The sequence below is a fragment of the Amblyomma americanum genome, chromosome 5 (assembly GCF_052857255.1).
Source record: "Amblyomma americanum isolate KBUSLIRL-KWMA chromosome 5, ASM5285725v1, whole genome shotgun sequence".
Taxonomy (NCBI): Eukaryota; Metazoa; Arthropoda; class Arachnida; order Ixodida; family Ixodidae; genus Amblyomma; species Amblyomma americanum.
The window spans coordinates 151,429,152-151,501,240 of NC_135501.1; the positions used below are offsets into that span (position 1 = coordinate 151,429,152).

Consider the following 72,089-nt stretch of genomic DNA (forward strand, 5'->3'; position numbering starts at 1 on the left):
TGGAGGCCTTAGAAGACTAAAAATGGCCTGGCTTAGCTTAAGGTTAAGCCTAGGATCCGAAGCATACGTCGCTTGGCAAGCCGTACTTCTCGTTCTTCTCCCGTTTCCGTGGCTCTTTGTAACTTGCGCTTTGCGGTCTGGCGAGCCTTTAATTCTGAGTTTTTGGAAGCATGTAGTTACCCGCAGTGGTGGCTCAGTGGTTAGGGCGCTCGGCTACTGATCCGGAGTTAATAATAATAATAATAATTGGTTTTTTGGGGAAAGGAAATGGCGTAGTATCTGTCTCATATATCGTTGGACACCTGAACGGCACCGTTAGGGAAGGGATAAGGGAGGGAGTGAAAGACGAAAGGAAGAAAGGGGTACCGTAGTGGAGGGCTCCGGAATAATTTCGACTACCTGGGGATCTTTAACGTGCACTGACATCGCACAGCACACGGGCGCCTTAGCGTTTTTCCTCCATAAAAACGCAGCCGCCGCGTTCGGGTTCGAACCCGGGAACTACGGATCAGTAGTCAAGCGCCCTAACCACTGAGCCACCGCGGCGGGGCTGGGATGTAAGTGCAAGTTGAAGATTTCCAGGTGTTCGAAATTATTCCGCAGCCCTCCACTACGGCACCTGTTTCATCTTTCACTCCCACCTTCCTCCCTTCACTTACGGCGCGGTTCGGATGTCCACCGAGATATGTTAAGACAGTTACTGCGCCATTTGCTTTCCTCAAAATAATAATAATAATTGTTTTTTGGGGAAAGGAAATGGCTCAGTATCTATCTCATATTTCCTTGCACACCTGAACCACGCCGTAAGGAAAGGGATAAAGGAGGGAGTGAAAGAAGAAAGAGGTGCCGTAGTGGAGGGCTCCGGAATAATATGACCACCTGGGGATCCTTAACGTGCACTGACATCGCACAGCACACAGCTCAAAAACAAATTTTCAATTTCTTCCGCGGCGGCTGCGTTTTTATGGAGGAAAAACGCTAAGGCGCCCGTGTGCTGTGCGATGTCAGTGCACGTTAAAGATCCCCAGGTGGTCCAAATTATTCCGGAGCCCTCCACTACGGTACCCCTTTCGTATTTCACTCCCTCCCTTATCCGTTCCCTTACAGCGCGGTTCAGGTGTCCAACGATATATGAGACAGATACTGCGCCATTTCCTTTCCCCCAAAACCAATTATTATTATCAATTTTTTCTTGTGTTATTCCAGATCTTCTTTCTAATGTTGACTTCCAATTCGTGTGTTGGAGCACTTATGGAGCAACGTTTCCTGCTCTTTTCGGAGCAACTGTATTTCATACCCAAATCTGAGGCACAGATCGAGTCTTCCAGTCGTAGACAGGGAGCGGTTGCCGAGCTGAGATTGCTCCGTGGAGCAGTCGGACTTCTCCGCCGAAATCGGCGTATCCGACCGGAAGTTTGCGTGACGTTCTTATTCAGCGGCGATAGCGGCGCCCTACATGCTCTGGCCTGCATGCTCTGGCCAGAGCAAGTGTACTCCAATCGCAATTTCAGGTCGCGCGCTCTGCGCCGTATTCAGGCGCTCTGTCACAGGGCGTGCAGACCGCTCCGGGCCTGCGATTGGAATTCACCATTAGTGTACTCTGGCAGGGACAATGAGACTGAAAATAGGTAGGTATCAGGGGCTGATTTTGTGAGGTCGCTTTGTGGATAAGTCGCTTTTGATGATTTTTCTTCGTTTTGAAAGCAAAGATAAATTCTTTAGTTAAATTTCTCCTCGAATAAAGCGACTTTCACTACGAATTAGGAAGACGTCGTCGCGTCGCATCATCAGTCTACGTGTAGTCAACGCCATCCAAAAGGAAAGGCAACCATCTGAATTATTTTGTTGCGGTACAAGCCACTAAGGGAAGCGGTTCAGAAAATATGACCATTTGGTTTCAGACGTGTCCTCAGCTTTTCACTCCCTAGCAGTAAGGCGACAGATTACTTGGAAGAGAAATTTGACATAATTAAGTGGGGTGTTTCACATACGGTGTAGCAACAAGACAAAGGTACTTGAGAGAATGTTGGAAAAGTGGATGTCATAACTCCGTCATAACTTTTCGATTATCGTGTAGTCGGAGCGAGTGCATCATGCATAAAATGCGCTCAAAACCATCAGAACACTACTGCCACGAGTGCAACAAATATCTACCGTCTATTTCCAGATCAGTATCATTATTACAGTCGCCACACGACCGCACAGAAACCGTGCCACACGCATAGCGCACAGTACGCAACTGACGCGTGGCACCCAACATAAAAATAATAATCATTGGTTTTTGAGGAAATGAAATGGCGCAGTATCTGTCTCATATATCGTTGGACACCTGAACCGCGCCGTAAAGGAAGGAATAAAGGAGGGAGTGAAAGAAGAAAGGAAGAAAGAGGTGCCGTAGTGGAGGGCTCCGGAATAATTTTGACCACCTGGGGATCTTTAACGTGCACTGACATCGCACAGCACTCGGGCGCCTTAGCGTTTTTCCTCCATAACCCAACATGCCGCTGCGAAGGGGAAACGGCGGCGCGGGGTAGCGCAAAGGGTGTCCCCACCCTGAAAGCGGAGGAAGCGGGCATCCAGGCACCCTATGTTGCGATAGTGTTCCTGTATATGCTCCCGCAGGGAGCAGAGCTGCGCGAAGGCCAGCCATCACGTTCCAAGCTGCGCGGGAAAGCCATCGCTCGTGCGAATAGGGGCTGCCTTCATGGGCTCGCTCTGTAGAGCGCTTGGGCTTGTTTTTTATTTGCCGTACAAATTGTACTCGTTCGTAATTTTTAAACGTAACGCCAAAAACTAATCTGTGATTTGCCGAGGGTGTGCATACAGCATGGAAATAAATCGCCAAAGGTTAGCAGCACCTTTTTTTCATTGCGAAAGCAATACTGCTCGAGGTTTCCGCTCTTGGCCGTCGTCCCGGAGAATCCACCATTGACCTTTAGCGTGACCTATGTGTGACGTCATACCAGCTGTGGAAAAGCGGGGCCCCAACTCGGCTCGTCGCGATCGTCCCAGCCAATCCTCCGTGCTGCAGCTGCGCGACGCTGCTGCGAGGGGCGCTCGCTGTACGTGACGTCATGCCAGCTGTGGAAAAGCGGCCCCCCAACTCGGCTCGTCGCAGTCGTCCCAGCGAATCCTCCACGGTATGTCGGATGATGTGTATAAGGTGAAGCTGCAACGATGTGCTGCAGCTAAGAAGCGGCGGCGTGCGGAAGAAACGGATGAAGAGCGGGAACAACGTTTAGCTAAGCGGCGTACATATTATGCAGCCAGGCGAATGCGTTCAACATCTCTTGATCCGGATGCATCTACAAGTATCATGCATGCTCTCAATGCTGACGCGACTTTGGCGACACCTGATCTGGAACAACAGAACGAAGCGAGGAAGAGACAACGCGCTCATGAGACGCCAGAAGACCGCTCCGCACGACTCTAGAAACGTTGTAACAAAGATGCGGCTAGAAGTCGTGCCACGTCCCGGAATGACTCCAACTGCGGAATAGACCGCTTTGAGTTTAGGAGAGCGTCAGAATGAGACGAAACGAAGCTTTCGCAATTCAACTTGGGTTAACCAGAGTTAAACCACATCTAATATTTTGGTTACAGGCGCGAAAACAGACACAAAGCTCGGAAGCCTTTGCTGTCGCATTGAAAGAGAAAGAGAAGAAAAAAGAAGATGTGGCACCAAACATGGGCGATCATTCATGAAGTGCGCCGAAGGTGTTGTCTACGAAATTCCCCTCTCCTGCGGCCGCTCCTATATAGGCAAACAGGACGCTGCGCTAACGAGCGAATCAGGGAACACGAAAGAAACGTAGAGCAAGATAAAGAAGGCCCAAATATGCCTAAGCATATAAGGTCCTGCCCGTCACGCTCTTGTGAGCCATGTTTTTCTGTTGCGCGTATTCTATCAAAAAGCAGACACAAAAGCCAGAGCATTAATCGAAGCTTTTTCTTATTGCAAACAAAGGAAGCATGTGCATCAGCGACACGTCCATGTCTTTGTATAAGGCAGAGAACAATTTTTTCACTCGTTCGCTATCATATCAACTTTAAAGATGATAGCATTCCTTGGTTCCTTGTACGATGGTATATATTTGTCCGTGTTGCCTTCAAATAAATCAGCTGTGAGTGGCGCTCCGTCCCGTCTTTCTACCTTGTGTTGTATCTGTTTTCGCACCTGTAACCAAAAAGATGTACCGTTGCCAACTTGCCCAGCAGGTCGTTCTTTTAGTTTAACTGCAAATCGCAGTCATAATAATAATAATAATAATAATAATAATAATAATAATAATAATAATAATAATAATAATAATTGGCTTTTGGGGAAAGGAAATGGCGCAGTATCTGTCTCATATATCGTTGGACACCTGCACCGCGCCGTAAGGGAAAGGATAAAGGAGGGAGTGAAAGAAGAAAGGAAGAAATAGGTGCCGTAGTGGAGGACTCCGGAATAATTTCGATCACCTGGGGATCTTTACGTGCACTGACATCGCACAGCACACGGGCGCCTTAGCGTTTTTCCTCCATAAAAACGCAGCCGCCGCAAATTCACGAAAAATACTAGTAACGGCCTGCTATTTTTTTTTTTTTGAACAAGTAATTTCAGATGAGCAAGCAGTCCCGTTCATGATGGGACAGCATCTGTCCCGTCTTTCGTCCGCGTGCTCGTCTTAAGAAAAAAAAAGAGTATAGCGATGAATTACTTTTTTTCACAACTAGCACCGCCGCGTGTTCTGTGCGAATTATACACCGAAAATATGAAAACGCAACTCCCTACAACCACATTAAAATGGTTCTGTAGTTTGTTGCCGGCACGCACACTAAAGCAACACCGATGCATTGAACAGGCGAGTCTGACCTAACGAAAAATTTCAAACTCAATTGCTTGCGTAAAACATTTTACACAATGTATCCCGTTGCTAAATGCAGTGAAATGACGAATCTTCAAGGGTCCTTGAAAGTGCTCTTTCACTTTGATATTATTAGCTTTTCTAATTTTTATTAAGAGGCATTATCTTTTCATATGAATTATTAAATTCCAAAATTTGGTCGCGCTTAAGGCGGCCCATCCTCAAAAGCCATTTCAATCGCCGACGCACTTCAGCCGTCGACCTTCCAAATGACAGTTCGTAAAACGCTTTGCCGTTTCCAGTGTGGTTGCTGCAGTTCGGAGCACTGCACGCAGTCACAGCTGACGACTGCGTCGCTCGCTACCGCAGCAGAACCCCAAACCCGACGCCACAGGTGTCCACGAAAAATCTGCGAAATGCAGCCCACAGCGTGGCCTCACATCAGGCGTCGAGCTGACAAGGGGTCGCCCGACACTGCGCCTGTGAAATCAGTTTCCCCACGGAAGGTTGAAAACTTGACGTCACGAAAATCATGTTATCGCCTCTCGGCGAATGGCGTACGGAGCGGCAAGGGAAAACAGACGCGGAACTCTGCTCCCTGCGAGAGCATATACAGGAACACTATGTTGCCAGACTTCGCAGCGCCCCAGGCCAGAAGTTGAGTTTAGTCGCCAGTAGCATCAGCAAGCGGTCAGCTAGAAACTACCGCTCGTCCACCATGTGACAAGTTGCACCATGTGACAAGGCTATGTGTTGAACTAATTTTCCCGTGATCCTCCATGACCGTCACATGATGCTCCAACGGTCGCGTCGGAATATTTGTTCGCTTTAGAAGGCGGGTGAACGTCGCCTTGCGGGTCGACCTGCGGCGTACTCTGCGTCCGTGAAAACGGCATCAGCAGCCGTGAGTTCATTTCTCTTCTATTCAATTACATGTCAAGCGGTGTATTTTCGACTCTGTTTCGGAAAGCGTTGTTAACAGCGGCGCCCTTATGAGCTCTGAACTTCTGCGAAACGCTCCCCATCCTCTAACGCCTGCATCCCCTCGTCTCGCGAGTCGAGCACTCTGCCTGGGCTGACGTTCGATTTCCTATGTTTGTGTAGGAAGGGAAACCCGCTTCGCTGCCGGGCGCAACATGGTGTCGCGTAATGAGTTCCGCAGATGTCGCGCGCCAATTTTGCGAACCAACAGGCGAGAAGCGGAATGCTTTCCTGTCTCTGCGGCGGGACTGCTGCAATATCCAACAGTTAAGTTCGTGCGCCGTTGTGCTTGTACCTCAACGCGGCTAGGAGAGCCCTGTTCTTTTGCCTACTTGTAAGGACGTGTTGTGCGGGCTGTTCCCCTGAGCCGTTCGAATATTGTAACTGGTAAACAGCTAGAAAGACGCGCAGCCGCTCACCGAAAGAGGCATGAGCTTGAAAGTTCGCATTCGGGCTGCAAAGCGGAGCCGACGGTTGTCGTTTTTCTGTTGTGCTTCGGTTCGGTTGTCCTTCTGGTCTATTTGTGTCTGTGTGCCTAGTAACAAACGGTAATGCGTGCGTCTTCACGAAAATCGCGCGGTGCTGGCGAGTAAGCAATCTCGTGAGCACCGGCGTACTATTGGCTGCTAAAATTTTAAAGAAATTTTTTCTGGCTCCAACAAACGGATTTCCAATTGGCTACCAAAAGGGTTTCCGGGATCATAGGCAAACGAACACAACAGGTTTTTTAGGGACAATGGCGGGAGAGAGTAAATAACACCTTCCGACCGCAGCATGGGGTCTTTGCTCGGTAGATGTTCAGCGCCCCATGTTATGACCGACTGCTTTGTTAGTAAATCTTAGATCTTGCGTGAAGGTTTGCTCAGTTTAAGCAATGTTTCGGGTTTTAATAAGTTAAGCTATTCACTGCCAGGCATCGCCACCTGCTGGTCCACTTCTTAGACGTGCCGGAAAAACCGTCCCGCTGTGGACATACACATCGTCATCCAAGTTTTGTAACCGTACATCCTGCTCAAGTAACGCGGGAATCGCTTAGTCTTACCTATCATCGTCATCAGTCTCACTACGCCCACTACAGGGCAAAAGCCTTTCCCACGTCTCTCTAATTAACCCTGTCTTTCGCCAGTTGCTGTCACCGTATGTCCGCAAACTTCTTGGATCTTAACTTTCGTTCCCCCTTGCTATGCTTGCCTTCTCTTGAAATCCACTCCGTTTCCCTTAAGGACCAGCGATTATCCTGCCTTCGCACTACATGCCCTGCCTAAGCCCATTTACTCTTCTTGATTTTGACTAGGATGTCATTAACCCGCGTTTGTCATTAACCCCTCACCCACTCCGTCCTCTTCCGGTATCTCGACGTTACACCTATCATTTTGCTTTCCTTAGCTTGCTGCGTTGTCCTTAACTTAAGCTGCACTGTTTTCGTTAGTTTCTGCCCCATAGGTGAGCACTGGCAAAATGCAGCTGTTGTATACCACGTGACTAGCGCGTGTATAACAGATGCTTAGCTGGCGCTCGGCCGCTGTCTAGCCACATATGAGGCGCGTGCCCGGAAACCATGTGCAACCATTTTTATCAGCTTTGGCTCGTATCAATAGGTTTAACTAGCGTTAAACCTTTTCCAGTGTTTGGTGATACGGATGGACGGACGCTGGCATTGCTGTTAAATGCGACTTCTAATGCTGGAATGAGGTCGCCCGTTTCGGTGCTGTGTTTTCTGGGATGAACCGTGCATTTGTCGCCCAGTGTTCTTGTTTGTTAAAACTAGATACTGCATCCTAGTTTCAGAGCAGGTACCAACACGCCATAAGCTTTCAGAGACAGTAATAGAGCAGAGATGGCACACTAATTTTTATTAATACTCATGTTTTTTCAATTACAATAATGAAATGAAAGAAAATTAATTATTTCTTTGCTACCATAGCTTCATTCGACATTTATATAAAAATTACCATATATTTCGGCCCATCACAGGGAGGAACAGTCGGGTGAACCCTTCGCAGGGAAGACGGAATCAAATCCTGCCCAAATAATGTGATAACTCTACCGATGAGACATAATATCTTTAATGTCAGTAACCTTTTCAAAACATCCGCGTAGTCGATGAAAGCGGGTCCAAATAAGATACTAATTGAGGCAGCCACCGATGTTCTGAGCCTATTCCTCGCTTCTTCGTCGCCCTCTGAACTAAGGTCGGATGATGAGGCAGCGTCCTTATAGTGACTCCTGCCTTGATCGTCGCCACAAAGTACTGAGGGTGGAGCTAAATCGGGATGTTTCAGGGTGCATGCCACTTGAGAGGAGGCGGGCATTCTCAACCTCTAAGCCCCGCTGTTTCACTAGCGGTTCATAAGTCACCCTTACGCTTGAGAAAGACCGACTAACAAAAGATACACTGCTCAGTTTTCTAGCTTCACGGCTTATGGCGTAGCATGTTGAGGAACGGCGCGGAAGCGTTTGAAAATGGTGTTCCCATCTATGGTTAGCGGTCTAGCGATGGTCAATAGTCTCGCTGGGATAGAGGTAAGTGGATCTTGCCTCCTTACTCGATGCCATTGTGGGTCTGTAAGATAGAAAAACATACATTATTTTTATATACACAGCCGGCTTTGTTCAACACGAGACAAACTGTGCACGGCAAGGGATTACGCGTGAAACCTGATTGGCCGACATTTGAGTGCAGTTCGCTATAATATTTCGAAACCACATCTTCAATTTGCCCTCCATCACAAGCTTCGCTGTTACTGTTTTTCGTAGGAAATATCGAATCAGACACTAAGAGGTCATGTAAGACAGCTGGAGATTTGAGTATGCTAATCTCTTGACAAGCTTTTTTCTTTATGTGCGCAGCTCCGTGTGGAACAAGCTGTCTCCCGTGGAAAGGACACCACGGAAAGGGACTCAGGTTGCAGATATGCTTGTTCTTCTGAGTACAGTCCTTGTGCTTCCCCCTCAGCTGCGTATTAGTGTATAGCAGAAGTAATTTTTGTAGTAGTACTATCACTAGTACTACTAGTACTAATTGTAGTAGCAACGGTTGTAGAGAAACAGCCGCTGGTAGCACTAGCAGAAGTAGGCCTCAAATCGCCCCAGTGTCGCACCAACTCTCCGGCTTTCTTCTCGAAGGCAGTCACATTCAAGTGCGGGCCTTGATGGTCATCGTCTCGTCGAAAGTGAGCTCACTTCTGGAGTGTGAGTCGCGCCTGAAGTTGCGGACCAGCATATCGAAGTACTGGCTGTAGGCGGTCTTGTCCTGTAGCAGCCGCCATCGACGCTGCGGCATGGTCTTTGTGAGGGGTGACGGGTTTACCTTGACCTGCGAGCACACCAATCGTGATTGTGCTTAGATGGCCAGAATAATTGCTGTAAACCCCCAATGTGCAACCAGCACACATTCACCGGCTGCCCCTAAAAAGAGCTAAATATACAGATCTCCCACAAAGTACACTTTCTTGAACGAGAGCAAAGGGCGAAAGCTAGGTGCGCTTGACCACTCGCCACTATCCACCATTGGCAGTGATGGCGAATTTGATGCTTGAAACCGATTTTCGACAGCGTATTTAAATAGATGAATATGCTGTTTGCATTTGAGTAGTGTGTAGGTCTTGTCAAGCTTCCAGAAGACTTTTTACCTGCGCCTGCAGCATTGCATGCGCACCGTGTGATGTTGAAATAAATTTATGATTCTGAGTTTCCGATTCTGATTTTATGGATCTTTGGCGATATCTGCACATTGAGGTCTTTGGGCGATATATGACTGCGTCTTTGCCTGGATCGCTATAGCAATGTCCTGGCTGCAGCGCCAGAGAAACGGCTGGCTGTCCTGTACAGTCAAACGGTTACGTCCTCTTATAAATGCGTAGCTTTTATAGAGCTTCCTGGATTACCACAGACGTCGCAAACTCCAGGGTGAGCTTTGGGGCACTGAGAACACCAACTCCAGGATGGGCTTTGGGGCCAAGAGGATGTCTGTACACCGACTCCAAGTCGCTGCCGAGTGTGCATTGAGGATGAGACTTTCGCCCCAAATGTCGCAACCGAGTTAGAACAGGGCACACTCGCTATATTTAACCCCATTTACCACGAGTGTAGCTTAGAGGAGCCCGCGAGTCCGACTGTAAAGCAAGTTTTCTGCTGGAATTTTCCGTACAGGCTCGATATCTTTTGCTGGACATGTTTGCCAATACATACCGGGCTATACACATCCATCAGTACAGTGCTACGGATTGGTTGTGCAAAAGTTGAACATCCAGAGAGTATTAATTACAGAGTAACCACCACATGAGCTCATTCATACGTCGAGTGAGGGAGGCTATAAGGTTTTCTTGTAGGACCAATGCCTATGACACTCTGTCGCTCCAGCAACTAAGCTAACCTGGAGGGCTAGCAGATGTAACGGCGAGGCTTAACCAATCAGCACCACAGCCCCAGGAAAATCCTGCTAGGCGGAGTAGGAGGAACCCACATGTACGACTACAAAGGTAAGCCATACAGTTTTCACAGAATCTTCCCATTATAACTAGCATGTAGACGTCAATGAGTTATTCCCTTGACTAAGATCAACTCGTCTGCAGTGTTTTTGCTAAACGAATTAAAAACGTGTCCCTGTGAAATAAAAAGAAGTCGATTTCGTCGTGGATGCCTTTGCCTTACCTGTTTGTCCCTGGCGACGTCATCGAGGACAGCGAACTCGAATATGCTGGGCCAGCCCACCTGCGTCGCGAGCACCACCATGACGCGCAGGACGTTCACGACGGCGATTGACGGCTTGGGCCAGCGGATGCCGGCGTCGTCCAGCACGCTCACCACGGTGGCAACGTTGTCAGTACCTGTCTCCATGACGTTCTCGCTGGACTTGTAGAAGCGCCACGTCCTCTGCAGCTCGTTCTGGCCCGTGGCGATCAGGCTCGCGTTCTGCGCAGGCCGCGTTAGGTCCTCCTGGTGGCGCAGCATGACTTCCTGAGCGTGATGCAGTGCCAAGCAGCATACAGTCGGCGTGACTACACCGCGGCATGCCTGGACCGGGAAGATTTGCGAGCTACGTGGCGATCTGACGGCCGATGCACAGCAGTTAAAGGAGCCATGTACGTGTAACTGTGTGGTTTCATGTGTATGATGTTTATTGGGGACATGACCCGAGAGGCTCACGTGACCGCTGAAAACAGGTCACGGACCTTGATATTTGACGACGGGGTCGGGATCGAACAGCTTATACTGCAAAACTTCTATCGGCGATAACGTCCTTCTGCCGACAATCATCGAAGGACCGTTAAGCAAGCGAACAGTTCTGACGCTTTGCTCCTACAGTTATCGCTTTCTCTTCTTAGAACAATAGAAGCGTAGGGGGTGACGTCATGTTGTAACTGACTCATTGTCGTTTCCTCTCTGCTCTCATCACGTTAGCACTTTATGGCCGTTGACGATGGCTTTGTCACCAGGCAGTTGCCGTTAAAATCTGCGACGCAAATAAATCTGGGGTGCGTCCTCTCTGCCAGAACGTGCTTCAATCCAGCCAATCAACGTCTGCTTGTAACGGAGACACCAATAAGCAGTTATTAACTTTTTTGGCCTGCACTAGAACACAGAGCAAGGCGACAGGACAGCAATGAAATTACCCTTCTATGTTACAATGAAGCTATAAACAGAACAGCCGCCGCGATGGCTGCTCATTGGTTGTGGCGCTTGGCTGCTGACCTGAAAACGTGGGTTCGATGACGGCCGCGGCGGTCGAATTTCGATGGAGGCGAAATTCCAGAGGCCCTGTATTATGCGACGTCAGGGCACGTTAAAGAACCCTATGTGGTCGAAAGTGCTGCCCTGCGGCATCCCTTCGCATTCCAACCAAACCATTAAGGAGAACAGGAAGTTTAGCTGTGAAAGCACCGCTTTCTATGGCGTTTAGCGTTCGCGCCCCCCATATCTAAGATGATGGGTCAGTCAAGTGAATGTTTAATGCATCACATCCCTGGTAGGTGGCTGTTTCAAACGCAGCTACTGATTGGGCTTGCGAGACCCAGCTCGCTCTTCCGAAGTTCCCTGAAGGCTCATGCGCAGCGGCACGGCGGGCAGATGACACGTGCACTGAATTTTTTTAATTCTTTTCATTTCCACCTCCCACGCTAGGCAGCTAGCTCACAACCCAGTGAGCAGGTTGCCACCTCCCTTGGTTGCCAGGTTGTGATAACGACGTAGGGTGAAGTGACCTCTCTCCAGCAATCATAAACTGGCACCTTCCACGGCGGGTAGGTCGTCACCAGCCATGGTGGGCTGATTGTGATGGCATCGTAATGTCACCTGACATTGGTGGCACGTGGCCCACCTGCTTTTTTCGGCCCACCGACGCCGACGCCGAGTAGTCCACTGTACGGCATCGTTAGTGCTATCGCGTCAAAAAGTGGTTGGGTTGAGGCACTCTCATTGACATCGTCGCCGCCATTTTAAATCGATAGCAGTAGTGGTCTCGTCCTTTAGGAAATCCGACTTCCGTCCGTCCGTGTCATGGAAAAGAAAGTAGGTCACCTTCCAGGGTGGGCAAGTGGCAACCTGCCCCAATGGCTGCAGGCAATCTACCTTCAGTGGCAGGCGTCAGTTAAAATAAATATTTGTCGCGAGAGGTCACGTGACCTTCTGTTGCTAAGGCCAGGCCAAGAGAGACAATCTCCCTAAGAACTATGTGCGCAGAAATAAGCGTTACGAGAGCTTGGGAAGAGCAAGCTGGGTCTCAGAAGCGCTCCACCGGTGGCTGTGTTTGAAACAGCCGCTTGCCGTGGTGGTAGCGGCGTACATAGTGTTGACTGAGGCGTAAAAATGAACAAGAAAAACAAGCCTCTCCCGAACGACTAAAGTATAATTCCAATAGTAATATAAAAGGTGCGGCCCTTGGGCAATTGGGATTTTGCCACCCGAAGGTAGAAAGAAATCAATATGGGAATGGCTACTAAAGCGACCCACAGGCGGAGGAGCGGGCCCGGGGACTCCCCTGATCTCCCCAAGGAAGTAGCAGCTTGGGGTGGGATATGGGAATGGGGTATAGCAAACATGGGTGGGGTTATGGCAATTGGAAGGTACAGCTTAACCGCTATACGACACTGTGCCAATAGCCGCATGAGCGACTGCCCGCCAGCTATGAACGCGACACGTTTTAAAACACTTTCGCCGTAAAGAAAACATTAGACAAGCGGAAACGGAACCGCTGCCCTTTTGTGTCGCAACACGGGCGCCCCACGGATACATCGCTGAAAGGCGTTCGTGTAGCTTAAGCTAAAGGAAAGGAGTATTTGCGCAGGAGGGATCTCTAATCATGTAATGCACTTAAGGGTACCACGTTAAGCTTCAGTCAAGTTTTAACGCTATAGCATTACGAGTCCAATTACGAGAAAAGCTGGCGGCGTGCATGTCTTGGTGTGTGAACTCGAAGATGGTACAGAAAATATCAGCGATGGCAAAAAAAAATCACGTGACTTCATCAAGTGGTCATTTGAAGCTGACAGCAAGCCGAGCACCGGCAATTCAGACAATCATATACATGTCATTCTTGTACATATACACCCAATTGACCCACGTCAATGTGGCGCCAGTTTTCCCGACAACATTCGTAGCAGAACTGTGAAGCAACTGTTCGTCGTACAACGTCCTGGTTCGTGTCATATAAATTCTCGTTGCATAACGCTTACAAGTAGTAGTTAAGATGGAGGCTAGCTTGCGACAGAGATTCCTACCGATGACAGATACACCTTTAATTGCCCAGCGAGATGTGAGACAGTTACTGCGCCATCCCCTTTTCTAAAAAAAACAATTTTGTATCAGAATTATAATGCAACATTTCGTCTTACAGTGTTGCGGGTGGTGTCATACGCGCGGGTGTATGTGTCGGTTGTGTGTGTGTGGGGGTGGGTGTCAATGCACCCAGAGACAGTAATGCTTTCAAATTCCCGCACGTAAGCAGTCTTCTCTGCTGAAATTTTTTATGTGCCAGCGGATATCTACAGCGCTGGCGGGGCTGCTCAATGAAAAAGTAATTTATTCACTATCACACTAAGTTTATCTATCTCATCAGTTATGACAATGTTGCTGCCTCTCAGGATAAAAGGTTGCTCCCAGGGCAAAGCCGTGTCTTGATAATAACATCTTCCCCACGAGGGAAATAACACCAGCACATTCGCAAAGTCCGCGCAAAGTACAGTGTTGGTCCAGTTTATGAGGGCGCTATTCTCATTGTTTGTTACCTTAGAACATAATTTTTAGAACATAACTAATCTTGAGCCATTCTGCACCCGCCGCGGCCGTCATTCACCTACACGTGTGGGATCCAGAGACAGACCTGATGGACATTTCCGCTCTCGATACACTGTTCGAACGAGGGGACAACGCAGAAATAGATACGAAAGAGCTGTGTATTACTACAGCAGGCAATGCCTGGTAGTGAACTTGTTTGTAGTGCATCGGGGCCGCCAAGCAATACAGCATCAAGTAACGCCACCGTTCGTGGCGTGATGTCAAATGCTGTGTTTGTCCTTTTCTCTTCCTCGCGTGAAAGTGTTTTAATTACATGTACCCTCCGGTACACCGAAAAACAAGTGTGCGTAGCGAGGAGCAAGTGTTAGGCTTAACACCACTCAATGTGGCTCAAAATTGCCGCCTAGAGTACGTCGTCCGCACAACACTGCAAACTATGGTTGACCCGCTTCGAGCTCAACATCGAAGACAGTGACGAACCCTTGTGGAGAAGCACATGGGTGAAAATCATGACTGCATACAATGGAAGGAATTGACTTTCACATCAGAACCGCCTTTAATAAGGTTTCAAACTTGTAGTATGGTATATCTACCGGTTTTGCGTGTAACGCAATTTTGTGGCAGACTACATGGCGCAGTCGTGATCTCGACGGGTTTTATCAAATTTTTGACTTTGACAAGTACTGATTATAAAAGTGGATAAGCGTCATGTCATTAGACATTTGTTATTTGATGGAACCTTGTTGGACCAAATCTAGCTTTGTCCTGTTTCAGGATTTTATCTCCTGACACGAACAAATAAAACTCTATTTATAACCCAGCGTCGCAGTGGAATTTTGTGCGCGTGGCGTGAAGTCAGAGTTACAGTGGGACAGAAAGAGAAAAATTGATTATTTTCTGTGCCTTGCGATGCTACTTCACGTGCTACTCATTTAAAGTAAACAATAACAGAGGCGGCAGAATAAGCAAGGCTAATCCCACCTGTAGAATTCAACACCTCTACTCAAGTCGACTCAGAACACAGCACACAAACGACTGCACTGACTTAGAGAAACTAAATTGACTGCACACGTTTTCTCAACCGCAACCGTGGCCGGATGCGGACCCAGAAGGGAAAACGAATATCGCGGTGGAAAAATACCCTGAGGATACTGAGCAACAGGAAGTCATCATATATCGCATACAATGACACCGAGGTATTTTTTATATGCATGACGAAGGGCAGTTCACGACTCAGCACTGGATCTGTTTCTGTACCGCCCGCAGAAAGTTGCATCAAAGTTCGCCAACGGGAATGATTTTAGCTTGCTGCTTATTCTGCGCAGTTCCCAAGAAGGAAGGTTTCGTTGGCACCACAACTTCGAGCCGTGCTTCCTTTTCGGTGAGTGAAGTAATTTCTAAACCCGACTTGGCAACATTACTCAGTGCATGCAGTAGCAGTGGCAACAATAAGGTGATGTTCTTAGCATTACTCTAGAATTGCGTTACATCATGGTCGGCAGTGTTTTTAGAGTGGCTCGCAACGAGCAATAGTGCGAACACTTCTGTAAAGAAGTAGCTGTATGGAACGGTTGCATCAGATGACGCTGATCCAAAGAAGCGAATAGTTGATGACTGCAAAGCAGAGCAATGTGTCCCAGCGGTGAAATGTGTCACAGCGGTGAAATTTCACAAGAGTTCTCGGTAGTAAATGTGTATTTTTTTCAGTGGCCAGAATGCCACAGTGTGCTGGTATGCACTGAAATGTTGTGCAGTGCATGGCATGTGACAATTGCCAAATGATGTAAATACCCGACGTCAAGGGAAATAGGCTGATTGGCGTTCTTCAGCAGGTAGGACAGGATCTGCAGGGGTGCTTTTGAGGCGGTAAACATAACCCATCGGTCGGGGGTTTGGCGCAGGATATAGGAAACAGTTTCTATAATGCCGTCAAGCTAAGCTGTCGTAGAGGAAGTCTTCCCCTGCAGCCGGTGAGAAAAGGCATGGGTTGTTGAAGGCACATAAACCATGAAAAGAGGTTTCTTGAGTAGTTGAACCCTTCGGTGAAGATGTGGCTGTGCTGCGTAAAGGCATTGCCAAGATGAGCTATAACGCGATTCTAAACTGCTGCTCAGAATACATCAAGATCGTTCCTGCCACTTCTGCAGGCACTAAGCCATGTGGACGCGTCTGGTTGAGGGATTACTCCGGTCAGACCTGCCCTTCCTCTTGAGAACCTGGAAAGCATAATTATAAGCAGCGAGAAGGAATCGCTCCTTGTCAGTTACTACTGAAGACAAAAGTTTCTGAGACGTGAGTTCTAGAAAATATATTTATTGTAGATCCACCTCGCTACACCCAGTCGCCTGATATGGTATGAAGGCATTACAGGCCTAAATGCGCCATCCTCTCTTCACAATATCAGGCGACTGGGTAGCGAGGTCGATCTGCAGCAAACATTTTCCCCAGAAATCGCGTCCCGGAAACTTTTGCTCCCAGGAGTACTTTTGCACAACCTGCTTTGGCGACCAAAAAAACAGATTCGGCTTTGACTGGTGACCTGCCTTTGGTAAAAAAAAAATGAAATGCCTCTGATTAAGCGCAGAATGGAATGGTTTCTCTTTGCTCAATTTTATCTGGGCCTCTTTACACGATGACATTCGTTTTGTCTTCTCTGTGCGCGTGCGCGCACGGTTTCCGTTGCGGAAAAGGGTGCAGTCAGCCAATTTAATTTACCTGCACCCGTCTAGTCCTTGTTGTGACGTGCTCGGGTTATGTTGCGCCTTTCCGCACAGCGTCAAAGCAATGGCACATCATGTACCATCGAAAGGCGTATTATGGAATCAATTTTATTTCTATGCTACCGCAACTCTTGCTTTTCGCAATGCGGAAGAGATTTCACTACCTAAGCCGGGGTACAAAAACTGGAGAGCACTGCGGCCTGTTGCAATGGAAACATCGGACACCATTTGCGTTTAAACATCAACAACTTTCTTTTTTTTCAAGTAATAGTTGTCTAACACCAGTACACATCCCCAACGCACTTTACCTTCGTACACACCAACACGCGTTCACTGCTTGCCGATGATGCGTAATGATGCATGCGATTAGGCAGGCCAGCGCGAGCTTGCTTGTGAGGGCTTCCGCGGAAGACGTTTTGACCACTATTCCCACGCACATGTGTGTGAGGTTCGAAGCCACGGGAACGTTATTGAGGAAGGTGAACTCTATGGGGTCGAAGAAACTCTGCGGCACGAGTGTGCGAAGCTGCATCCAGAAGTCGGCGATGGGTGACATGTCCTTGTGGCAGCCGGCCAGCCACATGCCCATGTTCCGGAGTCGAAGTTCCTGGAGCGAGCCACAGCCGACCAAGAAGTCCAGCGTGCGGGTATGATCAAGTTCGTACAGTGTCAGACGCGTCAGGTGCCGAAGACGGAGGGAAGCAAGCGAGGTGTCGTCGCAGGTGCTCTGGCGTTCACAGACGTCGCACTCCACCTTGGCTCCTGGTTGGTTAAGGGTAGAACGGATGTCCAGCTCTCGCAGCTTGAAAGGCGCTTGACTGAGCAATTGCAGGCCTGTTGGATTGCAAAGCGCGCAAGTAACTAGAGCCAGGGACCGGAGGTTGTCGAGGCCTCCAGTGGCGATCACGGAACAGCAGTTGAAGTCCTCGGTGAAATGAAACCTCGTGAGGTTCAGCTCTGTCAAGGCAACGCATGGTCTGATGAAGTTGCATAGGACAGCCTGGTTCTGGACGTTATCGTGCCTAAACATGTACCCTGTGTCGAGCAGCGAGATGAGCGTAAGGGCCTTCAGATGGCGGCATGTCCTACCGCGCGTTGCCTTAATAAGGCGAGAAATCGTTTCCTTCCCGAGTTGTGCAATGAAGACCGTCAGCTGCTTGTGGCTCTTGATGCCGGTGGTCGAATCCAGTTCGGCGAGAGTGATGCAGTTGAAGCTAGGTCCATTGCTCAGTTTCAGAGTGACATTTTTGTACACCTCGACGCACCCGCTGAAGTCTGTTAGAAGGTTCCCTTTCACCGCGGAAAGGTACGCATGCAGCTTCTCGTAGTTCGGCAGGTATTCGCTGGTGAACGTAATCTCGTGGAAGTTTTTGCGCGTTCCAAATCCGTATGCTGCGAGAATCCTGCGTGCTACTTCAGAGACCGTGCCGTCTCGCTCGTGGAAATGGAGGAACCGGAGCCGGTGACAATGCAGCAGTGCATTTTCGACAAACTCGATGCTAGCGGGTTCGGAGATCGCTTCAACGTACATTCGCGTTAGAGTCGCAGGCACGGCTGAACATTTGCACTGCTGCAGTTCTTCAGCGCCATCGGGGGGCAGAGGGAATGCATCGAGCGGTTCTTCTAGCAGTGACCAGTACAGGCTCTATAGTCTTGGCAGGTTGTCTCGGAGCAGTCGAAACAGAATCGAGGGAAGGAGACGGGTGTGAACGCAGCGCAACACGACGAGGTTCTTGCAGAGGCTAATCCCTTCCGCCAGCCTTTGGGAATTGGCGAGCACGTAGTGGCTGACGTCCAGCTCGCTGATGGCTTCAGGCCGCAGTTGCAACATTACGGTCGTGAAGACGGTAGGCAGGTCGTTAAGCGTGAAGCGTGCTCTGCGCAACCAAGGGCCGTCGCTCACAAGCTCCTTCAGCCGCCTGCACACTGACTGCATGTTCATCCTGTGGTGCCAGTCTAGAAGACCGAGTATGACAATTAGGACTTCGTCTGGAAGCGACATGAGAACCTTTTTCAGATCTACTGGTACAGGGTGCTTGACGCGAACGGCAGTTGGCGCCTTTCGTCCCAACTGGTCTCCGTCTCTGGGTTTAGGCGCGCAGAGCTTTCCATTGCTGTCTTTATCCGTCGGCATTCTGTAGACTGCGGTGGCCTTGTGGCGGCCGTACACTCCAGTATAGTTTATATACTCGTTGTCGTGCGGTGACGTGCCGGTCAGCGCGATATGGGATTGGTGCAAAGCATATCTTTGCATGCCCTGCCCCTTATCTTCTGTCGACTTGGCAATAAATTTGTTCTCCTCCGAGCGCGCTTTTCTTGAAAGATTTCTGTAAGCATAACACCGCCTCTTTGGTCTTTAGGCGTTTTCTGTAGGTTCATTTTCATTGCGTGTCCCCCCCCCCTTTCCTTTTTTTTCGCATATTTTACTTTTTGATTCTGATTCTTTTTGCGATTGTAGATATGTAATCAAATTTCGCCCTTTTATTTTTCCCCCTTTTTTTCTGTCAAGAAGCCAAGAGCCGCCCTAGTGTCGTGTGGGCATGCGATGTGTACACCCATATATTGATAACTGTTACGGAAAATAAAGCCAGTTGTTAGCAGCATTCGTCTTTGTCGTGTCTACCTCCCGTGCTCGTATCTTTTGCGCTGCATCTTTTTTCAAGTGGGTATCAATGCATCAATGCACCCGGGGACAGTGATGCGTTCGCATTCCCACACGGATGAAGTCGTAAGTGTCCCTGCGGAATTTTTTCCCATCTACACGCTCCAAGCTTCAATGTGGTCTAAAGCGAAACCAATTTTCTTTAACAAAAAAGCACTGGAGCAAGACTCCTCTGCACTTTCAAGATCCAACACGCTGTACCCCCTATCTGCACCCCCCCCCCCTACCTCGCCCCATCCGCAACCAGTTCGCACCTGCTGCTGTGCTGAAAACTTTAGCAGTGCGTATACTATCGCCGGCAAAAGTAACAGACTTCCAGTTCCCCTCCAACTTCCAATCGCTGTCGCTCTGCTTGGGGGCGCCACCTGACAAAGCAAGTCTGGTGTCGAGACCTGCGTAGTGAGCCCTTCTCGAAACTAGAAGTGCTTTGTCAGGTGGAACCGCCATGCAGAGAGGCATGGGTCGGGAACTTGGACGGGGGGGGGGGCGGGGGAAGGGGGGGCGTCTCTTACTGTTGCCCACAATAGTACAACGAATGCGATGCAGGAGCTTAGGTTAATGTGGTTTAATGTCCCAAAGCAACTCAGGCTATGAGGGACGCCGAAGTGCAGTTCTCCGGGAATTTTGACCACCTCTGGATATTTAACGTGCACTGACATCGAACAGTGCATGGTTCTCTGGAATTTTGCCTCCACCGAAATGCGACTGCTGCGCCCGGGATCAAACCCGCGTCTTTCGCGTCAGCAGCCGCAGACCACCGTAACCACTGAACCACCGCGGCGGCCGATGCAGAAGCTTAGCACAGTGTACTTTTCACGCTTTATCTGATAGCCAACAGGAGGCCCATGCGCAAATTTGGAGCCTTGAGAATCGTCAAGGTGACAACGTGTCTAATCCAAATATGTCATGTGAATAATCCGGTCAAAAAGATGACCTGTATCGCCTGCTCGATGCTGCTCGACGTCTGGCAGTTTTCAGCGTTTTGGACAGATACTCTTTTCGAAACAGTCAGTACCAACTGCCCTTTATAGCAAGTCATTGCGGTCGAACAACTGGATCGGAAATTGTGCCTCTATATTTTTATTTCCCTCAAGAGAAAAGTGTACAACAGCTGTATCTTACCGGTACTCACCTGCGGGGCAGAAACGTGGAGGCTAACGAAATGGGTTCAGCTTAAGTTAAGGACAACGCAGCGAGCCATGGAAAGAAAAATGATAGGTGTAACGTTAAGAGACCGGAAGCGGGCAGAATGGGTGAGGGAACAAACACGGGTTGATGACATCCTAGTCGAAATCAAGAGAAAGAAATGGGCTTGGGCAGGGCATGTAATGCGAAGGCAAGATAACCGCTGGTCCTTAAGGGTATCGGAGTGGATTACAAGGGAAGGCAAGCGTAGCAGGGGGTGGGAGCAGGTTAGGTGGGCGGATGAGATTAAAATAGAGATATAAAGAGGAGGAGGGAAAGACAGGGATGTTAAAAAGAAAGGGGTTCTGGTTGGCTATCCTGCACTGGGGAAGCGGGATTAGGGGGCGAAAAGGAGGAAGAGAGAAGGGGAAAAAGGCATAACACACACACACACACACACGCACAACGCTGTCACAATTTGTCACTCAATCGCAGTCGCTCTCAAGTAGGCAGAGTGCCTTGTATGCCTTGAGGGCAGTCGACTGCTGTGGCCACGGACCGAGGATCTTTTGCTCTGTTAATGGGCGAGCATCGAGGCGGTCCAGGGCACAACACGGTGTATGTCTTTCACTCGCAAATGCAATGCACTCACAGAGAATATTAGCGATGGTCTCTTCACAACCGCAGCTTTCACAGGCAGGACTGTCGGCCATCCCCATCCGGAAAGCATAGTGGTTGGTAAAAGCAACGCCGATCCATAAACGACATAACAATGTTGCGTCGCGACGTGCTAAGTTACGTGGAAGACGAAGGCGCAGTTCACGGTCCAGTGCCTTGAGGCGGAGGTTGCAAAACTCTCCCGTGTTCCATGCTAAAATTGTGAGCTCCAGCGCCAAAGAGCGAAGCCCACACGCTTCGTCAGGTCTTGATATTGGGATCCTCACTGGAAGTCTGTCGTTGTGAGCAGAACGCGCAGCCGCATCGGCCTGGTGATTACCGTTAATACCACAGTGTCCTGGCAGCCATTGAAAAATGATGTCATGACCTTTGGAAACGGTGCCGTGGTACAGTATACGGATCTCAGCAACAAGTTGTTCCTGCGACCCGCGGCGTAGCGCAGCTTGCAGGGCTTGAAGGGTTGCTTTAGAGTCGGTGAAAACCGTCCAGTCATGTGGAGATTCCTGACTGATGAACTCTACCGCAGCCAGTAAGGCTGTGAGTTCCGCACCAGTTGAAGATGTTGGATAGGTCGTCTTCACTTTCATGAAGATGGATCTGGCCGGTAACACCACTGACCCCGCAGAACTGGTCGAGTGAACTGATCCATCTGTGTAAACATGTATGCGGTGACTGTTGTAAGAATGCAAGTGATTCAATGTCAGTTGGTTGAGAGCGGGTAGTGATATACCAGCTTTCTCCGTAATTCCAGGAATATAGAGGTGAACCCGAGGTTCATGAAGACTCCATAAGGGTGAGCACGGTCTTGACGCAGGGGTGAACTCCGATGGCAGATATGCGCGATGAGCTTCAATGACTTTGGCGAATGCAGTACGCGGCCTAATTATTGGGAGTGTTGCGAGGTGATGACAGGGAATCCGTGTGAGGTGCCGAATATGTGTTCCCATGGTGTCAACAGCAATGTATGTTGTAACAGGATGTTCCCGGGCAACAAGAACAGTTGCTGCTGTTGATGCACATTTAGGCAGTCCAAGGCAGATACGGAAAGCTTGCGCTTGCACACTTTGAAGAGTCTTGATATTTGTCTTTCTAATGGAACTGAATATCGGAAGACTGTACCGCATGTAGCCCAGAGATAGGGAACGGTACAGTTGCGGCATAGAGTGCACTGGTGCGCCCCAGGACTTTTCCCCCGAGGAAGGAGAGGACGTGGACAATCGCAATTAGTCTCTTTCTCATGTCGTAGACATGTGGACTCGAAGGAGAGGTTACTGTCGATGACAACACCAAGGAATCTGTGGCTTCTCTCATAGGGAATGGCTTCACCATTAATGCGAATGGTGTAGCGTGACATTATTTTGCGTGTGAACGCCACAAGTGAACACTTTTCGGTCGAAATGTTCAGGCCCTGCAATCGAAGATAAGATGTCAATATCGATGCCGCCTTTTGAAGTCTTGCACGAACTTGAGGACGGGTCACCCCTGATGCCCAAATACAGATATCATCTGCATATACAGAGATCTGAGCAGATTGAGGCAATACGTCGACCAGGCCGATGAGAGCAAGGTTGAAGAGAACTGGGCTCAGCACTCCACCCTAAGGGACTCCGCGCGAATTTCGGTGTAAGGACGTTGGTCCGTCCGCAGTCAGGACAAAAAACGACCTCTCTGATAAATAGCTGCGTATCCAGCTGAACGTGCGGCCTCCGATCTCAGCAGCTTCCATTGCGTCCAAAATGCCCTTATGCGTTACGTTGATGCGTTACATTAAAAAGTTTGCAGGCAAAGGGTGGATGCAGCTGGCAAAGGACAGGGTTTATTGGAGAGAAATGGGAGAGCCTTTTGCCCTGCAGTGGGCTTACTAAGGCTGATGATGATGATGATGATGATGATGATGATGATGATGATGATGATTTTGTGTTCCGCACCTTTGTGTCGCTGTGCGACGGACAATGTGACCAGCTTTATAAGCTGTTAATATGTTCGCGCGCCATGTTCTTAATATATTTTACACATTGACCACGACTACCGTAGCCGATAAGGAGCGCATTCGTGACAAAACTCCGCTTTTTGACCAGGTCAGGTATGTTGTTCTGCCATCTCCTCTACCGGCCGGAACGATATAATCAAGCCTGTTTTACGATTTGTGCTTCAATACTCCTGTATTTGCGGCAGAGCTGGTCTACTGTCAGCGTTTTTGTATTTGACAGGAGCTGTCTGAGAGCTAAACTTCTCTTCTGACCGGTCGCAGCAATGTTAACCCTAAATACGCCAGGAAACGCACGCGGTAGCTGCGTGCGCAGTCGGCGTGACGCAGCGTCTATCGCACATGCGGTTTCTCGCCCAGTCTCCGTTGACGGCAGAGATCAGGCGATCAGGGAGCATTCCCTTCTAGTGCGAAAGCACTTGATGGCTCATCGGCAGTGAATCCCGGCGTCGTCGGCGTTGGCTGGGAGCAGTGGTCGAAAAGATCACAGATGAGACCACCGTGCTATCAGAGCAAGATAAAATCTCTTGCCAAGGTGCAGGCAACTGAAGACTAGACTTTCAGATTGCGAGGCTAGCAACGGCCACAAAGCCGCGCTGCTTTTTGAATCACACAGGCTTGGGTTTATGGGGGTTTAACGTTCCAAAGCGACTCAGGCTATGAGAGACGCCGTAGTGAAGGGCTCCGGGAATTTCGACAACCTGGGGTTCTTTAACGTGCACTGACATCGCAGAGTACACGGGCCTCTAGAGTTTCGCCTCCATCGAAATTCGACCGCCGCGGCCGGTATCCAACCCGCGTCTTTCGGGCCAGCAGCCGAGCACCATAACCGCTCAGCCACCGCTGCGGCTGTAATCCCACAGGTGAACCTGTGTATGATCTGCCTTACGAATTTACCCTAATGAGTGGGTCTAGCTGTCATTAGGAAAGAAGTGAAAAATTGGTAAATAGTATATGTAAAAGAAAAAATTTCCGCCTTAAAAGCATATAGGCACCTCGTATCCGTGAAGTGCTGTATTTGAATTCCGATTCTCAGAAGGACTCCGTTCTATATTTTACGCTTCTGTTCTCTACTGTTTTCCAAAGTACTGCAGATAATTTTCTTTTGCAGGATTTCAGCGCGTTATAATCAACGCAGTGCATAAAGAATGCACTGCATTTCGGAGTGCCTTGCCACTCGCTCGCTTTTATTCATTCTAATGGTCGCGCTCATCTTTCGTGCCGTTGTTTAGAACGGCGAGCAAGGTCGCTTGGTGGGTGAAGTGCTTCAACCACTTCTGGCTAGTGCCTGATGCATCTGCTGCTTTTGATGTCGGCTGTAGAACGTTGCTGGCTGTTATGACGTTGTGAAATTCAGACATAAAATCTCGCAACCGAAGCGTTTGATTGCCGTCGGGGTTAAATCACCCGCCAGTAAGGAGTGGGCAGTCAAAAACACCCGCGATGCCCATGCGGCTTAGCTGAAGTGCAGTGAAGTCTGTCGATAGTTAGTCACGAGGAAGTCACACCCACGTTGACGTCGTGAAAGCAACGCGACTGCGCGAGAAATTGACTGGTGAGGAGGGCGTCCTGGATGAGAAGGTTCACGTCGCAAGAGGATGGATGCGTTGCGAGCTGGAATTACGGAGGGAAAAGTTCGCAACTGGCGTGGTTACTTTGCGAAGCTTACAGCAAAGTTCGGCACTAATCCGCCAAACGGAGACAACATAGACACACACGTCTGTAACTTTGGCTACAAATGAATGAGGACTATTAGAGTTAGAGAAGAGTGCAGCTCTTGCCGCTGGAAATGCGGCCGTTGGTTTTCCTCCAGAGCAATGAGAATTAAAGCGACGACGGATATGATATAGAAAACGGCGACGGGAAGACGAGCCAAGATGGCAACCAGAATCTACGGGCGCGGCGTTGCCAGACCTCCAAGCAGCTTCGCATATCTTTTACTGTAAACTATTGCCATTACTTATTAACAGCAATTTTTTCTTATTGAATTTAAGTAAACTTTCAAGATTTTTAGGAAAGTAATTAGTAATGTAATTTCTGAAGAGTAATTATGTAGTGTTTGCTTGGGAGGTGGAAACTGATTCCACGAGATGCTCTTTTCGTTCGCTGCTGGAAGAATTCCTCGATGATTGGCAGTCGCGTTTCCGGAAGCCGTGAACACATAACCAAGCCTAGGGTTAATTCTCCAAATGAAGCGCCCTTCGTTGACAAAATAAAACCAGCTCTAGCGCCATCCAGAAAAGGGGCGAGGGTGTAGGAGTCAGAAGGGCTTTGCGGCCCTAGTACACATGTTAATTGTCCGAGGAGGACGCGTTTTCAGTTAACCAATGCACAGCGTCTGCAACGAAGCCAGCTCCCTCGGAGCCGTCTGGGCCGTAAATAGTTCCATGACATAGCGGGACCACAGGCCACCATACAATGTCTTGCCACGTAACATTGGACGAGGGAACTTCTGAATCATTACCCTGTCTATACCTTATACACTCCTTATCCTCTAACAGCCGCGACGGCTCATAGGCTATGGCGTTCGGCTACGGAGCCCATATTCGTGGGACCGAACCTCGGTCGCGACGGCTGCATTTCGATGGGGACAAAATGAAGTCTCGCACGTGGGTGATCCGCCGAGCCCGTGAGGAGAGTAACGATATACGAGGACAGCTTTGCATCAATATAAGATTGCATATGTGCCCCTATCGGCGCAGGCATACGGGGCAGCCAGCCGTATCACGGCATCCGAGGTTGCAGGGCATTGGTGATGTAGGGCTAGGGTGAGACGGTTGGGCAGTTTGGTCACTATCCGTTCGGCAGGGGTGATGACGACGCAAGGTCTCGCGACCTAGGTGGCGCACCTGTCTCCTACGTTGCTCTCTGGGCACCACCTGCCGGAGTCGTACGGCACCATATTTTGTGGACAACGCTAGGTCTTAACACTACCTCGTTAAATCTACAGAGCGCGAAGCATAATAGCCTCCTTAAGCCTTGTCATGGAGCCAACCGCTCCGCGGGGGATGCAGACCACTTTGGAGCTAAGCGAATCAGTTCGGCGGCGCCACGATGTCTGCCTCCCAGTCGGCGCTCGGGGATAGTCGGAGTGTGCTGGGCGCACCACAGAAGCGGGAGTGGACCAGGGCATTACTGGGCATCCTACGGCGAGTTTTATAAACCTATATAGAGCAAGGGTGAAAAACCCGTGGGGAGAGTCGCACCGTGAGGAGGACCGGCGTTCCTCACCTAGCGAGGACCTTTCTCGAGCAGCCAGGATGATTTTGTCACCCGCACCAAACTCCTGTGTTATGTCCTGGTAGAGACTGTATCGAAATTGTTTTCGGAAAGCACGGTATGCCCTTCCTTCAGACAGTCTTCTTTCCCGTCACTGACCGCACAACGATGATGAGAATTGAACGACCAGTCGCAACAGCCTCTATTATAGTCGGATACAACTCAAGAACAAAGCGGCCTTTCCGCAACGAAGGACGCACTTCCATTATTCCGGGCGACTATTACCTTTTATCTGGCACTGCCTGCATTGTCACGCTAAATATAGCAGTGTCATGGGAATTGGGCGAAGCCATTGGTTGGAATGGGGTCCTTTGTCGGGAAAAAGTCGCTTTGTTCTTGAGTTGTATTGAAATATAGTTTGCGTGTTTCCGTTCTTCTACTGAAGTGTACCTCGACGACATTCTTGAACTGGTTACGGCTGGAGTTGCTTTTCTTGCGACACAAGCGGGAAGAGGCGCGGCAAGCCGCTGCCGGCACAGATTGCGGCAGCGAGCTCCACGCCGGCATCGTTCTGATACCCAACCATGCACCATGAGCGCCAGCTTGAACCTGAAGAGGATAAACAAAACAGGAACGCAAGAAAGCAAAAACATTAAGTTATGCAGAAGAAATATAGGCTCGGTTCATAAAAACTTCCTCGCTATGGCTTTTGCAGCGTACAACATAAATTCTAGGCACTATGCTCCTTTAGCTGAAGTATGCCAATTTTGCTGTTTTCATTTTCATTGGCTTGACGTTTAATTTGACGCTCGGTTTGCAGAGTGATCAAGATTAAGCTTTAAATATTTCCTAAGGTTAGGCGTTCAGAATAAGTTATGCGACCACGGTGGTGCATTGTTACAGAGGAATTATGACACCTTTATCATACCGTGTACAACGTTACCGTTACCAGAGTAACGGGATCCCGCCCACTGTCAGTGAGAACGCGCCGATTGGTCCCCATGCGGGAGGCAAGCGTGCAGGTGCTGGGTACCTGGCGCCATCTGTCGCCGCCGTGGCGATCTACAAATGAGGATTGGCGGTGGGCGGTGGGGTCTACGGTAGCGCTATCGATAACACGGCACGCGGTAACAGTTAGGAGAGCATGTTTCAATTTAATCTAAGTTGTAGTCGAATTCCTTGAAAATTCATCTGGCTAGAATTCTGTTAGCATGCCGCGTGTTCCGCCATTCGCCTACAAATGTATTTTCAGCTCGATTCGCGTAATTGCACATGCAAGGCGGTGACGATCGGCGCCGAACCCCTATCGGCATGATGCGGAGTTTCCTGTTGAAACAGCCCGTAACGGTGGGCGAAAGCGATAACTGTTTCAGTTTCAGTTTCGGCTATCGAAAGAGAAGAAACGCCCGAAGCGACAGCTGCGTCACGCTTGAGAGATGTTTCGCGTCGACGGCCGCTGCCTTGCATGTGGAATTACGCGAAATTAGTGGAAAGTTTGGTTGCAACTAGCTCAAAACACGTGCTCTGGAAGAATTCTACCAAATGGTGTATAGAATAGAAATGTGACCGCCTCTATGTCTCGAGTAAAAGCATTGACGCTAGCCAGAATGGCGAAAAGTTCATTAATTAATATACGTGGGGGAACTTGTTGCCTGACGGTGACAACTGTCATCCCATTTTGTGTTCCCGGCCGCATATCTAATTGCGCAGAGGAGCATTTCACGTCTTAATCAGGGCATGATTTCAATAAATGAGTAAAATTTTAATGTTGATCGCCGTCTATATGTTTGCACTAGGGAGAAAAGTTGCACCAAGGGTAGAGACAGTAGTGCACGTCTTCCCTCCACTCCCGAACACGCATGAAATTCACAACCGCTTAACCACGCGACACAAAAAAAGTCGAGTTCTCTCTTATAATGCTTGCGTGAGTGGAAACTCGTCCTAATTGCGATCAGCACGTTAACAGAGCTTCATTAACAGCCTGGTCGAGGTTTTAGGCGGCGTGTGTGTTGCGTGTGCGCGTCTAATTTGGGCGGCTACTGGGAAGAGCAACGCTGCAAACGTACGAAACGGATCACTACGGCATCACGAAGAGATCCACTAGAAACTACCGCACGTCCACCACGTGACTTGTGACACCATGTGATATGGCTGTGTGTGGAACTAATTTCCCATGATCCTCCACGATTGTCACGTGAGGCTCAGAGAGTAGCGTCGAAATCTTTGTTCCTTCCCGAAGGCGGGTGTATGTCGCCGTGTGACTCGACCTGCTGCGCATTCTCCCACCGTGAAACCAGCATCAGTAGCCGTGAGTTCATTTCTTTTCGATTCAGTTGCATGCTACGCCATGTATTTTCGACACAGTGTTGGATAGTCTGACCTACTGCGAACGAATCAGTTGGATTGAATAGGATTGGCTCGTAGAACACTGCATTGCCCTCATTGCCTGCAGTCACGGTTGCACCTACCCTCGACCCCCTCGCAAGAATGCTCGCCGCTTGCGGGGTGCTCCGATCGCCGTCGTCTGATGAGCTGCCGTGGGAGGCGGCTGCGTCCTCGTTCCCTCTGCTGCGTAGCTGCCGCTGCTCTGATCGTGAGCTGCTCCGCGTTCGCGTCGGGTGTGCGCGGCCCGCCGAGAGGCGGCTTCCCCCCTTCGTGCTGCAGCGAACCCTTTCCGTGCGCGCTGTTTATATTAATAAATATGACACGCTATATGTGCGTGCATTGTGCGGTGATTGCGACGCTCTACTCGAGAGATACAGAGAACCAGGGGAAATTCTGTTCTCCCATGACCTGCTTTCGGCCATCTCTGCGGCCTTCCCGGCGCTCTCCCACCGCTGCTCGCGCGCTATCGCGCATGTCTCCTGTGCGGCTTCCTCGCTTTGCAGCGGCCATCGCGCGCGCCGGAGTGAGCCCGCATTCTTCTTCGAGTGACCTTTCCTGGTGGCTCGGCAGTTTATGTACTCCGGTACGGGACCATATTGCGTGCTCTTGTGCTCAGGCACAACCTAGCGCTGCCGCTTCGCGCCGGTTATTTAGTGAACCATTCGGGGTTCGTGGATTTCCCTTACTCAGGGACGGCGTCCGCTCTGTATGCGTCGTCCATGCACTTGACTCTCCGTTGCGCACACCGTGTCCAGTACTGTTCGTGTCTGAAAGCCTCTTCGCATGCGTCTTCTTTATGAAACGGTAGCAGTTGTCATTTCTCTCTGCCCTCCTCCACTCCCGCTCATCACCGCAGGTTCCTTTTTCCCGTCTTCTCTTACCTAATCACCCCGTGTGTCGGGAAGGCTACCTGCATTTGAAAGTTCTTGCGGGGTAGTTGGTGCATTTTCGAGAGAAATTAAGGCAGCGCGATTGCGACGAGGAGAAGAGGCGGTGAAACGAACGTGCCCGCGGTGTTGTATTCGTTTCTATGCTTCTTGTCCTCGTACTACTTGGGCATAGATAAAATACCCCGAGAAAGGCTGGCTTACGTGCAGACAGCGGAAGGGAAACGAGGAGCTCATACGACTTACGAAGAAAGCGAGCACTCACGAAAGCAAGGAGAATAATGGAATCTTCTATTGTTTTTTATTTGTGGTTTTGATCAATGTGAAATTAGTAGGTGTGTGCGAATAATTGAAAATTTTGAGTATCGATTTGATTATCCTTCTATTCGGTTATTCGAACGAATCAAACCGTATATTTAAAAATTATTCGAAACAAATCGAATATGTTTTCAACTCTTCGAATACTTTTCCAACAATGGCAGGAGGTTCGAATAAGGGCCGCCGTATTTTATTCGACGAAACGGCCTAGACCGACTCAGCGGACCATCCTTCCGTAAAAACTATGGCGGAGCGCCTCGACGCACTCCATTTTTGTTGTGGCGTTCATGATGCTTGTGCAAGGCCTCTCGGCCATCCTTCTGTAAAAACTATGGCGGAGCGCCTGGACGCAGTCCATTTTTGTTGTGGCGTTCATGATGCTTGTGCAAGGCCTCTCAGACTGGACAACGCGCGGCAGGGGTGAGGCAATTTCAGAAAAACCTTGCCTTGAAGCTCGATCTCGGAGGCCATTGCTCATACGTAACTGCCACTAGTCTCAGATCTTGCGGTGCGGCTCTAGGGCCGCCGGGTACTCACCGGTTTTCTAATGGGCACAAGGGTTCCTCCGGGCTGGTGCTCGGCTCTTCTGGAGTGCAATTCTTAAGAAAAGTGTCCTTGACCAAACCAAGCAAATGGTAGATTTCCTATATATGACTTGGTGGTCTTAGATTTAATATAATAGCGACTTCGCGCTGCGATCTGTTAGTTGAGATGAGTGTTGCATCTTTTAGCAGCAATACAGCCCTAACTTCATAGCTTTTAAACAGATGGCACCGTACACGAGCAGTGCCACAAGTGTCGCTTCAATGTTTTGAACGATTGCTCGTTCTGTGCGAATATTCGCACAAGCAGCGAATTTTAGTTCTAATATTCGATTCGGTATTTAGCTACAATATTCGTGCTCCTTTCAAAATGGTTCGTTTTGGAAAGAGCACTATTCGCACAGCCCTAGAGATTAGTAGTTTATTATTTTATCGCTTGAAGGGAACTGATAAGGAAGTAGACGAAGAAACGACCACATGCTGCCACAACAACAACAACGGTGGGATCCTAACCCACGACCTCCGAATTTCGCGTCCGGTCCTCTACCAAACTGAGCTACGGCAGCGGCCGTTCAGTCTTTTACTTTTTTTACTATTTATGTGGGTGTAACCTGAGGTTGAGAGTGTTCACGAGCGCCACCCTCGTACATGCCAATTTTCTCCCGTTAACGCTGCGTTGGTCGCTGAGTGTTTTCTTTTTTTTTTTGATAAATCTAGAATCTTGTTTCAAAGCAGAGACCGATACGCCATTAGCATTCAGGGAGAATAATAGAGCGCTCATACCGCACTTATTTTTAGAAATACTCATTTTTGTTCACTTACAATAATAAGATGAAAGAAACATTGTTCCTCCCATTGCTACCGGTGCTTGATATTCGACATGCCTGTAAAATTAGTACAGGATTGCTCGCGCTCCTAACAGATTTCAAGCCTCAGCCTAGGTTAGTAACAACATTCTAAAGAAATATTTTATTTCATTACTTCGTTGTTTTTTGTTGTGTTAATCTAATCATGTGAGTAACCTGTCAAATGTACGCGGTGTTTTCAGATCAATAATGTAACCTACGTATTTGTGTGACAATAATGCTTTTTTAAGTGTCTGACTAAATTCGCTCTTTATTAGCTTTCCGTTCTCGGTGTATACTTACTTACTTTATCGGTATAGTTCCAGAATGTTGCTATTATCCTGTTTTCGCTTGGTATCCTTGGTTCCCAAGTGCCCGTCCTGTTACAGATGCCTAGTGAATCGACAGTATGTCGCTACCAGTGAGAGAAAGGAATTGCACTGCGCGGTACACCTCGCGGGCTTGCGACCCGAACTTTTCGCACATGCTAATGACTTTTCTGCTGTCCTGGTTTTACTATGCCAAACCCTAGAAAATTGAAAATAATTTTCTGACGCACTAAATCACCGACCTTGAATTGAAAAGAGAAGATAAGAAATTCTAACAAAACATATCACACCACACATTTCACTCGAATCGTAGGACGCGCGCATCACTGTCCCCCTTTTAACTCAATCACAGATGTATCCATGACACAGCGCCACATGCCTTGCTGATCCGACGACCTTCGGACATGACTATAGACAACTTCATATTGCTTTCAGTTTTAAGCGGATCTAACTGGGAACAAAAGCTTTCAATTAAGCTGGGTTGCCTCGTGCCAACAAATATTTCAATGATCTTTCTGAACAATTCACTTTCACATCCAACCGCCATTCATTTCACGATAAACTGGTAAAGCATTTCAAAGGTTACAGAGTGTACTTCTTTATTGTTTCTGACCAGCTGTTGTGCCTTAGTGGCTTTGGCGTTCTGCTTTCGAGGCATTGGTCGCGGGTTCGGTCCTGGCCGCGGCAGCCGTATTTCGATGAAGGCGAAATACAAACACCCGTGTGCTGTGCGATGTCAGAGCATGTTACAAGAAGTCCAGGTGGTCTAGATTAATCGGGAATCATCCACTACTGCTTCCCTTCATAGCCCGTGTGCCACTTCGGGACGTCAAACGCCACAATTTACAATTTACGTTTGTTCATGTTTTCGGTCTATTTTATTTTGGTTTTTTGCCTTTTCTTAGCGTTACTCTACGACAACGTGTGTTCGTGCGAGTTAAAAAAACCTTATCTCTTCTATGCAATTCGCATATATTTATTTCAAACTAATTCTTTCTTTACCGTGCGAAAAACGGCCCTATTTCCTGAGCTTTCATTACATTCTGTTGATTCAAGAGCTTAAATATCAGAGGGGTTAAAGTTTAATCCAAAATATCAAAATGATATGAAGATAATCCTTGTGGTAGAGCATCCTCCTCGCATTCGGGAGGTGCTGGGTTCGATCCCCAGTGCCGCCGGGTACCCACCGGTTTTAATGGGCACAAGATTTCCCTCAGCCTGGTGCTCGGCTCTTCTGGGTGAGATGCTTGGGAAAAGGGTCTTGACCACCGTTGCTCTGATGAATCAGCGATAAGTTCCGCCGTCAACAACGTTAAATCCGGCTCGTGCGGTAGAAGCCCATTTGTGGCCCTTTTCAATCCAAAATATCAAAATGAAGATAATAAACACCCTCACATAATAAGAACTTGTTAAAGTGTTTTATTTTTATTACTTTACTTTATTTGCGAAATGAAAGTTTTAAATAAAGTATGAACAGAACCTGGAAAGATATGCTTGTGTCCAAAACGAAAAAGGAACTTAAAGAAGTTGTAAAATAAGAATATCTTCCTATGGCATAGCCAGTACTTTTGAAAAAGAAATCACTTCTAACTCGTAGTTCTCCGTCAAGAACACAATCACTTTAGACCCTATATTTCGGCCGTTCAGAGGGAGAAATAGTCGGCCGAACCCTTCGAAGCGTAGGTGGTATCAAGTCCTGTCCGAATAATGTGAAAATCCTACCGATGCGAAAATACATCGCTAATGTCAGTACCTTTTTCAAAAACTCCCCCAAATCCGGCACCGTGGATCAGTGTTTATGGCGCTCGACTGCTGACACAAAAGGCGTGGGTTTGATCTCGGATGCTGCCCCGAAAGTCCCGGGTTAGATACCGTGCGCGGCGGTCGGGATCGAACCCAGGACTTTCGGGTCAGCAGTCGGGCACCATAACCACTGATCCACAGCGGCGGTTTTACCGGATGTTTTGAAAAGCGTACTGAAAGCGGTCGAATTTCGATGGTGGCGAAATTCTAGAGGCCCGTGTACTGTGTGATGTCAGTGCACGTTAAAGAATCCCAGGCGGTCGAAGTTATCCGGAGTCCCCCACTACGGCGTCCCTCATAGCCTGAGCCGCTTTGGGACTTTAAACGCTTTAAAAACCAAACCAAAAACATCCGCTGAGTAGAGCAAAACGGGCCAAATTAAGAAACTAAGCACGGTGCTGCCAGCGATGTTCTGGGACGGTCCTCGCGTCTTTGTTGCCCTCTGAACTAAGATCGGATGATGATGCAGCATCCTGATAGCGGTATCCTGCCGAGATCGTCGACAAAGTCTACCGTGGACACAGCTGAGTCACTAGGCTTGCCCCGTTTCAGGGCATGTGGCACGCAAGCGGAGGTGGTCATTAACCTACACGATCCTTAGTTTTCACAAGCGGTGCAGAAATCGTGAGTGCGCGGGAAACAGAACCAATAGAAAAAAAACCCTTAGTTTTCAAGCTTCAAGGCTTATGAGTTTGAGGCTGGTGGCTGTTTTAAATAAACTTCATATGTTACGGTTCAGAGACTCTTTGCTGTTATTGTTAACTTCGCGCACTTTAGCGTGTACTCCCGACACCCTTGGAGCGCGTCGGGCTAGCGGTCTCGGTCTCAAAGGTACCCTCGACTCAGCATGACAATCTCAGCCAGAAACCAGCTACCAAGTGAAAAGGGGTGATCGTTTGGTGCGCAGCATTCGCAGGTTGCAAGCCAGATAAAGGGTCGAAGTGAAAGGTTCACATAAAAAAAAAGGTTCATCAAACAGAGACGACACAGAGAAATTTGTACTAACCCGTAAGGGCGTGTACGTTTACTAGGTGGTCTACAATGCAATGCAATACATGCAGAGTAACACAAGAGAGGAGTACAATATAACAGAGATATTGTACCTAAGCTGCACCATGCAACAAACGAGAGAGACGAAACAAAACAACGCAATTTGTTCACAGGGCACTGCGACAGTCCGATAACAGGAGGACCACGATGAAGCCGTCCCGAAGACTGGGGCGCCCTGCTTCGCTGGTCCGCGGCTGGGCGAACGGTGTTCACCTGGGGGTCGTGCGGGCGTGCTTCACTGGAGCTTAATATTGCCATAGTGGTCTACTTGGCGATCAAAAAAGCATTTGGTGCTGTCACCTATGCATTTCTACTTGAGAAGCTGTGCGCATATAGTTTCAGAGTTCAAATATATTACACATATTGTTTCAGAGGTCAAATATATAAGCAGCTGAAAAGCTACTTGTCAGACCGCAAGCAACTGACGACACTAAACGATTTCCTATCTAGTTCGCAAACAGTCTTACCACGTGTACCGCACGGCTCAGTCCTCAAGCCCATCTTATTCATCCTTTACATAAATGGCTCTCCTGTGCCAAAGCGCTCGGAAGCTTTAATGTGAACCGGTGACACGATTCGTTCACACAAACGAATGAAGCATTCTCGGTGAACACGTTTCCATTACCACAAAGAAAAACTAGGGCAGCAACAAGGCACAGTTTTCACTTACCTGCATGCCACAACGTACATGGGAAAAGGTGGTTACAGTTGAGCGGTGCTCTCATATAGAGCGAATTGCTTAAACATGTCAAGCAGTCTGCGAGGTTTATTGCTGCTCTAGGGGTTTATGCAAAATAACTAACGAAGGCTCCTTGTCTTCAATGAGGTCTGGTTGGTTACTCTGCGGTGCTCCAACATGTATACATATTTTTCCGTGTATTGGTGTATTTTTCCTTCGGGTGAAAGTCCCTAACCTTTGTTGTGTACTTTACTGTTAAATCTTATCAATATTGTTACGGAAAGGCATCCACACACAGTTGTGCAGCGTAGAGATGCACTGTACGACCTGGGGCATTGCGAACGCTCACACACACACAGCGTCGTCGTCTCCAAGAGCACCGATAGCCACTTCTTTTTGAGCAGATAACACTACCCCCGCGGCGAAGTCACTGTCTCGGTGAAGGCGAGGTGGAGTGGGAATGGTATGGCTTAAGGCGGGCAACGCGCACAATTTGGAAGGAGGTGCAGCGGAGAGGCTCTTATGATGGAGCGGGGCAATCTTGTATGTCACATCGGTCATCTGGCGTAAACACGGTAAGGGCCCGTGTAACGAGGCACAAGTTTTGCGCACCAGCCCACACGACGGGACGGGAGCCAGAGGAGGACAAGAGAGCCGGGTGGACCGTGCACACCACGGTGGATACTGTCGTAGCGGCGTGTTTGTGGCCCCTGAGAGGCACACAGTCACTGACGAGCAACCTGGCGGGTGGCGACGGCTCGGGCGATGGCATCACGAGCATAAGTAGTGAAGGAGTCGACGGCGGCGCGCAGTAACTTATCGAAGGGTATTTATGATTCTCGTCCCAAAAGAAGATAGAAGGGCGAGTACCTAGTGGTATCATGACGAGAAGAGTTATGAGGTGATGGTCAGAAACGTACATAGAGAGCATGTCAATGAGCGTGCTGTTGAGACGTTCCGTAAGGGCGTTCGTCTGAGGGTGATAAGCCGTGGTGAATCGGTGTCGAACGGAGCACGAATGAAGAATTTCGTCAATCACTCTGGAGATGAAGCAGCGGCCACGGTCGGTGAGTAGTTGTCTGGGCGTGCCGTGGTGTAGGAGGACGTCGCATAGAAGGAGGGCAGTCACGTCACTAGCGCAGCTGGTCGGGAGGGCGCGCCTGATCGCGTTCCGCGTGGCATAGTCGCTGGCGACGGTGATCCATTTCTTACACAGTGTGGACACTGGGAATGGGCCAAGCAAGTGAAGGCCAACACGAGAAAACGGCTCGGCTGGGTTGGCTATCGGCTGCAAGTGGCCGGAAGGCAGAGCCGAGGGCTTCTTTCTGCGTTGACAGCGTTCGCAAGCGGCCACATAGCGTTGGACAGAGCGGTAGACGCGAGGCCAGAAGGAACTCCGACGCAGGCGGGCGTACACCAAGGTGACCAGCCGCCGGAGCGTAGTGCAATTATTCGACGGTGTTAGAACGCAGGTGCTGAGGGATGATAAGCAAGAGCACAACGCCATCAGGGCGCATACTACGGCGCTAGTGTGGGCTCCCATCAGTGACGAACAAGGCAAGGGAAGGGTCAGGGCGGTCGGCGTTGCGACGGCCGATGATGGAGCGTAAGGTGAGATCCAGGCGCTGTTTATCAGCAGTGTGTGAGAAGGCAGATATAGACAAGACATAGGCGTCACAGTCTCTGGTGGAAGGAAGATCAAAGGGATGACTGGACAAGCAGTCTGCATCCTGATGAAGCGGCCCGGATTTTTGCATGACAGGAAATGTGTGCTCTTGCAAGCGCTGCGCCCAGCGCCAAAGGCTGTCAGTAGGGTCCTTGAGGAAAGAGAGCCAGTAAAAAGCGTGGTGGTCGGTTACAACGGTGAACAGTTGGCCAAACAAGTAAGGGCGTAATTTCACAATGGCCCAATCGACGGCCAGTCACCCCCGCTCTGTGATAGAGTAATTCTCCGGTGAAGAAAGTGGACGGCTGGCATAGGCGATCACGCAGTGGTGGCCGCGTTGCCGCTGATCAGCGATAGCGCCAATCCCGTGGCCGCTGGCGTCTGTGCGGAGTTCCATAGGTGCGGAACGGTCGAAGTGAGCCAAAACAGGTGGGTTGGTGAGGACAGCAATTAGGCTTGAGAAAGTGTCAGCGTGCTGAGTGCCCCTATAGAAAGGAACGTCTTCAGCAGATTGGTGAGAGGGCGGGCGACTTCAGCGAAATTCGGGACAAAACGCTGAAAATAGGAACACAACCCGATGAAACTGCGCACGTCACTCAACGAACGGAAAGTGGGAAATGCACTGACGGGACGGACTTTGTCGGGATGGGGCTGAACGCCAGCAACATTAACCAAGTGGTCGAGAACTTTAAGTTCGTGGTGAACAAAACTGCTTTTCTTTGAGTTAAACTGAAGGCCTGCGTGGCGTAAGAGCGCAAGGGTGGACGAAAATCGATGCAGGTGGCTGTAAAATGTGGGCGAGAAAACATTCACATTGTCCAAGTAGCATAGACAAGCTGTCCACTTAAATCTGCGCAACAGCAAGTCCATCATGCGTTCAAATGTGGCAGGGGCGTTACAAAGGCCAAAGAGATTACTTTAAATTGGTAGCGCCCGTCTGGGCCGACGAAAGCGATCGTCTCATGGTCCCCTTCGCCGACAGAAATTTGACAGTACGCGCTCTGACGCCCGGTGATGCGCACAACGAGGTGCGGGAGAATGACATTATTGTGTAGAACATCTTCGGTAATGGGGCAAGCAATGTAGTCGCCGTCAGGAAGAGGTGGAAAAGGCATCATAGGGAGGTAATCAGCAGAGTCAGGGGGCAGGCGAGTGTAGTCTGTGGAGCGAAGGCGGGTAGGGCTGGATAAGGCGTCAGAGCATACGGGCAAGTCAAGTCGAAGACTGCCGCTAGAGGAGTCGATAAGGGCGTAGTGGGCTGTTACAAAGCCCAGAGCGAGGACCACGTCATGAGGGCACTGGTCAAGGACAGTGAAGTGAACCGGAATGTTATGTGCGGCAAAGGATACTAGGGCAGTACACATTCCAATAACGGAAGATTCCAGTAACGGCAGCAGTAATGTATCCGGAGTACCCTGATGCGAACCCAACCGCTGCGCCCGCGTTTCGATTGAGGCGAAACACAAAGGCGCCCGTGTGCTGTGCGATGTCAGTACGTTAAAGATCCCCAGGTGGTCGATATTATTCCGGATCCCTCCACTACGGCACCCTTTTCTTCCTTTTCTCAGTCCCTCCTTTATCCCTTCCCTTACGGCGCGGTTCAGGGGTCCGCCGAGATGTGACACAGATACTGCGCCATTTCCTTTTTCAAAAACCAATTTTCCAACTTTTCCAGTACTGCTATCGGCGACACGAACTGTTTGCGAAGCGGGAGCGGTCATCACTTTCTTGGGGCGGCGGCGAAAAGATGCGCTAAGGACGGATGCATACTTGGGCCCCAGTGGTAATGAAGACTGGGACAGGAACATCATCCACAAAGACGGCAAAGAGAACAAGGACTAGCATTGGTTACAACAGGATTTTCTGTCCGGGGCATCAATGCTGCGTCAGCTCTGGGAGCTGCGTCGGCTAGGCGGAAGATGGGGAGGAGCTGCGGCGAGGAAGGGTGGAACGGGAACGGCGGGTTTGCGGAGAGGGTGAGCGGCTGGGCCCATCATCAGGCGGTGTGGTCTCGGCGCGGGGTGACTCAGCCGGACGAGAAGCGGCGGGGTCCGTAGTTGGCACGACGATCAACGTAGGAGAAAGAACGGGGAGGAGAGTATCAACGGCTACCGCAGTGACGAGAGATGTGACCGGCCCGCGAGCACGTGAACCAGATGGCCCGAACGTCAGGGCTACGCCACTTCGCAGGATTACGGTAGCGGTAACGGGCCATGAAGGTGATGGTGGGCGTAGCCGTAGCGACCACAGGAGGGACGGGGCTCGAACCCAGGTTTTCCTTTGTGCGGCTAAAGAGAGCGCCAATGTTTGCAACCTTCTGTCGAACGTCGACCTGAATCGTGTTGTCCGCAGAAGGCGGTGTGGGGGCAATGAGAGCCAGGGCCTCTAATTCACAGCGCGCGATCCGAGCCTAGTTGTCGGTGCTAGAAGGCTGCCATAAATTCTGTAGATCCTCGCACGAAGAACTTGCAGCTGTGTTTAGTATAAAAGCCCAAAACGGTGCACAGTTCTGTGGTGTTTGACCTGCTTGAATCGCCGGCACACCTGTAGCACGGAATCAACCGTGGAGCAGTCCTTGCAGAGGAGAGGGTTGAAGGCGTCGTCAGCAATTGCTTTTAGTATGTGCCCCACCTTATCTACCTCGGACATTTCTTGATCAGTTTTTCGGCACAGGGCCAAGACATCCTGAACATAGGAAAGGTAAGATTCCGTAGAGGTTTGGGCGTTAGCAGGAATTTCTTAGCAGCGAGCTGCCGTCCAACGGCCTTCCCAAACAAGTCTCGGATCTTCTGTTAGCATGGGATGTAGTATCTTGGTGGCTTCGGAACCATTCGCGTGCGGTTCCGGCAAGGTAAGAAAAAAACTACGGGGCACTGGGGACACTTTGTGGGCCTAAAGTGTGCATCGCGAAAGCCTTCCTGATTACTGGTACCTCGACTGCCTGTTGCTACACGGTTGCTAGACAACTGTGCGTGCGCCGTGCGCCACAGCTGCCACTCAGGCGAGCGGAGCGACTGACGGCACTGTGGCTATGCGCAGGTGCGCATGCGCCGCCTGCTGCTGGGGGTGCGAGGAGGATGCGCGCCGGTGGGGGAAAGGGCAGCAGCTGGCACTGCGCCAAGGTGGGCAGGACGGACCCCATCACCACGAGTATAGCGCGCTTACAGGCTTTCGCCTTAATTTCACATTCGCAAGCATGAGCGTAGCGTCCCACTTGCTTATGCTTGCAGAGACGCTCATAAAGCGAGAGTCCAGTCCTCGATATCCACGTCGTTGGTGCCGCAGAAGGTGCCCGAGTCGCGAGAGTGGGCCAGGCCACAATGACAGTCGGTAATGTTGGCGTGGATGGAGCTGCTTCGGTAGTCATCGTGATGGCACCACAGTGACGACCACTGCGTAGATCCGGCTTGTGGGCGTGCCGGATGATGTCATTACCCGGCACCTCTACCTAATGTTACGGGAATGTCTCCACAAACAAATGTGGAGCGCAGAGAGGTTCTCTACAACCTGGGGCTTTATGAACGCACACGCACTTAGCGTCGTTGTTTCCAAGAGCACCAACAATCACTTGTTAGCGGGTCACACTATTAAGGTATCCAAAACTCAGCTGATATCCTTCTGTAACCCATTAAAGAAAAGGACGCTGGGCCGTTGTGTACTTTTTTATACATGTGACTGTGCCCCGTGCTCTTGTGCACCGCTGGTTTGTGCTTTCAGTGTAAAATATCTTGGTTTGCTGTTTGATAGTGGTTTATCATGAATTCTCCTTAATGTCTGTCAGAAATTACGGGCTGTTTCCTGTCTTGTGTTGAGTGTTAGATTCTATATGGAATTTTTCGCTAGAAAAACTATCATACACGCCCTGAGTTATATTATTTTAAGATATGGCAAAACAATTTACGGGCACTGTGCACTTAATTGGCAAGAAAGACAACTCCATCTTGCGCTCAATCGTAAAAAAAAGAGTGCTTATGAGTTACAGCCTTCAAAGGATTGTGCTGTTTTTTGTCTTCTAAGACCCCCAAACTTTATTTCTCTTATATTTGAAACAGTCCTGCTGAAAGATTTGCGGTCAATTGTGCATGAAGTTCAGTAGATTCCCAGTATATGCCCCAGGCCGAAAAATAGGAATACCATTCCGCGCTGTCCCACTCGTTATGGTAAAAGAACTTACGTTTCTATATATGTGCCTGCATTATTAACTGCGCTGCCTTCAAGTGCATCCTGTCTAAATAGGAATTATAAACTGAAGAAACCATTGCGTTCATATGTTTTCACCCGACTATGAATTTTACGTTAGAATTTTTGCTATGCAGCAATTTCTCGCCTTTCTCGTCTCGTTAACCCCTTTATGGTCACATTGTCCTCTGCTTCTAATCTCCTGTAGGTGTTGACATACTGTGGGTTTTTAGAGTGTTTGAAGCATCCGGCTATTTTTCGAATTAACTGGCAACATTGGCGAGTTAAACTCTGTTGTTTGTATTCCTTTTTGTTTGCTTTTTGTTAATTACTTATTTTTCCTTTTTTATGTATTTATAAAGCACTGCACGCGAATCTTCGCTGCTTGCCAGGCTTTGGTAGACCTGAACTTGCAGAGTGTTTTTTTTAATACAAAATAAACTTATTGATTGATTGATTGATTGAGCAACATGTTCAGAAACGGCGCGGAAGCCTCTGAAATTCGTGTTCGCATATATCGTTAGTGGTCTAGCTATGGCCAGTGGTTGCAGTAGGGAAAGAGTTCAGCTGTTTTTGCAATTTCATTTTTTTTATTGGCGCTTTATTCGATATCATTGCGAACGTACAAAATGTAAGTAAATAACAGATAAACGTTTTTTTATAGACAAACAGGTTTTGATCACCGCGAGACAAGCGCGCACGACAAGGCGACGCATTAAACCTGTGTGGGCTTCAACTGACTGATCAACGTTGCAGTTAGCCATAATGTTAAGAAACCACTTCTTCAGTGTGACTGCGATTACACGCCTCGCTCTTGGCGTTTTCGTAGGATATATTGATTGAAATACTAAGAGGGCACGTTAAGAAAGGTGGGGATTTGAGTATGCCAATCTGCGTGACGACCGCAGTGGTGGCCTAGCGGTTTGTGCATCCACCTCGGATGGATGCGGGAGTTGCGGGGTTCGATCCCCAGTGCCACCGGGTGCCCACCGGTGATACCATGGGTACAAGCTTTGCCCTGCCTGGTCCTCGGCTTTAGAGAGAAAAGCTTGGGAAATGGTAATTTGACCCCACCTTGACTTGAAGAATAAACCTTTCCATGGCGCTCTTTGCTCACAGAGGCCCTTCGCCATAAAAAATTCATAATGATCATCATCAATCTGCGTGACAAGCATATTTCTTTTTTTGTGCAGCTCCGTGTCACGAGCTAGCTGCCTGCCTTGGAAAGGACGCCACGGAAAGAGACTCAAGTTCCAGACATGGTCGTTATACGGAGTACAGTCCAGGTTGTTCCCTCTGAGCTGTGTATCTCCTGCACTCGTAGTGGCCAGAGATCCGTCTGCCAGTTGTTGGGGCGCCTGGAAGCCTTCAACGCCGTCCTGTGCCACTTGGGCCTCCAACTGCGGGAGGATGAAGTCAACCTTGGCGACGTGCGACTGGTGGCGCTCGAATCCTTCCCGCATGAACACCACTTGCAAATGCTGCATTCCGCACGCGTTGCTATTCATCTCCTGCATTCGCTGTTCACGCACCATAGATGCCTCGTGTGTGTCGAGCTGACCTGCAACGTCGCCAGATGTGAGCTCCTGGCAGAGGCCCTGACACGCAGCCACGGTGTGAAAAAGTTGCTCGTCCTCTGCTGCGAAGCAGTTGTCAGCAGGGAGGAAGAGTGCATTCATGAACGGGTGCTCCAACTCATCAAGACAATGACGCAGATCGAAGAGCTCCTCTTTCTGAAATGGCGCATGAGATATGACTATTTGTTTGTCAGGACATTTCCTGTCGGCTGCGCGGCGGCCAGGCTAGTAACCATTGACGTGGCACACTTGGAATTGTATGAGAAAGCAGCTATGGAATTCATCGCACAGCTCAGCCGGAGCAACACCGTGACTAGCCTCTCAGTTTCGAAAGGCGTCTTCCGGCTGGATTGTTTTGCCGATTACTTGAAGAACAATCCGACGATCAAGTCTCTTGCTCTCCGATCACTATGTGTATCAGAGACAGACATTTTGCGAAACCTTGTCAGTGCCATCTCTACAATGACAATGTTAGAGGAATTGACTGTTGTGATATGGTACCTTGGAGCTGAAGATATTGATATTTTCGCTCAAGTGGTCGCCCGGAACAGAACCCTAAGGGAGCTGAGCTTGACTTGGCCGATGGAGCCGCTGGAAGACCGATTAGCACTATGTGCCAGATTGGTGAGAGGCAGCCCGCAAAAAACAAAGTCCTGGCTGCCTGCATTGAAAAACAACTCAGTCCTTGAGACGCTGACCGTCGACTTTCTCGAGTTGCAAGAGGCAGACTGCCACGCTTTTTTCCGTGCCTTGATGCACAATACCACCCTCACTCGAGTCACCGTTTTCAACCTTCCCACGGCATGTGACCTGAAGAAAATTTGCGGGACGATTCGAGAGTGTGGTCTCTCGCAAAGGGTGGTCATCAAGAACCACTATGTGGATTACATCACACTCGGGGATATTCCCGTCTGCCCGGAAGTTACGGCCGTATCTTTGGATACACTTCACATGGACTGCGACCCTTGCGCTACGTTAGAGATCCTCGGGTCCTGCGGGCACATTAGGTCAGCCTTCTTCATGATAGATTCAGGATACATGAATGAAGTTCACTCCTACCTCTCTGCGTTTATAGCAGGAGCTGCCAATCTTAAAGAGCTTTGGCTCCGGTTGATGGGATATAGTCACAATGAAGCGAATTCGATTCTTTCGAAAGCCCAAAGTTCAGTTGTCGAAGCAGTTTCGTTGAACGCCAACCTCAACGCTGTAACCCTGATAGACTTTGATTTTTCCAATGCCGACTGCGCGTTACTCGCTGAATTCGCAGTGCGTGGTGCATATCTCCATCACGTGAAAGTAGATTGTGAAAACAACACTAATCTTGGCTTCTTGCAGCACCTGGCACCAGTCGTCACTGGTAGTTACAACCTCATTCGAGTCCACGTGCCCTATTGTGATGAAGCCAAAGAAGAACACTTCACAGTGCAGGAGGTAACGAGGCGCAACTCCAGCCTCCTCATCCGGGCAATCAGATTCGTGCTGGGTGACATGACAAGCCATTGCGCGCGTGCCCTGGAGTTTGTGTCCGATCATCCGAAGTTCGCAGAAATGGTAGCAGATAGGGCTGCTGTGAAGTGTGACGAAGCTAAGGCAATGATAAGGCGGGCGTTGTACACCATCACCGACATGAATGGCTTCTTGAGGGCGGCCTGCGTCGTTAAGCACAGGGTCGAATGCTGCGCCCGCCGTGACGGCCAGATGCAGCTGGACGAACTGAATGACGATTGCTGGTTGCATGTGAGGAAGTACATCATGGTGGCGGATGTCCAGGAACCTTCGCTTCTGCATCACTAATACAGAGTTGAAAATACGCACAAAAGTACCCGAGTCCTACTGCTTTGCATTAGCTTCTGATATCTGCACAATTATACTGTACTAATGTCTTGCTACCCTTGCACAAAGTCAGTTGCGTGACCGAAATTAAAGCGTGTTTTGTATCTGGCCGTTGTCACTTTCTGAAACTACCGGCTGAAATCCAATCGCTGTTTGGGACAAGTGGCCATTGACTTCATTGGCCCCTTGAATTTGCAAGAATACGTGCAGTTGTGCAACTAATGCAGCACTGTATTTTTTTTCGCTGCACAGAACGTAAAATTCTCACAGCGTTATTGAAGCAACATTTCGCAATGTCGGCCTTGAAGTAAAGTGTCAGTTATCAGTGTCAGTTGCTGAGTCACGAGATGAATTGCAAAGCATGATCAGTGATTTAGACAGGCAGTGCAAAACGGTGGGTCTAAAAATTAACTTGGAGAAAAGCAAAGTGAAGTTCAACAGCCTAGCAAGGGAACAGCAGTTCACATTTGAAAACGAGGGCTGGAAGTGGTAAAGGAATAAGTCTACTTAGTGCAGGTAGCGACAGCTAATCCGGACCATGAGAGGGAAATAACTAGAAGGATAAGAATGGGGTGCAGCGCATATGGCAGGTTCTCACATCATGAATAGCAGTTTACCAATATCCCTCAAGAGAAAAGTGTACTACAGCTGTATCTTAGCGGTGCTCACCTGCGGGGCAGACACGTCGAGGCTAATGAAAATCGTTCAACTTAAGGACAACGCAGCGAGCCATGGAAAGAATGATATGTGTAACGTTAAGAGCTGAAGCGGGGAGAGTGGGCGAGGGAACAAACGCTGTTTAATGAACTCGTAGTCGAAATCAAGAAATGGGTTTGGGCAGGGCATGTGATGCGAAGGGAAGACAACCGCTGGTCCTTAAGGGTAACGGAGTGGATTCCAAGAGAAGGCAAGCGCAGCAGGGGGCGGCAGAAGGTTAGGTGGGCGGATGAGATTAAGAAGTTCGCAGGGATACGGTGGGCGCAGCTGGCAAAGGACCGGGCTAATTGGACAGACATGGGCGATGCCTTCGCCCGGCAGTGGGTGTAGTCAGACTGATGATGTCAGTTGTAGAAAGCCTAGAACTCAGTCTGTAATGTCACTACCTTTTAGAGCTTGCCTTCTGTTGAGAGAACGCGAAACTACACGGAGCTTACCCTCAGATAAGCGGGAGGTACAACTCATCTTGACGCGATAGCGCTAAGGAGCTCGTGTCGCAGAAAATCCGGCGACGTCGGCGGCTTCGTTAACCGTGAGAGAAAAATCCCCAGAGAAGCAACCAAGGAAGAAGGTAAGTGGGCGACCTAGGATTCGTTACCTTGTGGCGTCATCAGTACCTGCCCACCGCATTGTGAGCTAACTGTGCACCGTGTCAGGCGGCAGTTAATGGTTGGTCACGAGCCAGGTGGCGCTGAAGCAAAAAGACGTTGACGCTGTTGGCGCTGCTGGGATTCAGGCAGCAACATCCCATCGCTGCCACCAGTTGTTGGGATTCAGGTAGTATGACTGGGCCGGAGAAGAGACGAGGACGATCGGAGGAAGAAAACTCGGAAAACTTTATACAGACTATCTACATAATGTACAAGTAAGGGCAACTGAGAGTGCCTCTCAGTAAAGGGACTTTTTAGCAGTCGGGAGTCTCTCCCAGCAAAGGGTACCTCTCAAGAGGGGGGCTCTCTTCTGGTACCAAACCAGCAGCTCGCTAAATACTCTTCGTATTCCCCAGATGCCTAGCTGGGGAATACAGTTCGAAGAATGATGTCCAATCACACGATGGCACTGATGGTACCACCCACGGCAGGCGGTCCTGATGTTCTCTCGCAGCTCGGTCGAGGGAAAGGGAACAGGACCCGGTCACGTTGTCCACGCGGCCTCCAGGTGGGCGCGCCCTTGTCCGGACCTCGCCCATGTGGAGCCGGAAGGCGCCTGCGTGACACAGGAATGCAGGCTGTCTCCCAGCTGGGGTTGAAGGATCTACTCATGACCGGAACGCGGAACCTTTGTCGAAGGCGTGGCACTCGGGCAATTGTTCAACCCCAGCGTGACTGAAGAGGGCAACACTGATCTTGCATTTCGTCGTCTGAGGACCGGAAAGAACACGTGGGGACGCTATTATCGTCGCTGCTTCCCGCATTTCAGCCACGTCTCCCCCAGAGGGCTCACCCACCCTCGCGGTGGTCCTCAGGGAATCCTCCCCATGTCCAAATTCGAAGAACTCAACAGCAGGAAGGAAGCGCGAGCACAACAGCACCCCCGCCGCCAGATATTGCGCCCGGAAGATGAACTGCTCGCACGTAGCTCGGCTGACTGGGCGTGCCAGGAACCAGATGCTCTCTAGGAGTCTTCGGATGACCTTCAGTGCCGAAGCTCGGCATCGCTTCCCCTCGTCAGATGGCCGTTTCGGGAAATTCTCTGCAATGCTAGCCAAAAGGGATCACAGTTGCCAAACCACACCCGACAAAAGCAAGTGCTCTCAGAACCCACTCATACCGCCAGACCAAAACTCAGGGCCAAAACTACACTTAGCAAAAAACTTCAAAACTTGAAGAGATCAAATGTTTTGCCTGAATAAACACATGGTGTCTCTCGGCGAGGAATTTAGACAGGGCACCTGGCCAAGGCGTGTGCTCCCGCTCGAGGCGCACTTGGAAGGGAAAAAAATCGCTAAATGAAATCAGGTTGGTGCTTGGAGGGCACGCGGTACGGGAATAGGTGACTGGATTTGACCAACGTGACGTTCAATTTTGCCCGCCCCAATACCTCAGAGTCAAGGCACGTTACACCACTCGCTCTTACTTTGACCGAAATAAGGAAAACGTACTCCTAGGTATGTTACCTGATGATGAACAAAATTACTGCAAAGAAAGTGGGAGATATAGGCTCTTCATTAGGAAGAGAATATGAAATAAATCTCCAAAACAAAAATTTTGGGGGCATCGCCTTTTGGTAAAATCTTTACCAGCTAAAAGGCTCAGCTTAGCCCGTCGGCATTTGTGTGGAGCTTGCTTTCTTGTGGCGAACCTCGAAGCTGTGGGGCTGGACTGCCAGGCTCCACCTCAGTAGACGACCATTTTTGGGCGACATATTTTGCAGCCAAGTCAAAGGGCAATGGTCCGTTTCTACTGTGAAACGGGACCCGGAGACGTACCATGTCAGTTTGTCTATAGCCCAAACGAGGCATGCGCATTGTTTTTCAGACATGCTATACGCCTCTTCCCGCGTGCTGAGCTTGCGGCTCAAGTAAAGGACAGGCCGTGTGTGCCTGCCATCGCTTTCCTGGAAAAGAATAGCGCAAAACCCGCGGCCGCTGGCATCACAATGTATGATAGGGTTTCGAGAAATCTGGCGCTGCCAGTATTGGGCGCTCGCTTAGGGCCGTTTTCAGACTCTGAAATGCCTTCTCTTTCTTTTGGTCCCAAGGAAGATTGGTAGGCTCACTTTTTCTCAGCGCGTCGGTCAGGGGGCTGGCTAAATCAGAGTAGCCCTTTACATAATGCTGATAATAGCCTGCTAGGCCAAGAAAAAACCTGAGCACACGCCTTGGACAGGTGCCCTGTCTAAACTCCTCGTCGGGAGACACCATATGTTCATTCAGGCAAAACATTTTATCTCTTCAAGTTTTAGTTGAAGTTTTTTTTTTTGCTAAGTGCAGTTTTGGCCCTGAGTTTTGGTCTGGCGGGATGAGTGGGTTCTGAGGGCACTTGCTTTTGTCGCGTGTGGTTTGGCCTCGTCCAACCACGTGCCCAAGATAGTTCACTTCGGCGCACCCCAGGTGGCATTTTCCCGCCCTTACAGCTAAACAAGCATCAAGCAGTCTGCTCAACAAAATACGCAGGTGTTCAATGTGCTCCTCCCAGTTTTGTGACAAAACGGCCACGTCGTCAAGGTAGGGGAGAGCGAAATCTGCAAGTCCCCGCAGCACTTGGCCCATTAATTTTGAAAAAAAACAGTACGGGCCATTTTTCAAGCCGAAGCTCAACATTACAAGGCGAAAGGTGCCGGCGGGGGACACGAATGCTGCGTACCTGCTGGCGCGCTCAGTGAGTGGCACCTGCCAGTAACCACGAACTAATACCAGTGTGGATATATATTCTGATTTAGCGACTGTGTTAACCCTCTCCTCGATGTTCGGAATGGGGTAGGTCCAGTCCACTGTGATTAAATTCAGTCTCCGGTAGTCCACGCAAGGTCTCGGATCTTTGCCTGGGATCTCTACAATAATGATTGGTGACGTCTAGTCACTTTCGCAGGGCACTATGACGCCAAGTTCGCACATACGGCGGGTCTCCGTCTCAATGATTTCTTTTTGTCTTGGAGAGACACGGTACGGTTTGCTCCTGATCGGCTGTTCGCTGGACAGCTGAATGTCGTGTTCGACGAGGGTTGTTTTTCCTGGCTTGTTTGAAAACACCGCCTCAAAGTCGCGGACGACGTTTTTCATCTCTCCTCGTTGACTTTCCGTCAAACGTGGCTCTCTGTCGATTGAATTTAGCCGCTCATTCGCTGATTGCTCGTCCTCATGTGCGACGTAAGGTATGTCAGATCTATTCCTCCGGCATGTTCAGCGCCATGTTAACCATGGCCTGACGCTGTACATAAGGCTTCATCAAATTACTGTGGATTATCCGATTGTGTTTGTTATTAAATTTGACCTCATAGTTTGTGTCCGAAAGCTTGGACACCGCCTTAGCTGGCCCTTCCCATTGCACCTCAGGCTTGTTCCTTTTTGACGGACGCAGCAACGTCACCTGGTCGGCAGATTGAAAGGTGCGCTTGCGTGCAGATTTGTCGTAGTACACTTTAGACAGTGACTGCGCTGCTCTGACATTTGCTTCCACGAGGTCTCTGGTTTTCGCAAGTCTTTCCAGTAGCTTTAGAACGTATTCCACTACATCGGAATCCCTTCCGTAACCCTCCTATGACTCCCTCAGCATGCGTAACGGGGTCCTCAAGTCACGCCCGTAGACTAGTTCAGCGGGGCTAAATCCTGTGTTTCCGGGGGGGGGGGGGGGGGCGGATCTCGTTGCAAAGAGTGCTGCTGGAATGCAGCCTTCCCAGTCTCCCTTATGCTCAAAACACACAGACTTAAGTATCCGCTTTAGCACTGAGTGCATACGCTCGACTGGATTTGACTGGGGTGGTGAATGGAATTGCGGCGTATTTAATCCCACACCGTTCAAAGAACGTTGTTGTCAAGCAGCTTGTGAACACGCTCCCGTTTTCGCGTTGTATCTCTGCAGGGAATCCCACGCGAGAGAAAATTGACAAAAGGGCGTCAACAACACATGCGGAACTTAGCTCCTTCAAGGGAATGGCCTCGGGAAATTTGGTTTCTACGCAGTGAGGTCAGAATGTCGCGACAACCAGAGATTGACGCTGGCAGTGGGCCGACAGTATCTATTACAAGACGCCGAAGGGGCTCTGTAATGATGGGAACTAGTATCATGGGCGCTTTCCATTTATCCGTCGACTTTCCGACCCGCTGGCAGGTGTCGCAAGAGCTAACAAACTGTTGCACATCTTTCCAGCAGCGAGGCCAGTAATATTCGAGGGCTAACCTAGCTTTTGTTTTCTTTATGCCCAGGTGGCCCGCCCATGCATTTCTGTGTGCGACCTCTAGAAGCTGCCGTCGGCACTTCTCAGGCACCAGGAGTTGCTCATATGTGCGTCCCTTTGAGTTGCAGTATTTCCCGTACTGAAGGACTGATTTTTCATGAAAGCTGATGTTCATTCTGGCGACTCCCTCTCTCACATTATTGCTTGGAGCTCTTAATGATCGGTCGCTTTTCTGCTCTGCAATGAGTGCTTTCCTATCAACCTCAGTCAACTCCTCCCAACAAGTCGAAGCAGGTGTTAATGTCGAACCCTTCGCGTTGGTTCCTGTTACCCCATTCTCTACGGAATCGGCAGTTCCTTGAATTTCATGAGCTACCGCTGGTTCGGGAACACCTTCATGGTCATACTCATGCGGTTTAGACGGATCAGTTTTCCTGCAAGAATCCCCCGGCTGGCCGGTAGAATGGTTCGGTACCTGCTCATTTATCGGAGCGCACTCGAGTTTCTTTGCGAGCTCTAGCGCTCGAGAACGTGTTAGCGCCATGCAAGCCAAGCCCGAGGTGAAAGAGAGACCTTTCTCTTTCAGCAGCTGCTCGGATTTCTTCGAAAACAGGGAGGGCAAGTGTGTCGGCAAGTTTGCGCTAACTACCGCTTCTGTGTCTAGCCTGCCAAAAGTCCCCTCTGGACTCACCTTCGCTATAGGCAAGCATGCACTCTGTTCTTCGGAGACCTGCTTAATCCAGGCGCATTCGCCGGTGTAGTCCGTGGAGGAAACACAAGTCGGGTGAGCAACATCCATGGTAGCCGCTGAATCCCGCAGTGCTCTGAATTTCTTGCCATTTATCACCACGTTCCGCATGTATAGCTCCAGAAATTTAAGGCTTTCCTCCGACTTTCTTTTTTTTCGCTTTCAGCGCAACACGAACGGGACTCCGTTCGTGTTGCGCTGAGAACGAAAATGAACACTTACCAACCCGCCCAAATTTCCGCCTTGCTTTCATCCGACTCTCGCATGCACGCGAACGCCATCTTTTGCTGTTTGCAGTTCAATGAGATGTGACCCTCCTTGTTGCAATTATAGCAGACAATGGGCTTTCGCGCTTCAAACCCGCGAGCTCCAGGTGCCTGCTGTTTCGGCGAATCGACAGATTTGGGTGACTCAATCTTTTTTTTTCGCTACATCCTCCTTTTGACCCCGCATCCTCTGCTCGGTGATCCCGGCGTGCTGGTGGCACCCTTCGGTGGGGGTTCTCTATAAATAGGTTGCTCCCTTTCCTAACCTGTTATCGTACCCTGCCTTGCTTTGGAGGTTTCGGCTAACGTAATACTCGTCTGCGAGCTGTGCCGCTTTGTCTAGGTGTACATCTGTTAGCCTATCATGCGGCCATATCCCCAGATCTTCTGGAATCGCGCTATAGTACTGCTCTAGTGCGATGCACTCCAGTACCTTGTCATGACTTCCGTGCACCTCAGCGGTCGTAAGCCACTAGTTTAAGCTGACTTTAAGCCGGTAAGCGAAGTCAGTATGCGACTCTCCGCCTTTCTTTGCCTGCCTGAATCGCTACCTAAAGGCTTCAGCAGAAAGCCGGTACTTCCTAAGCAGTGCTCTCTTTTCCTTCTCGTAGTCATCACACTCTTCCCGTGAGAGGCGAGCCACCACTTCGGCCGCCTCGCACGGAAGGAGAGGAAGTAACTTTTCCGACCAAGCGCTCTTGTCGATGTGCACCTTCCCGCATGCACGTTCGAAATTTACGAAAAGGAGTGCAATATCGCCTCCCACGCGGTATTGTGAGACGAGATCCTGCAATATCTGCCTCCCTTGCTTCTCTACCAAAGCTACAGGGCTAATACGCGCCATATTCCCTCCGTTCGACGCGATTTCGAGCTCCTTCATTTTTCGAGGACGTTCTGTCGCTTTTTCCTCTGCCTCACGGACCTCCCGTCTCTTTTGAGCCAACCGAAGCTCTTCTTTTTCTTTCTGCTCGAACGACACCCGTCTTTCTTGAGCCAACCGAAGCTCTTCTTTTTCTTTCTTGCGTCCAACAATCGTTTCCAAAGCCTCGTCGACCTCCTCAGTATACCAGAAGAGTGCATGGTGGTCAGTTAAGATGTCGATGGGGCGGCCTAAAGGTAAGGAAGAAATATTGTGAGTGCCCAGACTATGGCGAGGCACTCCTTTCCCGTAACGGCGTAATTAGATTCGGCTTTCGTGAGCGTACGACTGGCGTAAGCAACAACGTATTCAGAAAAGCCGGCCTTACGCTGTGCAAGGACGGTTCTGAGGCCTACGCCGCTGGCGTCGGTGTGCAGCTCGGTTGGCGCACTGGGGTCGTGATGGCGCAGGATCGGTGGTGAAGTCAGAAGACGACGGAGGATAGTGAAAGCGGCGTCGCAGGGTGACTTCCAAGCAGAAAGATCGTCGGGCCCATTCAGGAGCTTCGTAAGCGGGGCGATGATAGAGGCGAAGTTGCGCACAAAGCGGCGAAAATATGAGCATAGGCCCACGAAGCTTCGGAGCTCCTTAACAGAAGTCGGTTTGGGAAAGTTTGTGACAGCACAAAGCTTCTTCGGATCGGGGAGGATGCCATCTTTGGAGACGACATGGCCGAGTATGGTCAGTTGGCAAGCACCAAATCGACATTTCTTGAGGTTGAGTTGGAGGCCAGCGTCTGTGAGACAGCGCAGAATCTTGTGCAAGCGCTCGAGATGTGTCGGAAATAAATGCGAAAAAACGACAACATCGTCTAAATAGCATAGGCAAATGTGCCATTTGAGGCCACGCAAGATGTTGTCCATCATGCGCTCAAACGTTGCGGGAGCGTTCTGTATAAGGCCGAATGGCATCACGTTAAATTCATAGAGACCGTCAGAGGTGACAAAAGCTGTTTTCGGGTGGTCAGATTCAGCCATGGGGACTTGCCAATAGCCGGAACGGAGATTAAGGGAAGAGAACTCGGCTCCTTGTAAACAGTCGAGGGCGTCATCAATACGGGGTAGTGGGTAAACGTCTTTGCGTGTAATTTTGTTTAGGCGACATAATCAACACAAAACCGAATCGAACCATCCTTCTTTTTGACGAGCACGACGGGCGACTATCACGGACCAGACGAGGACTGGATAACGCCGCGGTGCAGCATGTCGTCAGCCTGTTCAGCGATGACGCGGCGCTCTGGAGGCGACACACGGTAGGGGCGCTGATGGAGAGGGGTGTGAGGGCCTGTATCAATGCGGTGAACGACGGTGCTCGCGCGGCCCAAAGAAGTTGTCTGGTGATCGAAGGAAGAGTGGAACTTCTGAAGCAGGGCAAGGAGCTTCTCGCGGTGAGCTGGGTCGAGGTCGCTGGCCACTGAACGGTGAAACATTTCCGGGGAGAGCGGGTCGGAGACGGCACTAGGTGGTGTGAGGGCGGCGACGGAGGTACCACGACAAAGAGTTTCATCGTCGAAGGGCATGGCTGGCGGCGTAACCGTTGCACAAACTGGCCCAGCAGTAGCGGCCCCAGAACAGACTTCCAGAGCGAGCTCGAGCTCTCCAACGCGCGCGGCAGCCGGTCGCCGAGGCCGGCCGAACGTCTTCATCGTCGTCGATGGTGGCGCACTGTCGTCTTCATTGCACATGGCATATATACAGTGGCATAGCAGGCGAGAGGGGGAGCGCGTATAAGGAAAGGGGGCCTGCATGCGCATTAGCCCAGGGGCCCCATTTTTCTTAATCCGGCCCTGGCGGGAGCTGATCCATTGTGGCAGAGGAGCTTGAAATAAAGTACTTGTGGTCCGATGGAATAAGTCGGAAGACGTCAGTCAAAAGAATCTGTTTCTACCTTGAGCGTAGGGTCCCGCTTCAGCGACAAGTACGTACTGTCGTCCTGCAGAAGGTCAGTCATTTTCTCAACTTAGTCGTTAAGATGACGGTAGCGTTGCCTTTGTCAGCGGGAAGTATAATAATGTCCGTGTTTTTACGCAGGCTCTTAATTGATAGCATCCGTACGCTCCCCGGAAAGAAGGGGGGTCGCAGGATGTCGCGGAAGCTTGGCAAGGATGCTGACTGCACGAGTTCGGGCCTCCTCTCGGCGGTTATCTACTTGGCCTATAGCGCGTTCGACAGCACAGACCATTTTTTTTGCGTCCGGCGCAGGTCTCGTGTTAAATTTCAACGAGTTCAAGTACGGCGAGTTCTGCTCGAGTAGGCCTGTATGAAGACAGGTTGTGGACTATCGAAGTGGACGGGCCTGGCGCACACACTTTTTCGCGAGGCAGCAGCCTTGATAACTTCTTTTTATGGGACAACTGCCGCCGCGGTGGCTGAGTGGTTATGGCGCTCGCCTGCTGGCCCGAAATACGTGGGTTCGATCCCGGCCGCGACGGCCGAATTTCGATGGAGGCGAAATTCTAGAGGCCCGTTTACTGTGCGATGTCAGTGCACGTTAAAGAACCCCAGGTGGTCGAAATTTCCGGAGCCCTTCACTACGGCGTCTCTCATAGCCTGAGTCGCTTTGGGACGTTAAAGCCCCATAAATCAAACCAAACCATCCTTTTATGGGACAACTCTCGTTGGCGGGACTAGAGGCTCACCTTGTAGTTGGCATGTAACTGGATGCTGGCGAGGTCGTCAGGACACTGCTGCTCGAGGCGGCGACGAGCAAAGAAGACTTCGTTCTGCAGGAGCCTGATGGAGGCTTTGCAATCTAGGATACTGGCTTGAAGCAGTTGCCGTTCCGCTATTGATACTACGCTGTGGCCAAAGGCCGTGTCAACAGGTCGCAGCAGACGGAAAGATCTCGGAATGAGGCTCCTAGCCTTTCATATGGGGTTAAAATCCAGATGGACTTTGAAAGCAGAGAGCCGCATGGACAGCGAAATGTACTGCCCGACTTTAAAAAAAAAAACGTCTTAAGTTGTTAAAACGTCTTCGTTTTAACAACAACCTTTGGTTGGCGTTCCTTTCTCCATGCACGTTACCGTGTTTGCGTTACCATTTACCCGGCCCTCCTAGCGACATCTGCGCATGCGCCTCCACTTATCGGGCCGCGGGCACTTTACAGGATCTACTTTTTTTGCGTTGCGGAGAGTTTAGAGTTCGCTCGTAAACAAACATGGCGGCGCACTGCACGGCCGCTTCGGACCAAACGCAGCACCGCCGCTGCGTTATCCTTCTAGAACTCTCACTCATACTTCGAGGTTTGAGTAACAAGTACAGTGTTCTAGAAGGTGTAGTGGCAAAAGCGGCGCGCTTCCCGTGAGGCTTTAGAAGCGGTTGCCGCGGCGGTGTGGCGCTGGCGTAGACTCCTGGAGCAGAAGCGAGCGCGCGGTGCGTGGCTAAGGGGGGCCGATCGGAGAGTCGCGCTGTTTGTTGTGGCATTATCGCGTAAGTATCCCCTTTTTTTATGCATCACCGCTTGGCTACTGATGTAAAGGCACAAAAGAAATGACTGAGGCTTTTAGAAGGAAATCAGGGAGTTGCAAGCGTGTTTAATTTCGGCAAAAAAGGCCAACTGCTTACCTCTGTTCTTCCAAGGTTTCATTTTTCTTATTTTCAGGAAGGTCAGGCTGAATGTGTTCCCGACGAAATGGGATAGTAATTGCTATGGGTCCGGAGATGACCTCGACGGTTTCACCTCACGGCACTCGTTATGATAACAACACATCGCAATATTAATTTGTCCATATTCTTCCTTTTGTTTCTGTGCAAAAAAAATTCACAGGCGTACTGAGCCTGATTTTTTACAGTGGCGGAAAGAGAACAATTAATAGCCGGATATAATATAGTTGCATGATATCACAGCACTGAACAACTTGATTGCAGCTAGTTGAGAAAGACGAAAATGAATTTAGTGAAAATGTACAACTAAGACGCTTCTCGATCAGACACGACGATTTTGTAAATCTATGCAGTTGCTGCTTTCTGTGCATCAGAACTGCACTCCAAACGCAAAGGAATGCCTACATATATTCAGACGTGAAAGCAATATGCTCACTACAAAACTTAAACAAGCACGAGAAAAGAAATCATGAAAACAGAAAACCTTTCCGCAATGAAAGATTACAAAGACATGTATATTTACAGCAACATTAAATAATCGAATCTTAAATACAATAAAAATGCACGCATGAGAAATCGTATTACAAAAGCACGAACAGATGTATTATATATACAGACCTCTACATGTTAAATAGTTACATACTGTGACAACCTAGAAGTAAACACACTTTGAAAATAATGGCATTCATATGAAAAATATATAAGAAACGAAATAAATATGTGGAAAGTGCGACTTACGTGGTGCGACTAAGTGTAAGATATTTCGCGGCTTCGCGCTTCTGCACCCTGGCATGGTTCAACGACTTCACAAAAAAGTGCAACCTTGTTGTCACATAAAATGCCATCATCTCAGCACTCAGTAACTCAGAGGGATCAGGACAGCCAATATCCTCTTTGTGCTTGCAACGAAAAAGTGCGATAATATCCATCACACTTTCGTGGTGAAGCTCATGCATGCTGAAACAGCTGGTGAAAAGATTCTCCAGCTTTTCCAGAAACATAAAAAGAAAACCGGACGGATATAAAAGGCCTCCTTTGTCCTTTAGGCGTGTAAAATGTGATGCGCGAAGGTTTCGTTTGTCAGTTTCGTGAGCAAGTAGGAGCTTTCTGCATGCATCACATGGTGATTTAGCCAAGGACTTTCGTCGTACATATCCAGCAATATAAAAAATAAATCACTCCTTGCGGATACACATGCCATGTGGTCGGAAGCTGGATCTTTCAGTTCTTTTACAGCAAGCTCAGCACTGCACGGATCACCATCAGCAATCAATTTATCAATGAGTGATTGCTTGGTGTTTTTTGCCCCTGAAACAGCATCAGCACTAAGTAAAGAATCCAAAACACATGGCTCTGCGTTGCCATGAAAAACTGACTTGGCAAGGTTATAAAAGCTTAGGCACGACACAGTTATTAAAAACTGCTCTGGGGTTGGGTGCGTGTTGCAACCTGACTGCCTGGCGATGCCAAACAAGTTCTCCACTGGATTCTGGCTGAGTCTTGACGTCATAATGAATTTATACCCAACGCTACGTGCCAGATAGTCCATCAGGGACAGTGTGCTGCCGATAGTGACCCTAAGTCCAACTGCTGTAGAGTTGGGCAAGAAACCACCACGCTCGCGGGCGTGAACTTCCCACTCGCAAATGTAAGCCAAAAATGAGAGCAACTTGTCCTTAGAAGGGGTATCCGGACGCAGAGCTTCAGCGGGATACAGAGACGTCATAATTTCAATAAGGTCCCTCATCATTCTGGAAGAGGCAAAACATAATATTAGAAAATGACGTGGAACATACTTAGGGAGAATAGTACCCGCAGTCGTACTTTTTTCTTACCCAAAAAAAGTCAGGACAGGCTGAATGCTTCCACAGTGGTGCTCAATCTCGCTCTTGTACAGCTGGAGGCCATTAAGAACGCTGTCACCAAAGAGCTGAAACGCATATGTTACTCTCATTTTTTCGAAGTTGTTCGGCTGTGTGTGGCGTGCAGTGACGTCTGGCATGGCCTGGAGCGTCACGTTGGAGCCATCTAGTTTTAAGGCTTCTCGAACCGGATAGATAGACACCTGAAACAAATAAGATAACAAAAAAATTCTGCTCGCTATACTGTATTGAGATAAACAAAGCGAGCAAGAATCCGATGTGGCATTGCAACAGACAACGTGCAGCATTTTAAACAGTTAAATAGCACGCACGTTCTTTCACCGACAACGAAAGTATCAAATTTTCTCTAAGCGATAAATATTTTCTTAGTGGAATGCTTGAATATGCTTGAGCACTTATATGTCCGGCTGGTGTATTGAAGCCTGAGTGCAGAAGTCCATTTCTTACGCATTTAACCAGATGCGGAAAGTCAGAGACGAAATGAAGAAACCGCTTTCCATCAACGGGATGTTGTGCTTTGCATTTTGTGCTCGACGCAGTTGCCTGAATGCCCATTACTGTCCACATCTTGCGACTCCAAGTTGCTCCATCAGAGGTATTGAAGTCAACAAACAGGCCAGCATTTTCTGCCAGTATTACTGCTTCCAGCATGACTTTTGTCAAAAGATCTCCTTTCATGCTTCCCCGAGTAGCAAAACGTGCAAGTATCTGTGTCACTTGCCAGCAAATGGCACAAACATTATAACCATCCCGTGGTCAGCCACATTGTGCATTTCACTTCTTGGGGTAAATTTTGACATGTCCACAAAGCCTTGAATATGTCCTGAAGAGGAGACGCAAATATTTTCTGATAATTTCATTTCGTCCAAAATGAGTCCACCATGTCTCTTGCAGATATCCATGGTGGAAGTCTTTTGCTTCAGAATGTTCAGGGCATTTTCGTTAAAGCCAAATCCTGTCCTGTATGACTTGAGATACCTCTGCAATGTCACTTTGCTTGGGGGCAAAGGGAGGATGTTTTGCCTGCGCATGTGCTCATAGAGCCGCGGACCTTTTATTCGCATAATAATGCATTCAAGGATCCACGCATTTGAGTACATCATCCCTCTCCTGCTTTTTCTTTTCGATGCTTTAAACATGTGCAAAGCTGCTTCTTGCTGCTTTGTGGTTAGCGATTCAATTCTACGCTGGAATGTCGCTTCTATTGTTTTGGAGTTTTCTTCTTTCATTGCAGTTATCTTACTTGCATGGTTCCTCAAACGTAGACTGAGCCGTTTTGTTTTCTGACTGGTAATTCTCAGTCGCTGGGACAAATTCCTTTTCACGGTCTTGGTATTCAACTTTGACTTTCTGGTGACAAGTGCTTTTCTTAGGTATCTGCAGCTAACACAGATCCCGCCTGCAAAACAAAAGCGAAATACACAAAGTTGGTTGCTGATCCATGTACTAAATATGAAAACAGGGCCGGTATATATAACGAGTCTTTCCAGATTTCATTCCAGTTTTGAATTTGCCGCCCCCCACCATTGCTTGAAGCGGCGTTATTGAGCCAATAACGAAATGCGGATGCGGGGCATCGCTTCAGCCAGTGGTGAAGGGCGGGAAATTAAAAAAATGTAATGAAATTCATTAAATATACGCCGATATAGCACGTCTTCGATCTGCTAAAAAAATAAATAACTGAAACGTGCGTTTTATGATACTAGAAGCACTTACCATCAGCTGTGACTGCACCAAGGCAGAACTTTCTAAATACTTTGCTGTTGAGAAGATTCAGCATGTTTTTCATCTTGAAGGTCAGCATCTCATTCACGTCGTGATACGTCTCTGCACTCATAGCACCTGCGCAAATCCGTGCACAGTCAGCTTCTTTTAGAATATCTCCTGCCTCATGAAGGTAGGTAATTCCTCTGCATTCCTTTTCCTTTCCATTGAAATAGCATTTGGCCACAATTCCACTTGCTCCATCCGAGCCACTTTTTCATGGAATACAGTAAACGGTGTCTTGGTGGCGTGTGCTGTTGCATATAGCAGAGTATCAAGATCCGGTGTGTTCAGCCTCGTCCACAACTTCGGTACTGTTACATTCTCACCGATGAAATGAAGATCGCCTGATTGCACGACTTGCTCATCGTGTTTGAAGTCACCGATCGAGTTGGAGCTCCTGTCCGAGTTTTCGTTTTCGTGCTCATCACAACGAGACAGCCGAGATTTCTTACTGGGTCCTGCCGCAGCGACCTCACGGCGCTTTCTTTCTGCCCTCGGTTTAGAAGAAGGCTTCGAGAGGTACTTAGGCAGACCTGGTAGCAGTGTTGGCACCGCATCTGGAGCTAGGGCAGGCTTGCCTCGAGGAAGCCGGATTTCAATTTGCCCTTAATCACATGCATGTAATCCCGAAGGATGAAATGCTCTTTGAAGTGTCTCTCGCAGATCGCAGACGTTTCAGCAAGAGGCTTGTCGTCGCGCTTCAAATTTCGCTCCCAAACCTTTCGACGTTCCGCATCTTTGGGTGCTGCAAACACAGAAAGCTTCCGTCCGTTTTCCACTCGATGCCCGGGATATCCAGTTTTGCAACCCGGTGCAAAACAGTGGGTATCTGCTTTTTTCCTTTTTTCCATCGCAGAAAACTCAGAACCGAAGCACTACAACCGAAGCACGTGCACGAACAGCAACCAACGCTACCACCAAAGTACGTCACTCTGCGTTACGTCCGAGATGCCAGCGAAACCACCGCCCGAATCCTGAGAAAAGGGGTATCCAGGTTGGGCACAAGCCCACAAACACTGTTGCGCTTTGCCTACCTGTTCCCAAAGACCGGTCACGAGGGAAAGAGCCTTGCGGCGACGGCGACGTAAGCTACATCGTCGAAAAAAAAAAACTGAAAGAAGTCGGCAACATAAAAACGACGTCCGCAACTTCGCAAGAGAGCGCAGTCCTGTGTACCCGGACATTCCAAAGACTCAAACCACAGAATCAACTTCGACGAAACCTCGTACGTGCGTGCCGTCTTCTGAACCAAAAAAAAAAAATTCTCAAAAACGGCTATTCCCAGAATCCTGGCACATTCCTGGGACATCGAGCGCACAAAAGGAAACCTGCCAGCAGTATAGACCTCCTGCATGTTTGTAAACAAACGAGGTGGCGCTGCAGTCGCTAGCGAGCTCGTGGTAGGCAAAAGGTCGGGGAGTGGCGTCGCGGATAGGTGTTGAGCGCGGGTTTTCAAGGCTTGTAGGCGCGTTTCCAGCTTCTGCGAATCATAGCAATGGTCGATGCTTCCAACTTAGTAATTTGTTGAAGTACACGAGCTCGCGTTGGCCACGTGCGGCCTATAAAGAGAAAGAGTTTGCCATTGTATTGTATATACGGTTAGTAGTAAACATGTAGAAAGCGTTCCTGCCGTTTATTTTTGCGCTAGGCATTGAATAAAACAAGTTTTGACACTCTGCACTAGCCGGAATGATTTTACTTCGGGACAATAGTGAGGGGAAGTGCTGGCCTTGTTTCGTCGGAGCAGACATGCGCTCATCGTCTGCTGACATACGTATGTACGTGCCGCGCTGTGCGTTCCCTTACGGCGCGGTTCAGGCGTCCAACGATATATGAGACAGATACTGCGCCATTTCCTTTCCCCTCCAAAAACCAATTATTATTATTATTATTATTATTATTATTAATATTATTATTATTGTCCCTAATATCCTCTTTCTCGCTTAGCGCTGTTTTTAGCCGCATGACCACGCACCAGCCTGGCCGACTTGTCCTCTTGTTAAGCTGGTCGATTTGGTGAAAATTTTTGATTTCTAGTATTATTTGCTTTCCTAGCCCTGAAGTCTAGTTTCGTGACGAAAAATTATAGCAAAATATTGAGTACAAATTTATAAATTACGCTTTTCAGAAGTGTGGTCGTAAAAAATTGTGAGGTAATTTCTTTGATTTCAGTGCCGCATTTCTTTGACCAAAGCGAAAGCGAAGATGCCATAAACGAGGGAATAAACTTTAAGGTTTGTTTTGTGACCTCTCACATTTTCTGCGACTGGATCACTCACCTTCGTAATTCGCATGAAAATCAAATGATTCCATTTGTCGCAAACTATTCCTGATACGTTGAGGACCGTAATAAATCTCTCGATTTTTTTCCCTACACGTGCAGTACTGTGTTAGTTGTTTCTTGTAAGAAACGTTTTCATGTAACTATGCATGCATAAGTACTGATCATATAGAAAAAGAACTAATCGCGTCATTGTACAGAGCAGGGCTTTATGTACATGATGGCGTAAAAAAACTGCGCACTATCTACTCAATTATTTGACACCTTGGGGGGACTTGACGACGGTGTTAGTTATAATTACCCAGAACTGCACCAAGTATAGCTATAAATAAAAGGAATTACTGAAACTAGCGTAGGAATTTTAGATTTGCACCAAGTTTAGTTACATATCGCATGCATGAATAACGAAAACACTTTTCATTGCCGCGTCCCCTCTCAATCACGCCACGTGTCTGTTAGTAGCACGCCTGCGGCTGCTTCGTTCCAAACAAGCTTCGCGATCATGTACTACCTCATGAAACATGGCACATGCATGATGCAATGAAAAAGCATATGGCGTTTAGCACATTTAAGGTACGCTATTCTAAGCACACCAACGCGACCGCGCAAGATTGACACAACTTACCAGACTTCTTTCTACTCGAATGAAACAATTACGTCGTCATATCAAGAAACAGTTTCAAGTAAATATTAAATGTCATAAAAGGCGCCATTAAAACATGGTGTGCTATTAACAAAAAAACGCATTCCTTGGGGGCGAGTGAACCTGTCGGCGCCCCGTGCACTCCAGCTCAAGGTGATAAGTACGTGTGCAGCTGCATATGTCTTTTTTTCCTTGAGCAATTATCAGCCTACTATCCTGAAGTTCAAATGAATGAACGCAGTAACTTGCATGCTATTAAGTGCATTGAGTGGCAGTGCCTATCGACTCCCAGACTTCGCGCTTTACTACCGTGACCCAATGCCTGTTAGCCAGTTTCCGAATGCAGCATTTATGCGCGAGAAACCTATCGAGGCTAATTGAATATTTTTTATGCTACTACGCGGATCCAGCAGTGACGCAGCTGGTCAATACATGTTGCTTCTGCAGTGCACAGGCTTGAAGCAGCCGCCGTTAGCTGCGGCAGCTGCGGTAGGCACGGGCAAGCGGAACCTGTTTTGCCTGCCATGCGAAAGTCGCTGCTAACATCAGCGCCACCGCATCTTCGTGACGTCGCGGGGTGAAGGAGGTCCATATGCGAAGGGAGCTTAATTAGCTCTGCAGCTCGAAGGAGACAAGTCGCCATTGACAGCCATTGACCGCGTCAATCCGACAACGTCCCATATGTTCTACACACCGTAATGTGAATCGCAGCCATAACCCCCCACCCTGCCCGCTTCTTTCGCATCACCGCTTTTCTTTTTTCGGCCTCCTGCTGCTCCCATCCATGCATACTTAGAGACGCTAACTACTGCCCCCATTCACCCCGGAAGAAGGAGCCCAGCTGGCTCGACCGCAACGTTGGGTTTTAAAATTAGTTTTTGGTTGAAAATGTGCCTGAGTTTATTACAAAGCACTAGCGTGGCCGAATAACGAAGAAGGATAAGCCCACTATTCCACAGAACACGCGATGCAAAACACGCCTTGTTCCAGCGATGAGAAGACAGCGCGGGAGAGACTCAACACGGACACACTGACGAGTGCTGGCTTTCAACTGAGCATTTATTTCCAAGTAGCGAAGCAGGAGGAACGGGGAAGGCTAGAAAAAAAAAGATTGCACAAACAAGACGAACTCACCACAATTTGAAAGCTGATAAAAAAATTCGAGGGGCAAAAGCACTGAAGTACGGGATATCTCCCTGCTGCATTCCTCTTCACGCCTCATTCTCTTGTCCCTTTTCCACTTCTCGGTTCATTCTTTTTCCTCTTCTTCACACCCTTTCTTTCTTGTTCTGCCGCCGCTTTCTCGCTGTTCCTATGTGATTTCGCAACCCCTCCCCCGCTTCATTCCACCCATCTTCTTCCCCTTCGCCCCTCTGCTACCCCTCACTTTTGTTTGTCAACTTTGGCATTCGTTGGCCGCCGAGCTTACTATGCACTGCACTTTCTCTGTCCCATACGCTTTTTCACTCTCTGTGACTTTGGCCAGCAATGTTTCCTCAGGGTGTCTCGTTCAGCGTGCGTGTTCGCAAGTGGCTTTTAATGGAGCGGGGCCACATGTCTGAGGGGCGCTCTCCGAGTTTTGTTGTCTTTTTGTACATTTTTGCGTCCCCCAAGGATATTCTTATCTGCTGTTCTTACCCCAACTACTCCAAGCAGCCGAAATCGCCACTTTTTTCCAACGGCAACGCTCAAACCCGCTCAATACAGCGACGCGACGAAGCAGACGGCTCGCTTTTCTCCTCCAGTATTCGATGGCAGCGCCCCGAGCGGCCGACCGCTTTTTTTGCTTCAGCTCCTCCCGCCGAAACCCACTTCGCTCTTGCCACTACAACCTTCTAGAACACTGTAACGTGACTAACAGCCTTAACCACCTCCGCCTTCCCCCCTATCCCCCACGCCTTTCGCATCACAGGTTTCGTCCCTTTGACCCACTCCTTCCCTCCATACTTTTAAAGACGCTGGCTACCGCCCTCAGTCAGCCCTGTTGAAGGAGCCAAATCGGCTTCGAAACGTTGGGTTAAAATAAAAGTTTTTGGTGGAAGATGTTCAGTTTATTATAAACGAATCATTACTGTTGTAAAATACCATTTCTGAAAATTAAAAGGCAGCGCGGCCGACGGCGAAAGTTGGTGGGGCGCGATCCGACCGTCCGCTCAGGCTAAGAGTCATGCAGGTGCGCAGGTTTTGGCGGCAAGCTTTTCAGCTGCAGTGCTACACTTCGTCCGGGTTCGAAGAAATTCGTGATCGGTGCGTGCACGCGGCTCAGGCGATATCTAGTGGTTCTCACGACGCGCTCCAACGCAGAAATCAATAGCGCAGCAGTACAGAAAAAACTCGTGCAGCACGAGTGCCGAAGCGCAGGTGGCGCTAGCTGCACTGTCAAATCGAGTGCGAGAGTGCCGCACTTCCTGAACTGGTGCAGAAAGTGCAGCCAAATCGAGGAGACCTGTAGTTTCCCGCGTTTCGGTCGTGGGGCGTCCAGATACTTTATCAGAGAGGTAAAAGATAGCGCGATCTGTGATGGGGATACCGTTATCCGCCTCCGCGGTTCGCCACGTGCTGCGCATGCGCAAATCGTCCTGAAGGCGCCATGTGCCGGCTGCAAAAAGCGATTGGAAGATTGGTGGCTCAGAAGCAGAGATGTGACTTGTTAGAAGTGTAGGACTGAAAACGTATTTAGAGAAAATGGCAAATTTTAAGGTAAATTTACAACACAGTTAAGTAAAAATAAAGAAAAGCCGAGTGGCGGAAGCTGCCACCACCCCGTTTCAAAGGGAAAGTCCTTGCCTCCCTCCGCCTGCCCCCACCCCCATCCATCCATCCATCCATCCATCCATCCATCCATCCATCCATCCATCCATCCATCCATCCATCCATCCATCCATCCATCCATCCATCCATCCATCCATCCATCCATCCATCCATCCACATCACATCACATCACATCACAACACACACACAGTACGCCCGCCTGCCGCGTCGGCACCAATCAGCGCGTGCGCACTGGCGATGCGCGGTAGCGGATCGAGGATTACGCTTTGCTATGACCGCCGCCACCAGTGGGCGTACCTGCCGCGTTCGGACAAATGAACCAGTGCGGACCGCCCGTGCTTGGTGGCGGTAGCAGTGCACGCTATGCTAAATGCCTTATTTTCCACTCTGAAATAGAACGCATATATTTTTTTTCTGTTCTAAGACCAGTCGAGGGGGAATAGGGAAGAAGCGTTAAGATTTGCATTATCGCCGCTCCACTGGGCATCCTTCCCTCGAGATTCACACCTACTTAGGAGAGAGAGCTAGAAGCGTCTGCGACACAGGCCAATGGTGCAATTGCGTGGCTCGAGCATTTTTTCCTATATAACGGCCATCATCTTGATGTTGTGCACCTAAAATTATTTAAACCCTTGTATACTTTCGTTATGAATATTGCAGCGGGTAGACGACGACGACGATATTGAGCGAGTGAACGAGTGGACGAGGAAGAAGACGAGAACTCATCTCTGGCTGTGTTCTGAGTGCCGCCCGTAGCTGTTTATTCGTTTTTGTAAATAACTGTAAATATATTCTTTCCCGCAACATATTTGGTGGAGGTGCGGCTTTCTTCTACGCATACCGAAGACGGAGCTCCGCAGCGGCCGCCAGCTGACTTCGCTCACCATGACCCAAGACGCCTCCCAGCAAACATCACAATCGGCAATGCCATCGCTCGTTCTTTCTTCTCCTCGTGACCCTGGGACATTTTCTGGCACCGACAACGTTGACGTGGACGACTGGATCAACATGTATGAACGCGTGAGTACGTACAACCGCTGGGATCCGACTCTTATGCTCGCGAATGTCATCTTGTATCTAAAAGACACCGCCCGCGTCGGGTACGAGACTCACGAAGATGATTTGACCAGCTGGGACGTCTGCAAGCAGAAACTGCGCAAGCTGTTTGGACGGCCGCTCGGCCGAACACTCGCCGCTAAGAGGGAGCTTGCGTCCAGAGCTCAAACGTCTACGGAATCCTATGTTTCCTACATTCAGGACGTGTTGGCCCTCTGCCACAAAGTTGACAATAACATGCCCGAATCTGACAAAGTGGGTCACGTGTTGAAGGGGATCGCCGACGACGCCTTCAACCTGCTCGTCTGCAAGAACTGCACTACAGTCGACGGCATTATTAAGGAATGTCGCCGCTTCGAGGAAGCTAAAAGCAGACGTATTAGTCAGCCGTACACACGCCTCCCCAACACGGCTGCGACTTCCTCATGTGAAGACCTGCTGCACCGGCAAACTCCTGCGCCTCCAGAAAATGTGACCCGCATCATTCGACGCGAACTCGAAGCTATGTCCCCTGCCTCCCTGCCTCTACGTGATGGCGACAACCACTTGCCCACCATCTCGATGGTACAAGCCGTCGTCCGTCAAGAGCTTGCAAACCTTGGCCTCCAGCCCGTCAGCCCTGTGCGTCCTTCATCACCACCCGACATCACTGCGATTGCTCCTGAACGACCTTCCTACTTCGCTCCACGTCGCCGTAACCCCGTAACGACTGGCGGACACCCGACGACAGACCCATTTGTTTCCTCTGCCACCTCATCGGCCACATCTCCCGTCACTGTCGCAATTATTGGTCTCGTCGTAGCACATACAGTCATCTAAGATCTCACCGCAACGATGACCAGCCCCGCCACTTCACGCCCACTCCAGCCCAGCAGAGTGCTACCGTTGACGGCCAGATTTCCCGCTCCAACCGCTCCCCGTCCCCCCTGCGACGGCAGTCTCGTTCGCCCCTACGCCGTCGCTCCTCTCCTGGCCCCTACGGACGCTCGCAAGCGGAAAACTAGACGCTGCAGTGTCTGGAGGTGATGCTGCAGTACAGCCCCAGTCCCAAAATCCTCGCTTAGCCCTTCGCGCACACCAAAAGTTGCTCACTATTCATGTCGATGGAGTCCCTGTGAGAGCCCTGATCGACACGGGCGCGCACGTGTCTGTCATGAGTTCCACCCTACGACGCCGCCTCAGAAAGGTACTGACCCCTGCACCCACAGCCGTTCTCCGCGTTGCCGACGGCGGAACGCCTCCTGTGATTGGACTATGCACAGCCCGTGTGACCATATCCGGCCGCCATACATCCGTTCTATTCTCTGTTCTGGACCAGTGCCCTCATGACATCATTCTTGGCCTCGACTTCCTGTCTGAGCATTCAGCCCTCATCAACTGCGCCACCAGTGTTGTCCAGCTTGACCTTCCTCTTTCTGCTGAGTCGCCGTCCCCAGTTGTACCTCGTCTTTGTGCTGTCGACTTTGTCGGTCTACCGCCTCAAGCCGCAACTTACATTTCTTTCTCATCTGTTCCCCCTGTCCCTGATGGCCCCTACGTAGTCACTCCGGACCTTGACGTTGCCCTCACGCGAAGTATTGCGCTTGCGCACACTGTCTCTACAATGTCGGAAAACCGTGCGTACCTTCCGGTTCTGAACTTTGGCTCGTCTATCCAACCGCTCCCGCAAGGCATCTCATTCGCCACGCTGTGCCTCGCTGCCGAATGTGTCATATCAGTGGTGGACAGCTGCTTACCTTCTACTCATCAATGCCTATTGCCTGCGGCAACATCACCAGAGAAACCAACGGATGACTACGCCGACATGATCTGTTCTGACCTACCAGCGATGCACGCTCACGATCTTAGGTGCCCCTTATTATCTTTTCGCGACATCTTCGACTTTGATGCCCGTGTTTTGACTCGTACCTCTGTGGTGACGCATCGGATAAACACCGGTGATGCCGCTCCTCTCCACAGACGTCCGTACCGCGTGTCCAGCGCTGAACGCACCGTCATAAATCAAGAGGTCGATAAGATGCTCGCAAAAGACATCATCGAGCCCTCGTCAAGCCCTTGGGCTTCTCCAGTTGTCCTGGTAAAAAATAAGGACGGCAGCTGGCGCTTCTGCGTTGATTACCGGCACCTAAACCGCATCACAAAAAAAGACGTATATCCTCTCCCGAGGATCGATGATGCATTAGGTTGCCTCCACGGCGCCAAATATTTCTCTTCAATTGATCTTCGATCGGGGTACTGGCAAATTGCCGTAGATGAAAAGGACCGTGAAAAGACCGCCTTCGTGACGCCTGATGGCTTACACCAATTTAAAGTCATGCCATTCGGACTCTGTAACGCGCCGGCTACCTTTGAACGAATGATGGGCTCCCTTCTTCGCGGCTTTAAGTGGTCTACCTGCCTCTGCTACCTAGACGATGTTGTGGTTTTCTCGCCTACTTTTGCCACGCACCTCTAACGCCTCTCCAGTATTTTGACAGTGTTTCGTAACGCCGGACTCCAGCTGAACTCATCGAAATGCGAATTCGGTCGCCGCCAACTCACTATTCTCGGACACCTGGTTGATGCTTCTGGTGTACGCCCAGATCCAGTCAAAATTCAAGCCGTGAAGGAGTTTCCTCTTCCTAGGTCGTCGAAAGATATGCGCAGCTTTGTCGGCTTGTGCTCGTATTTTCGACGTTTTATTAAAGATTTAGCCGGCATCGCTCGCCCCCTCACCGACCTTCTTAAGAACGACACCCCCTTTATCTGGGGCCCTGCTCAAGAAAACTTATTTTCCTCCCTCGTTCATTTGCTAACATCTCCGCCCATCTTAGCCCATTTTGACCCGTCGTCTCCCACAGAGATTCGCACCGACGCCTCCGGATATGGGATCGGTGCCGTGCTAGCCCAACGTCAACAGGGCCAAGATCGCGTCATCGCTTATGCCAGCCGCCTACTTTCCGCCGCAGAGCAAAATTACTCCATTACTGAGCGCGAGTGTCTCGCCCTTGTATGGGCTGTCGCTAAATTCCGCCCGTACCTGTTCGGCCGCTCATTCACTGTCGTCACTGATCGCCACGCTCTCTGTTGGCTGTCTTCACTAAAAGATCCCACCGGTCGGCTTGGTCGCTGGGCTTTGCGCCTTCAAGAGTATTCATACTCTGTCGTGCACATACAAGTCCGGTCGTCACCACCAGGATGCTGACTGTTTATCCCGATACCCTGTGGAGCCACCTGACCTCGAAGACGCTGAGACCCTACCCTGCCTCTTAGCTATCACTGCTCTCACCGATATCGCCAACGAACAGCGCAACGACTCATCTTTACAACCTATCTTTGATGGCCTCCGCTCTGCAAACCGATCTCCGTCTCTGCAACTTTATGTGCTCCAGAATGGCATTTTGTATCGCGGCAACCTACGCTCCGATGGTCCTCCGCTGCTCCTCGTCATACCCCAACATCTACGTTCTTCTTTCCTTGAGGAATTGCACGATCTGCCGACAGCCGGCCACCTTGGCGTGTCCCGCACGTACGCTCGAGTGCGGCACCGCTTCTTTTGGCCTGGCCTGTATCGTTCCGTCAAGCGTTACGTTGCCGCTTGCGACCTGTGTCAACGCCGGAAAAGGCCCTCCACTTTGCCTGCCGGTCTTCTACAACCCATCGACGTACCTCCGGAACCTTTTCACCGTGTTGGCCTCGACCTTCTTGGCCCTTTTCCCACGTCCCTCTCCGGTAACAAGTGGATCGCTGTCGCAACTGATTATACGACTCGGTACGCCATCACGCGTGCTTTGCCCACCAGCTGCGCTACCGATGTCGCCGATTTTCTTCTCCAAGACGTAATTCTTCACCATGGCGCCCCTCGTCAACTGCTCACCGACCGCGGTCGTTATTTTCTGTCCAGAGTGATTGATGACATTCTTCGTTCGTGTGCCACGCAGCACCAGCTCGCGACAGCTTACCATCCACAAACCAACGGGCTTACGGAACGGTTCAACCGCACGCTCACCGATACGTTAGCAATGTACGTCTCACCGGACCACCGCGATTGGGACGCAGCCTTGCCTTATGTGACATTTGCGTATAATTCTTCACGGCATGACACAACAGGCCATTCCCCTTTCTACCTTTTGTTTGGTAGGCACCCCCTATTGCCTTTGGACACACTTATGCCGCCTTCTTCAGTCCCCACCACTGCTTACGCTCAGGACGCCATCGCCCAAGCCACGCTGGCTCGCCAAATAGCCCGTAGTCGGCTCCGTGCCTCTCAAGCTTCCCAGAAGTCCGCCTACGACCGCCGGCACCGGGCCGTCGAATATCCCCCCGGATCACTCGTCCTTCTCTGGACGCCGTCGCGCAGCGTCGGTCTCTCCGAGAAGCTCCTTTCTCACTACCGTGGCCCTTACCGTGTGGTGCGCCGAGTCACCGACATGAACTATAAAATTGCTCCCCTTGCGTCCTCGCCATCGTCTCCTGGCCCCTCTACCGACGTCGTCCATGTATGCCGCCTCAAACATCACGACGCTCCTACGCCACCACTCTAACGCCGAGACGGCGTTTCATCAGCCGGGGGTCCTGCAGCGGGTAGACGACGACGACATTGAGCGAGTGGACGAGGAAGAAGACGAGAACTCATCTCTGGCTGTGTTCTGAGTGCCGCCCGTAGCTGTTCATTCGTTTTTGTAAATAACTGTAAATATATTCTTTCCCGCAACAATATCACGCTGCAAAGGGCGTGTCCGCAAGCTGGCTTCTAGTGCCAGCGCCTCGTCCGCGGGCGTTTGTTCTATTCGATACGCAGCACTATAGCTGCAATGGCATATTAAATGGCGTGTTGACCTCTTTCGTACTAGGCCACTGTTCATTATAAATGGGCACAATTCTACGGAGTTGCTGCATTTGTGCTTCACCATTCGTTTTAAAAGACACATCGTGGTCGGAAATGCATGAGAGGTGAGGACTCTTGGAGACCGGTGCATGTGCTCTAATCTTGGCTGAACGGGGCGAGGTCCTTTTAAGGACAGGTGTTACTCGGCATCCTCACAACACCGTGTGGCGATGATTGCGTCTGCTTATTTGTTGAAATAACCCGCAGGCTACACTTTGTACTGTATAATATCTCGATCAAGCATAAGATTGAAAACAAAGCTCCTTCCAGCCAAGCTGCTGCGGGGTGGCTGAGTGGTTATGGTGCTCGTAGCTGCTGAACCCCAAAACGCGGGCCCAATCCCGGGTCTCTGATCGAAATAGCTTCAGTATTTTAAGTATATATTTTTGGTGTTTTGATTATACATTTTAGTATTTTGTATAAGGATTCTAAGCATTCTCAGTAGGTTTTAAAGGGGCTGTGAAACACTGCTTGAACGGATGCCGGTTACACTTAAGATGGATTCTTTATGTCACACAGACGCTGAATCAAAAAGAATTACGAGAATCGATGCATAGGAACGGGAGTTATTCAATGAAGAAATTTCAAAATACAAGCAAACAAAATGCTGCCCTCAACTCGATTTTCGCGCAGCTTCTTATTCCCATTTCACTCTCCCAATAACGACACTTAGTGCGACCAATCAAAACAGCCTATCTGAGCACGTGGCGGAAGTTTGTACTCCATGGTTGCCTGTTCGCTGTAACTCGTTCATGCCAACGCTGACCGCGCCGTTTGAATTGTTACAACCACGTGAACGCCCACCTAACCCAGCGATGTTTCATCGTCACGTCGACGGCGCAGAAGGGAACACTGATCGGTGACGTTCCCTTACTTATGGATCTGAACTGGAGCGCGAGATACTGCGAAGGTGTGACAGGCTGCGCAAGATATCAGACGCATTTAGCATAGCGCGTACCGCTACTGCTTACCGCCTGCCATCGCCCGTCGCTGCTAGCACGGTGGTTGGTCACCGCGAACAAGGAGCGCGCGCTGTTGACGGGAACGTGGCGTCATCTGGCGCCGCCACCCGGTGATCCTGCACAAGCTGACGATGCGCACTGCCTGCTAATTGTGAAACGAACGCATTCTTCTTTGGGACCGAAACGAACGCTTATAGAGTGCAATGGTTCGATCGGA

The 72,089-nt window shown here is 49.7% G+C and overlaps 1 protein-coding gene across 1 annotated transcript; it reads left to right on the forward strand.

Annotated features, from left to right (window-relative positions):
* Nucleotides 1-42,399: 42,399 nt before the first annotated feature.
* Nucleotides 42,400-44,613, forward strand: LOC144134268 (uncharacterized). Its single transcript, XM_077667219.1, has one exon. It carries the CDS (start codon nt 42,400-42,402, stop codon nt 44,509-44,511), a length of 2,112 nt encoding a protein of 703 aa, XP_077523345.1. The 3' UTR covers nt 44,512-44,613.
* Nucleotides 44,614-72,089: the final 27,476 nt, after the last annotated feature.

What these genes read in the sequence shown, in the direction of transcription:
- LOC144134268 (XM_077667219.1), top strand. Translation starts at nt 42,400, where the DNA reads ATGGTCGTTATACGGAGTACAGTCCAGGTTGTTCCCTCTGAGCTGTGT.